Here is a 70491-nt window from a genome sequence, read left to right on the forward strand (position 1 = left end):
GCTGTCAGCAGTGCAGAGCACGGGGGTGATGTTAATTCCAGTATTTTCTGATTTCTGAGGGTTCACTTGGCACCTTGAAGGCTGTACCCTCAGTGACGCATTACAAGCCTGTCATTTTTGCAGTGAAGCAGATCTGCACCCTTGTTTTCAGGGCTGCACACAACAGATTTCCTGCAGCCAGAGTCGCTGTGCCAGCTGGGACCAGGCAGGCTGAGGGACACAGATGTAACCCCAGTGCCTGAGCCAGCAGCAGGGAGGAGAGAACTCGCTGGAGTGATGTTTTCCATGCTGCTGTCCAATTGCATGTCAACCCTGATCTTTGTAAAAGCTTTGTCTGGTTTGTGAAGGAGCACCCTCCAGCAGATGAGCTCCTCTTCCTTGTTGTCTCAAATACCTTGGCTATTTCTCAGCATTGTCTGTGCTGCATGTTCCACCACAAACACCACCAGGAGCAGCAATGACTGAAAACCTCTTGGAAACTCCAGGAAACTGTGGCTCACAGACCCTGTGTCAGCACAGTGAGTTAAACTGAGGGGTTTGGGGCAGGAGAGGTTGTCTGGTCAGCTCAAAGCCCCATAAAGATGGAGGCCACAAAGATTAGGTGTGAATTCCAGACTCTGTGGCACGTCAAGCAGCATCCCCAGAAAGCATGTGTCTTAAATGATTTGCAGTGTAAGGAGAGATGATAGAAAAATGCTTCCAAAGCCACCTGTATGTGCATTGCTAGGAAATAAACAGCTTAGGGAGGAGGCCATGAGCAGTTCTGCTCGTGTAGGTGGTAGGTTGATCTCAGGAAGGGGTCGACAGAGCCCGAGACATGCCAGGCTGTGCCTTCCTTCCAGTGCACCAAAGGAAGGTGTGATACCTGCATTTATTCAAACACAGCCTAGAGGAGAGGGTAGAGAAGGGGGACACTTGCTTTGCTCACACAAGGAGTTGGAGAGTCCAGAGGAGCCTCCCAGCAGAGGAGACAGCCCTGCCCTGCCCTGCCCTGACAGAGCCACCACACAGCAGACAAGCATAGACCCCCTTCCAGTTCAGCACTGACTCTCCCAAACACTGCTCCAAGAGCCCAGGGGAATAACCCCGTGGGAAGGGCTGCAGCTGCCAGAGCAGGGCACAGATGCCCATATCCACAGACAAAAGCACCTGTGAGCATTCTGGTTCAAACCAAAATTCTCTGAATCGCTGGCTTTATTCACAGGTTAAATAATCTTCATTCTGCATTTGTACTTTTATTTCAGTGGGTTTACTGTCATTGGCTGAGAGCTATGCGAATATGCTGATAAATATAGACTTTGTGTTAAAATTGGCACTCTTTTTAACCTGGTAGATATGTTAATCTATTCACATTTGTACAAGCACTGCACAGTTATAATGTGCATTAATTCAAATACTTAATTTACATTTTATTTTGTTAGGAAATAGTGAATGAAGCATTTTTTTACTTGACATTTAGAAAATGGAATATTTAATTGATTGCAAAAACAGCATTTAAAAATGGTTTCTTGAATTATTAATACAAACTAAAATGGAGTGGCTACATCAAAGCCTGCTTGAACAAACTCCTGTAGTCTCTTTAGGCAGGTTTGTTTCATGCAAGAACAACCTGATCCAACCACGATTTTATCCCTAATGTGAGCAGGGGCTTGGACTACAAAGCTCCAGAGATGCTTATTCCTGCTTCAATCTTTCTGTGGTGAGCAAATGGGTTCTTCCAATGACTGCATCATTCAGGCTTTTGGAACGAGAAAATCTCCGGATCTCACACTTCTTTTTCTTTCTTGTTGTCAGTGTGCAAAAAATAATTCCTTTCCTACTCCCAGATGGGGTTTCAGTTTTGAATGAGTTGTTTCTTCAATGGCATCAGCCCAGCACACTGAAATTAAATTGCACACCTGCAAAAACAGACCAAAGTGGACACCTTGCTGAACATTTCTTTCACACCAAGATGCAGAAGATTACTGTGTGTCACAGCTTTGCCTGTCCTTAAGCCTTGGGCACAATTTAATTTTTTTTTAAACTAACACTCCTAGTTTCTTTTATGTATTCAGAAAAATAAACATAAATTAGCATAAATTAATCAAGATGTTTGACTATTTTTATAAATGAAATTCATTTTATTGGATAAAACCAGCTATATTTCTTCTGATACTGTAACTGATAGGAAGCAGAGTTGCAGAAACTTTCTTCAGTTGTCTTTGGAAGGACATTTCATTTCCTTCTATTAATCTTTAACTCTTTCAGTGCTGCAGTCTCCCTTTCCTACTGCCAGATCTTTAGAGCAGATGTTGCCACTCAAGCTCTCAATGTCTTCCCATTGGCAGGGAGAAAGTAAAGCAGAACATCTCAGAAAGTTTTCAAACCAGCCAGGTCTGGGAGGAGACTGGCTTATTTTCAGTCTGTGTGAGCAAGCTGTCTCTTGGGAATGTCTTCCCCTGGCAACGTGAGAGCTCTGGACTGATTTGTGCAATATTTGGATTGAATATACACGGCAGTGAGAGAGTGTCCATCACTCAGTTCTGAGTGTGGTTAGGTAGGCAGTACCACGAGAGTGCTTAAAGAAAGGCTGGGAGTTGCTGAGCTGTGGGGTGGGTTTGTTCAAAAGCAGGAGAGGAAGGTGGTCCCACTGGTGGAAGGTGACAGTTGTGGCTGGGATGGTTTCCATGCACCTCATGCCACGGACATGGTGGTGGCAGAGCCTGGGGGATGGGAGCCCGGGGAACTCATCTGCTCCTTGGAACTGGGAATACTTTACTGAGCATCCTTGTGCACACATTGACCCAACTACCCAGGAGTGATGCCTACAGATGGGGAAATCAAACTGGGCAAGATAAACTGGTCCTTTGTGTGCATGGCCAATTATTATTAATAAATGGACTTAACAAGGCTGCAAAATTCTTCCCTCTTGTCACGCTCTATGATTCCAGCCTCCTAAAACTCAGACTTGACTTCACTCATCAACTAGGATATTTCCAATCACTCTAAAAGGACAATTTCTCCAGCACCATTTTAGAAAGTGTTTATGTTGCACTGACAGCTGTTCCAGGAAATCTGCAAGCTAGTCAGTTCTGTAACAGAGTTCATGATTACTTTAACTGAGTATATTCCTGCTTTAAGCACTTCAATTCTAGGAGAAGTAAACTTCTCAGATCCCATTACCACTACAGTGATCCAGGTAACTATTAACAAGGATCTTTAAAAAAAAAAAAAAAAAAAAAGGTAATTTTTGTCAGATTTTTTTGGCTCCTTCCTGTCAAACTGATTTTATTTTGTTGACCTGGGTTTCTTTCTTGTTTTAGAGAGAAGCATTTTACTTCCCTGCTGTTCCAGTATTTCACATCTGGACTGTTGTGGCAGCCTTCTTGACATCATTAAGGACCAGAACAGAGCTGGCTCTTTTCCAGCCAGCCCTTGCAGGTTTTTCCAAGCAGTCCAGAGTCTGACAGAGATCAACCCACAGATGCCTCCAGGTGGCTTTCACAGGATGACTAACACCATTTATTGAGGACTGATGATCAAAAAAGTCTTTGCCCCAAGAGGTGCCATTTAAAACCCTTCTTTACTGTTTGCCTAGGAAGTACACCATCCCCATATGACACCAGCACCAACAGAGAATAAATATTTACAGAACACTTCCCCTCCTCTCATTACAAACAATTCTGCTATCTGCAGTCAGTAATGGACAAGTGCCATGTTCAATTATATCAAAAACAAAAGGCATTCTAAAAAAAGCTGCTCATGTTTCCAGCCTTGTCACTTACAGGCTTTGTTCCCACTGGCTTCATTTTTCTACTTTGTATTTTCTAGCTTCTGCTGGTTCTTTTGCTCCTCTGGTGATTAAACACTGCACAGCTATTGCCCTTATTCCCTCTCTTCCAAGGTTAGCTTTTAACGTGCTTTCATTTGCATTTATACTTGCAAGCCATGTAAAAACGCCCAGGTTTTATCCAAATTTTGGTCTAAATTGTCTCATTGTGCAGGTCAGAGCATTCTCTCAGTGGCCGCAGAAGTCCCTGGGATGCTCCTTGCTGCTGGCTAGTGCTTCAACACCTCTATGGCCCACAGTTCCTAGAGAGCTTGCTGCTGTTGCCAGCCATTAAATCCCATGTCCTATCCATCAAAACCAAGCTGCTTGGAGCAGTTTCCATCTTTCATCACCCCTGCACTCTGCCCAAAGCCCATTTTCCAGCTCAGGCCACATCCACCATTTCTTCTGTCAGTTGAGCACCAGTCAATGTCTGAGTAACCAATCCCCAGCTGAAGAGATCAGTTCTTCTACCACAGCCTGCTCACCCACCGGCTCATGGCAGAGTATCCCTGTTTCTAAAACCATACCACAGACACAGCCAACACCTTCCAGAAATTTGCTTCACCTCTGTTCAAGAAAGGAAGCCCCAGGAAGTGGTGTAATACAATCTGGGGATCAGATTGCATTACAGATTCAGACTGTGGCAGGGGTACCACAAACCATATAAGCCACAGCCTGGGGAAGAACTCATCCTTTTTTCTGTGCAGAATGAACAGAAAAACAGAATGAACATTGAGGCAAAAATCTCGAGGCAAAAGCAAACACTGACTCAGTTCTAACTCACTTGAACGTAAAACAACACCAGCTTCTGAGCTGATGTCTGCCAGGGTCCCCCTGCAATGACAAGGTGGGAGCAGCACTCATCCTAACCCACGCTGAACCTGGGCAGAGCTTTGGCTTCATAACTAAACAAGCAAGATCCTCCTTGGATCCTCATACAAGTTATCTGGGTGAGGAAAACATTCCATGTTTCATTCAGGTGAAAGGCTTAATCCTTCCTGATGAGTAGACCACAAACAGGAAGAAGACTTGGCCTGTCAGTCTTCAGGCTGTGCCAGTGGAATTGATAAAGAGGAGCTTCAGGAGGGGCCATCTCCTCACAGTTACTTTCAGACTGCACATCTTCAGGAGTTGTTCTGGAGACTAATGTTATGTTAGTAACAAGCTACAGAGTTTCTGGCAACAAGGTGACCTACTGGGAAGCAAGCTATCAGGGTGTCTGGAAAACCTATCCACCTTCTTGGAGATATGTGGTTTGTCCTGATGGCTTATTTTCTCAGCTGTGCTGCCCAACAGACAGTGAGGGTTGGCCTTTGCCACCTCCACTCCTCATTTAAGAGAAAACAACTGATGAAGTAAATGATCAAGAAATAGCGGGAATAAATGTTCACCTTCTTGAGAGGGCAGGCATTTTTCACAGCCACCAGAAAGCTCAGTAGCTTTCTGCAAGTACATTAAGTACATTTTCAAGCCTGACTTGCACAGAATGTCACTTTTTAGTGACAGAATTGCTACATGAAAAAGCTCTACCACATTCACCATTTACAATAAATGCAGAGCTAAGAGAGAAAGAAAAACTAGAGAGATCAATTGCCGCAGTTTATTTTGGAGGTGACATCAAGGCAAACAGAGTATTGGTTTCAATGAGTTTTATTTAATTCTGTATTATACAAGTGGGATCTGAATCCCCAGACTTCCCACCATCAACATAATGGAGAAGCACCACTACACAAGAGGAAGGCAGAATTTTGAAGCCGGAAGACAGACTGGACCAAGCTGTTTCTCCCCACGTGGTCAGAAATTCTTCCTCCTTCACACAGAGTGCTTCCCAGACCATCAGGTTTACCCCAGGAATAAGAGAGACAAAGCTAGCTCTAAACACTCCCTCTGCCTCCTCCTCTCCCCAACAACAGAGGCTGCTCAATGCCAGCAGTGGAATGGTTAAAGACAGGGAGCACATCAGGTTTTCAGTCTCTCAACCAGCCCACTAGATTAAGAAGTAGCCTGGTTACTCCCTCTCTCCTGAAAAAGATCCAGGAAAATGAATGACCTAAAATGCTGAAGACTTACCTCCTTTCCTTCCCCCATCCCATAGCCTTGTTCTCTAAGCAGAGAATAGGCAATGAACTCTGAGGAGGCTGAAGGAAAGCCAAGGAAAATCAGGGGCTACCTGAATCCCTGGGAATCTGGTGGCTACCCTGGTGCCCTCATTCATTCCCTTTGAGGTTCAGAGACCTGTTTGGAATAGTACACAGAGAGGGCCTCCCTTAAGGACTCAGAAGCAACCAGGGATACACAGAACACCACCGTGAGGGTACACACCATTCCAGGGATGGCCCAAACCACAAACAGGGCAAGACTTCCCTTCAGCCAAGGCCCCAAGGGCTGGGGGAACTGGGACAAGGCCCTGGCAGGGGGAAGAGAGCTCCTGCAGCAGTACTGAGGTCTCATGTGAATTTACTTCTTCTTCCTCTCCTGGGAACAGCGAGGGCAGAACCTGTTAGAAAGAGAAGCCAACATTTAGGGCATGACATGAGCCTCAGTGCATGGTCCCAAAAGACCTTTTCCAAGGTCCATGACAAAGCCTTAATTCAAATTTTCCTTTAAATTATATCTTCTAAGTGTGTATATAGAGTACTTTTCCTCCTGCCACCTAGGACCTCCCCTTTCCAAAGGTCTGTGGGGCCCCAGGTTGCTTCACTCACCATTTTCCTCTTGGTTTTGTTGTCAGACCCACACAGGCAAAATGAAACCATTCAATGGAACACTGTTGGGGTGAAGAGCAGGCAGTTAAAGAGCAGTTTCCTTTAGAAATTGTTCTTTTTGGGCTACCAGAGTTTCCCAGCATTTAATCACAAACTCCTAAACCCCTAACAGTGATCAAGGATTGAATACTCACACCCAAGCTACACTGGGTTAGCAAGGAGAAGCCCCCTTCTCCCTTGCTAAGTTTAGGGAGAAGAAAACATTTTAGGAAAACTCTGAACAAAGAGGCCCTTCAGCAGTCATTGCCAGCCACACCTCTGCCTATCCCAAAGACGTGAGGTAAGCCCTCTCCTTGTCATTGCTTGCTGTCACAGGCTCCACCCAAGCAGGACAAGACATTCCATGAAATAATCATCTCCACCCCATTCCCTCCCATTTCCACCATGTGCAGGCTCTTACATCTGGGTTATCACAGCCAATCATCTCCCCATAGGAGACCTGGTGGCACAGGCAGTAAGTGGGCTCATTGGGGTCCACGGGCATATCCAGTACATCCGAGGGGTGCACATTTCCAAAGGTGACTGAAGGCATCCCATACTCTGTGCTACTGCAGGACAGGAATAAAGTAAGTCAGCAAAGTAACTGGCTTTGAGTACCTTCATGTGTCCCAAGACAGTGGTTTTGTTTGCCAGAGACAGATACTTCTCTTATGTAAGTACCTACACCCAAGGGAACCTGCTTACCCCTTCAACCCATACTCCCCTGAAAGAACAAAAAAGTGTCCTTCCTCTTGCTTCCCACAAGGGACAGAGGACACACAGTTCCAATCTGGGGATCTCAGGGAAGCCTGGCTAGGTCTGCCTTGGTCTGATTTCTAGTGCTGCTTCTCATTCCCTCAAGTCCCTTGAACACTTACGTGCGGACGAGCTTCAGTTTCTTTTGGGCAGTTTTTGGTGCTTCCTCATCAGAGTTTTTCCCTTTAGAGCGAGCACGGGCAGCTTTTTTCTCTTTCTGGGCTCGGCCCTCTGATAAGAAGAGAAAAAGGTGTTGCATCTGTCACCCCACCAAAACAGACACCTGACAGTGACAACCTCTGCAGCACTAAAATACATTCCTGCTTTGGAATGTATACTGGCTTTGGGCCGTGCACTCCATCTTAACTTATCTAGCAGCCTTGAACATGGTCACACAAGAAGAGCCCAGGTCACCATCTTTTTACCTGTCCTTCAGACTCCAGCGCAACAGTCTTTGATCTGCACCACTCCAGTGCCTGCCTTCATCCCCACCACTTCCATAGTCACTTGGCTGCCTCCTGAATCAATCTGCAGCCCAGTGGTGGTACTCACTCTTCTTGCCCTTGCTGGAAGAACTGTCGTAGTCACTCGACTCTATCTGCTTCTCCTTCAGGTCTGCTTCAAAGCGAGCGAGGTCTGTGTCCAGCCGCCGGATGTGCTTATCGACCTGCAGAGACAGCAGTGACCAGGGGTTACCACAGGACAGAGCCCAGGAAGGCAAAGAGAGGACAAAGAGGGGACAAAGGGGCAGGGGGCTTGCACTAAAGAACTGAGGAGCAAGAGTGGGCGTGGCCTAAAAATGAGAGATCAGGGCCTTCCGAGATGGGCGGCTTTAGTTTGGGTGTTCACACGAGCACAAGACACTTCCCTTCATACCATCTCATAGGTCTGCATAGCCAGCTGAACCTTGTCGTCCCCAAATTCCTTGCATTTTCCATAGGCTTCCTGGATTTGCTTGAGAAGCCCCAGTTTTTCCTCAGAAGACAAAGTCCGTGCATTGCTGATGTACTCTGTGGCCAACTTATCGATCTCTGACTTGAGGTCTGAAACGAGGGAAGCATTAAATACACAAACACCACACACACTACAGAGCCCTCCATGAGGAGAGACTGAATGACTGGAGCAGCTCCAGGCCTTCTCTCCTGCCTGGAGATCCCCATGACAAAGGCAAAGCAAAGCTGGTCAAGCTACATACTCCTTGTCTTGGCAACAAAACCATCTCTAATCCTCACCTTCCGTCCTCTGATCCAGATCTCGCATGAGTTGGAAGTTTCTCTGTAATTCAAATGGCAGATTCTCAATACCTGCAGAGAAAGGAGAATAAGCAGAGAAATCAGGTTCTTGTCCATGATGCTCAGGCAAAAACAAAGCTAACCAGTAATAACACACACACACACACACACACACACACACATATACTCTCTCTCTCCTCTGGTGCACATCAGCCTGCTTCTGTTTGTTGCCAGCCCCAAAGGAGACAAACTTAAAAAATATTACATATTTAATGCAGAAGCATAGTTCTAGAGTACATATTAGTTAGCAGAAAACTGCTGCCATGCAGAAAGGTCCACACTAAGAAAGCAGAAACCCAAAATCTGTATAATGAGTGTCAGTCATTACAATACAGTGTCTCCATCCAAAAACTCCACTCAGTAATGAAAAAAACAGCACAACAGCTGGTAAATAAAGCCATTTAGTTATTTCTATACAAGGATGTAAAAATTAAGTTGATCAAATACTAATACTCTGAAAAGTGAGTCTGTTTAATGCATTCATTTAACATATAGGGGACAGTAGATACTTTGGGCAGAGCAAAGATCAAGTCTGAGATGGGATGGGGAACAGAGATCAGTCTTAACCCCTTGTGATTGGTAATTTGTGCCTTCTGCACTGCCATCTCAGTGTGGTCTGTCCAACACCTGGAAGGATGCCACACATTGTGAATAATAAATGTTTGCAGGGCTCTGAATGAGCACTGTGAAGTTGATAGTCAATTAATTTTCAATGCACTCTGCTACTCACCCCCCAGGCATCACCAGATGCTCAACTGGCAAAGCTGGTAACAACAATTCTCATTTTTCCATGCCTGTCTAATCAAAATGAGATCTAGTGTCACAGCATTAACCTGAAGTCTAAGCTTGATTACTGTCCCCTTTATACCTAATAAAAATAATAAATCTCCCTTGAAGGTTTAAAAAAAGAGGTGTTGGGAAAAGCTTTTCACAAAGTCAGGAGAAGCATGTCTGAGCTTCCTGAACTCGCTCTCCAGCTCATAGGGAGTGCAACTGAAGTTGTGTCTGGCCATCATCAAAGCTGTCCAACATATCATTCCAGGCAGCAACCTCTATTTTCACTGCACATATCTCTACAGCAATGAATGCTTTTCCACTTTCCTGAAGAGCAACCAGTTGTCAGGGAAGGTTCTGTATGCAAGAGGAAGGTTTTAACAAGTTTTAACAAGTACTATATAAAAGGAAGTGAAATTAATTCCTGCAAAAGGTAAAACCAACTGTGGGCCTTGCTAAGCACAGAACCTATTCCTTTCAATCAGATTTTTTTTCCCAAACAGCATAATAAGAACTAACATACAGAATCTTTAAGAGCAATCAAGCTGCTGCTTCAACATATTTCTGTTGCGATTTCTGGTTTAGTTACCTGAGAAATGCTCAGATAGTAGTGTTCCAGACACATAATCCACAGCACATACACATCACCCCTCTGCATTCAAGGACAGTTAACAGTGCAAATTCAAATTCTGAAAAATTACTAAGCAGCAAAATTAAGTCTGTCAGCACATCCTGAATTTGATACTTCCATGTTTGTTCAGCATGACAGACTTCACACAAGGTTTAAGCAGCTGACTACTGGATTACATCCCTACGGTTCAAAAAAGCATCTCAGAACATGATGGGGACACAGTGCTGAAAATTATTATTGCTTATAGAGGGATGATATCCAGCTTGGGAATCTAGAGACCATGTTTTTTTCCTTCCTGCAATCCCCAGCCTCATCAACTCTAAACCTTTCAATTTATACAGCAAATGAAACATGGGTCACACTGCAGCACGCTGCTTTTCATTCCTTTCCAAAGCATCTGCTGCAGAAGACAAGACAGGTATCCTCTAGAGGAAAACAAAGCTCTTCCTGCACTGCACACAATATGTCAAATTTATATTGAGTTTATTAATCCTGGAAGATCACAGCTTCTAAATTCTGGACTTGTGGTTTTTAGAAAAGATTAATGTAATTTCTTTTTCTTTTCTGAAAAGGACAGATGGTAAAAGCACAAATTCCACCAGGTACTGTCAGCTTTCCCTCAGCAGGGCTAGAAACCTTCAGATAGAGCAAGCACCTGAGCCAGCACAAAAACCAGTAGGATGCTACTGTGAGGGCAGAACAACCCCATGTGAGGTTATGGTCACATTTCACAGCGGTTTCTTGCACCAGGAGAAACTCAAACAGGAGTTTGATTCTGCTACACAACCTGAAAGGAACTGTGCTCTGGTTTTCAAAGCCATCACTGGAAAAACCTGCCATCACCACTGATGCCAGCTCCATGCTCTTGTCTGGACAGCATATGTCTGTCTTTCTTTTGCCTCTACGTGCCCAGCCCTGTCTGCTCAGCCTGTGCCCCCCACCCTTGAGAGCCCCTCTCTCCCCCCAGAGCCTGCTCCCCTCAGTGCTGGTCCCCCAGCCCCTCAGCCAGGCCAGTGGCTCCCCTGCCTTGTTTGCTGCCTTCCAGGTGTGCAGAGCTCTCTGCTCCTGGCGGCTCTCACAGTGTGGGGAGAGCTGTCACCTTCCTCTGGCTCTGGCTGAGCAAATGCACCAAGGGTGAATCATTTATGCACATCTGAGCCATGATCTTCCAGAGGCTCATTAGCTGGGCAGGCTCCCAGTGGGGCTGACGAGACAAACCCTGGCAGTTGAATTCCTTCCCTGCTAAAACCAGAAAAATGATTTCCTAAAACCACAGCAAAAATATTTCACTCTGCAAATTTATTATTGGACAAATGTTCTGCCACTGCTTCGTCAATAAACAGAGAAAATGAAACAAGTGACAGTACAGTGACTCTATAATCAGAACTGCAACAAAGATACTTTATCTGTTCAACTGAACGTGGAAGGAAGCTGAGCAGACCATTACAAATTATGATCCAGAAAGAGTCTGGCAATAACAAAAAGCATAACAAGATAAAGCTGCAGATAAGCAAGTTATAGCTGAGCAACAAACTATTTGTATGGTACATAACTTAATCTAGCTGTGGGGATGTTTTCTACTATCTGCAGCTTAACTCCAAAGCTCTTGCACAGCCTTAAACAGAAGGGATTCTCTGTATCACAGAATTTATCACAGGTGCCAGAACACATGCTGAAATTGCTTGACCTGTGCCGTGCTGGCTATCATACATTATCACTCTCTAAGTCCCATTAAAAAAAAATAATTTAGATTTGAGTTTCCATTTCCTCATTCCTACCACAACACTTTTCCTCACTATTTCTAAAAACGTTCATGTTATTTATGTAATTTCATTTCCTCCTGCTTTTCTGCTTTTTTCCTCAGCAATTAATTTTGCTCTTTCATCTTAGTAAGATTCACCTAAAATTATCATGACTAAATACTATCATAAAATACCCACGTAATTCTCAGATTATGAAACTGATAACTGTAAAGAAAAAACACCCTAGAGGCATCTTTGATCACTAGAGAAAAGTGATGAAGTGCAACAACAGACAGAAAAATAAGGAAAAGCAAGGGCCTACTTCCAAACAAATGGCACAGCAGCTTGGCCCAAAGCATGGGCTGGCATTAATGCAACTGTGCCACAGAATGGGTAAGCCTGGAAGGGACCACAGTGACCACAGGTCATCTGGTCCAACCTCCCTGCTCAAGCAGGGTCATCCCAGAGCACAGGACTGCCTCCAGACAGTTCTGGAATATGCCCAGAGAGGAAGACACCACAACCTTAGTGGGGAATCTCTTCTATTGCTTGGTCACCCACAAAAAGAAATTCTTCCTCATGTTCAGGTGGAACATCCTGTGCATCAGTTTCTGCCCATTGTCCTGTGTCCTTGTGGTGGCACCACTGATGAGAGCCTGGATCCATCCTCCCTGCAGATACTTATAGACATTGATGAGCCCCCCCTCAGACATCTCTTCTGAAGGCTGAACAGGCCCAGCTCCCTCAGCCTTTCCTCATTAGAGAGGTGCTCCAGTCTCCAAATCATCCTCATTCCCCTCTGCTGGACATGCTTCTGGAGCACCACGTCTCTCTTCAATGAGGAGCCCGGAACTGGACGCAGCACTGCAGATGTGCCTTGCCAGGGCTGAGCAGATGGGCAGGATCCCTCCCTCGACCTGCTGGACTCACTAGTGGACTAGTGGACTCACCGCACAGATCCATACACAGGCCTTGTGCAGCCCTACTGACTCCTCTCAAGGTACGATTATCCTCAAAATCACTGGTGCAGGTCTCTCAGTGGATTTTTTTCACACCTTCCTTTTCTTATCTTGTTTTAATTTAATCACAAGCTAAAGTCTCTCTACCTACCTTTGTCTTTCCTCAAATGTTATTCTTTCACTAAGCCCATTCTTCTTTTGTCTCTTGTATTCTCCTCTTTCCTTGTCATTCTTTCTCCCATTCATTCTTCCACAGGCATCCATAACCATGCTGTCTTCCCCCTTAAGAACCACACACTCTCTCTCCAAAAGTCAGAATCCAATACCATTTTTTTCCCTCTCCAATAATTATTCTTTTATTTACTTCTTTTTAGAAACACACGTGGGGTGTCAGGTGCAGGCAACTGATATTTAAACTTCAGCTACTTATCTCAGATGTTAACTGTGACACACAAATACAGAGAGCAAGCCTACACAGCCTGGTAACTTCAATTGTGCTTCAATCCTCTGCAGCACGTCTGTGCTGTGCTAAACAATGGATCTGTGCTGCCCAAAGCCCTAAAAACAGATCAATAGCACCAAGCACCATCCAAACACACAGAGCCTTTCCCAAGACATCCGTTCACTCACCATGTTTAGACGCGTGTTTATATTTTATTAAAAAATGGGAAAATACATTTTGAAACATAACCACAGTTGCTTTATTGAACAGCTTAGATTTCAGCAAACACTGTAGACACCACATTGCTGAAGGCAATTTAAAAAATTCCTGCTTATGCCAGGGACTGCCACAGTGACAGGGTAAGTTCTTTGCCCCCCAAGACAGCAATCTGGCTGGGATCTTGCTGGGGAAGCACATGGGACTTTTCAGTGCTCCATGATTCTCATAACTTTGTAGCACTTGAAGTACACTGCAGGACAACTGGCTTGCAGCAATCTTCAGGAGCTCCCTTGCTCCCTTATTAGGGGGTAGGGTGTCTTTTATATCCCTCCTTTCAGAATGTATCACCCTTTGAAACTGCTGCTTCTACTCCGTCCTATGTTCTCAAGTAATCAATTACCTTCCTACAGAGTTTATTGAAATTGTTGAATGAGCACAATATATTCCATTCCCTCTATTCAGAGATGGCTCAGCCCTGGTGCAATAAAAAATCCTAACCTGTACCATTATCCTCACAACACCTTGGTAAGGGATAACCCTACCTACAGTTTTACAAAGAGGGTGCCCAGGTGCATGGCAGACTGATTTAGCCACAGCCACCCCGGAATTCTGTGGCCATATCACATATCCCAAGCTTTGGGCCAAGGCACTGCACACCAGTCCACCCAAGCACATCTACTTCAGATATTGTCCAAAGAAATGGGCACCAGTCAGCAGCGACAGTCAACATCAGGGACAGCCAGCCATGGAAACCAAATACTCCCCCAAAGTCTGGGCCCATTTCTCAGGAAGGGAGGGCTCTTTTTGTTGTCTTTTCATTACAGTAGCTCAATGCTACAGCATCCACAGCCAAGATAGCAGGCAATGTTGTTAAGTCTCAGAAAAGAGATCAAGCTCTGATTTGAAAAGCTTGGAGGGCTTGGAAGACTGACACAACAAGAAAGACTCGCAACACTCCTGACATTTCCAGCCTGCCACAGACCTCCAAAGGCAGGGACAACCACCAAAGACATCACAGGGCTGTTTGCAAAAACACTGACATCAGATTTGCAGTTGGGTAAGTGAAGAACTACAGAGAAACACAGCATGCTTTGCCATGTAAAGCCATCTTGTATCAGCTCCAATAAAAATATCAGCCAACAACAAAATCAATTCTAAATGAATTGGTCATTAAATGTATCAGCTCAGTGTGGGCTGTGCAAGTAGTTTTCACACAGAAACAAATGATACCTATGAATCACCAGATTCTCTCCCCTGTGTGAAATCTTTTGTAATTTTCCATAGATCATGTGGTGCATCACAGGTGCAACTAATCCAAAGTCTCAGTAAGATGAAAGGCATCTTTCACTACACTAAGACAGAGACAAGTAGAGAAACAATTTATTAAGAGACTCACATTTCTGAAGAATGATGTGAGAAACTGTAGAGGCAGGGACAGGAGGTATGGCTGCATGCTACATGGGGGAGAGGATAAGAGTAATGAAGGTATGGAATGATAAAAGAACTGATCCAAAAGAAACTGGAACACAGCCAGGTCTGGGAATCAAGGGCTTGCCTACAGCAATTTTCAACATCACACCCATGTCCTCTAAGAGCTTTAAGATGATGATACTCATCACACCCTCATTTGATAAATGCATACAGAGGAAAATCCAGGCAGATGCAGCTATTCCGAAAGAACAATCCTATTTTACTAGGTTAGCTAACGTTATCAAGGAATGAAAGGACGTTCCCATGCCAGTTGTAGGAGAAAGAAGATGACTTCCATGAGGACATGTGCTGCTTCTGTTGCTCTGTCCTTATGCTGGCTGAAGTTTTCTAGCAGTGACAAGCCCTGAACTGGTGCATCTCTTTGTCAGTGTGCCTACTGACAAACGCAAATAGAAGGAGCAAAAGAAACTCAATGCTTCCCTAACTGACATAAAAAAAGGGAAAAAACCCAAGGTAAATTGACTACATAGTACCATGCTAACTTACCAGCTGAGGTCTCCTCATCTAAGCCTGCTGTCTCTATCACCTTCTGTGCCAAGACATGTCCTAGTGCCTGCCCCTGGAACAAGGCACCAGAATTAATGTAACACAGCCTGAGCAGCCTGGCATGTGACATCCTTCTGCCTCTCCAGCTCATCAAGGTTACCTGCTACTCCTGCTGCTCATGACTCTCCCAAATGTTTAGGTCTAATTTAAACTAAATGCTGGCTTTAGTTCCTCAGGGAAGATGGAAACAGTTCTTGTTGTTGGGGGGAGGTACATGCCTTGGTATGTTGCCATAGAAGATTATTCATGTGTTGTCACTAACTAAAAGTACTTTATTCTGGCACCCACTAGATGGGTAAACAGGGAAGCACTGATGGCAGAAAACACAGGTGGTTGCACAGCAGCTCTCCCTACTATAAAGACAATCCCTACACTCATGGCACGTTCACACATAAACAGAGACTTTATTTGGGACTGTTTTCTGAGGATGTGTGTTTCAACAGTGTCTTTCACAAAGGAACTCTACAATCCTCTTGAAACTTCCAAGCATGAAGGAAACTCAGGGTTTGCATCCCACCTTCTGGAAAACCTGTATTAATCACCCCTCTGCCCCTCAAAGCCTCCACAACAGTATTTCTAATCCCGTATGAGGGCCAACACTGAGCCAAGCACAGTAACTCCAGCTCAAGCAAGCACAAACTCTTCTCATGAGTCTTTATGAACATTCCATCTTTTAATCACAAAACACTGTTTTCTTCCTTCTTATTCTTCCTCCATTCCTTTCTGCATCTCTAACTCCTTTGCACCCATAGATTTTCCCTTACTAAAGCTGCTGTTACTGCTTGAGGGAAAGCACATTTTTATCTTGCTTTCTCACCTCAAAACCAGGTATAAAATGGTTTAGAAACCAGAAGGACAATATTTGAAGAGACAGAAATCTTTTTATGTTTAAATTCAGCCACTGGAGAAAAATATTCAGGAAAAAAAGTGGAACAAGAGACATTCCTCTTCTCCCATTCCCTGAATCCTTTGTAGCTCAGTAAGTATGATGAAAGAATGAAGGTGATCAGAGTAGACAAGATATGGAGTTTCTCTGTCAGGATGCTCAGCACAGAAGGAATGTGCACATTTTTCTGCTGCAAAAACATCTGCCAAGAGCATAACACATTTCAGACAGATCTGCTGTGTAATTAACAGCTTAAAGCCAAGGAAAGGACATGCCTAATTCTAGGTCTAAACCCAGTTTCAAATTACAACAAGGACCTGAAAGCTGCTGAAATACTCGACCTAAGAAGCTTCTAGACATCTTTTACTAGGAGAACTCTTAACTTGGCTATTCTGCAAAAAAATCACAGAAAAGAATTTTAGATGTCTAAAGCAGAGGGCTCAAAATGTATGAACTGAAGCAACTGGGGCTGTATGCCTAGCTTTGTCAGACTGCTCAAGCATTTTAACATATAATTTTTAATTACCTATTCACATGATGTTTCACACAAGGTGTTTCTCATTCCCAGTGACTGAGCACTGATTCAAAGTTTTGTTTTATTCTCTTTGTTCAATACAGTCACATGCCTAAACTCAGAGTTTAATCTGAAAACTGACTTTGTAATCAGCTTTTCAAGGTGTTCACTGTTGTGACACTAAAGTGTTTTCACAATGCTGCACTGGAGTGGCCCATTTCCCTCAACAACAGAATGAAGGCCAAGAGATTTACCGAGGCCAAGAGATTAAAGCCAAGAAGGCCAGCTAATTACAAATTCTCCTCCTGAAATGTGCAAAAATGCTTCCTAGCCTGACTTTTCAGAATTATCTGTTCAAGGCAGACTCCAGCTGCAGCTAGAAGCATTCTGCACATCTGCTCCTCTGACTAAAAATTTCCACTCATAATCTGAGGGAAGCACAATCCAAGCAAGGAAAACCTCTATAAAGTGGAACTCATGACATAAATAAAAACATCAAACTCACTTTGACAGAGTGATATTCAGCTGCTTCAAACAGGAGGCCACCTTTCTTCTTCCTACAATTTTCACTTTATTCCTTAAATACCTTCCTTTAGATATGAATAGGTCCTAAAAACAACCCTCTTTCATCACACATTCCTCACTCATTCCCTGAGCAGATCGAGACAGAAAACCATACGAAGGAGAATCTCTGTGGGAGGAAAAAAGACAATTGAAAACTGTGTCTGCAAGAGCATTATACAACTAAAAGAACTCTGTTCCAAGACACAGGTGTAAATTAATAATTAGACACTTTTTATAAGAGATGACCAAAAGTTCTGGACTATTTATTTCTTTCAAATTTCAGGAAGTTTTAGAATATTAGTGAACTACTTTAAAATGGAACTGAATGTTTTTAAAACACTGAAATAATGTGGGGGAAAGAAGGGGAGCAGCAAGAAGGAAATTGAATGCTGCCAATCAGTTAGCATTAAGAAGAAGACTCATGTCTAAAATACAGTCAGGAGTTCAGGCAGAATGCCAGGAGAGGAAAGCAGGCTTAGAGATGAACAATATGGGTAATTAGAAATATATGCTATTACCTATCAGCATCCTAACTTACTGAAGACTGTGATGGGTGCCACAATTCATATATGCTTTCCTGAAAGAAATCTAGAATAAGCACAGCAAGTGTCTTATGATTAGCTAATAATAGCAAGTAATATTGCAACAGACAAAACTGAAAAAGGCCTTTAGAGATCTAAGAGTAAGCAAAAAAGGCTAAACCATCACAGCAAAGAATGTTTTGTTCTTCCTGAAATCTTTGTAACCAGATACTTCTAAGGTCTTTTATATTGTGCACATCACTTTCTTTTTTTCATTATTTTCATGTATTTAAGACACCTCAACAATAGCAGTGACTCTACTGTATTAACATCCACCTTCACCAGGACGAGAATCTCTAACCAATCGCAGGACCACAAATCTCAGCTGAGAGATGAGTTTGGCATTTCCTCTGCATGCCTGTACAAGAGAGGAAGAGGAGTTCCCAGGTTGGCTGATTTTAATTGACTGTGATGACACGATCCAGAGGTGTTTGACTTTGGCAGGAGCATTGTCCAGCCACCAACCCTCCCTTCTCTCCAGGTGGGTGCCTACCACACTCCGTGCTGCATCCTGCTTGTCTCTGCTTACCAACGGCACATCCCAAGCTTTTGCTCCTTTATTTTTGTTCTGCTGCTCTTACCCAAAATACAACTCTGCTCTCCCAGCAGGAAAACCCTGCATCCTCTCTATGTACTTACTCCTTGTCCATCTGCTTCTTTCTCCTCTTTCCCAGCCCTTGTCCTCCCAGCTGAGGAGCCTCAGTCAACTGCAGCCTTCTACAACAGAGTGAGAACTGCACAAGAACATAAATCTTCACTCCTCTCCAACCTGCCTCCTGTTTCAACTCTTCTTCCTGGCTTTTGCATTCTCTTTCCTTGCAGCTCCTAGATCCTTGCCTGTTCAACTGCAGCTTCTTTTCAGCCTCCACTGAAATTTATTATGGTTCTTGGACATTCTTATTAGAGACATTTCCTTTCCTAATGATAAAAGGAGCACTGAAGAGACAAGGGACAAGACATTCTGTGCCCGTATCAGCACCTTATAATTTCTGTGCTGGAAGAAACCCGGTGCAGCAAGACGTCTTAAGAGCCAAACTCCATTTTTTCCATGGATATGCAAACAGACAGTGAGAGATTTAGCTGGCCGGGAACAGTGAAGCAGAAAACACATTACCAGAACTAGCCAGCTTTAAGCACACCACTGCATGAACATCCTCCCGTCTCTAGTGCCAACACCAGACCAGCAGGAAAATGTGAGAGAAGCATTCCTCAAAGAACAGGTTATTCTATCGTAACTCATTAGCCCATTCATTGAGAAACAACTCCTCTGATGGATCTGCTCGGCTGTTTTAAGAACGCGTGGGTAAAACACGCACTGAAAGTGTCATTCCCAAAGGGCAGACTTTGACGAGGTTTTAAGCACCTTAAGGCCGGATGGTAAAATAGGTACTATAGGAGGGGCTCTGATAACGTTACCAAATCTATTAGCATTTACAGACCTCGTCTTCGGCGAGAAAAGCAGGGCTGCATTTGTAAACTGACAGCATGGAAAACTACCATAACTACTGCCCCACAGATGCAAAAGTTATCTCTGACTGGATGTCTATCCCGGGAAACCGACAGCCAAGTTCCCGCTCCCGAGAGGTGGCTAGAGCAGCACCGGCCTCCTTTCTCATGGGACAAACCAGTCGCGGGGCCGCGGTGTCAGGGCTCCCGCAGCAGCCGCAGCCGAGCCTTGCCCACGGACGGGGCCCCTCCGCACGGCCCGGGGACCGGGCGCCCAAAAGCCGGGGCCGGGCTGCGCCCGAGGGGCTGGGAGAGCTCGTAGGCGTCCTGGGCGGCGCTCGGCCCCCGCGGGGCCCCGCCCCTCGGCCCATCCGTGCCCCCCGGGCCGGCTCAGCCGCGGCCTCGGCCCCGCCCCGGCGGCTCTTACTGTCCAGGTAGTGCTCCAGGTACATCCCCGCCGCCATCTTGAGCCCCACACACCGCCGCTTCCGGCGGGAAGCAGAGGCGCGCGCCCACCGGAAGCGGCTCTGCCCGGCTGCGAAGCCGCTTCCGCCCGCCAGTCCCGGCACTTCCGCCCCATTGTCGCCGCCATTTCGGGCTCTGCAGGGCGGCCCCGGGCGGTCCCCGCGGAGGGCAGCGAGGGCAACCGGGGCATCGCTCCTGCGGGGAAAGGCTGAGCGAGCTGGGCCTCTTCAGCCCGAGAGGGGACCCCATCCATGTCTATAAGTAACTGAAAGGAGAATGTGAGACTCTTCTCGGGGGTGCCAAGCGCTAGGACAGAAACTGATGCGCAGGACGTTCCACTTGAACATGAGGAAGAACTTCCTTACTGTGCGGGTTACTGAGCACTGGGACAGATTGCCCAAAGAGGTTGTGGAGTCTCCCTCGCTGGAGATACTCCAGAACCATCTGGATGCAATCCTGTGGGCTCTTGGAGGACTCGGCTTGAGCAGGGAGGCTGGAGCAGTGACCCGCTGTGGTCACTCCCAACCTGGCCCATTCTGTCATCTGGGCGAGGAAGTGCTGTTGACTTGTTACTACGGTTTTCCATTCACCTCGTAATTCACCAGTGCCGAGCAACTGCTGCTGTGACATAAACGGAGAGGGATGGTCTCTGCTGCAGGAGGACTGGTACAATGTCACACTTCCAATAGACTTAACAAAGGGAGTTAAGTTGAACATGTCACCGTGCTCTTTTTCTTTATCATGCCAGAGCCACTTTCGTGACCATACACCACAAACCGCTGGAAGGTTTAGAGCCCCTCGTGCTGCAGAGTTGAGGAGCCCTTCCCCAGCCGTCTATTGCTACATATGCACGGTGTGGTGGTGTGAAGTCACATGCGACTATGGAGGAACTGAGACAAAATTGTCTTACTTTTGTTGATCCTTAGGTTCCAAGACATACAGGATTGTTTTTTCAAGAGCTCAGCGTGCATTTAGCATCCCATACAGTTTAGGAGGCACTGGGTTTGGTAAATACTACATTTCATCCACCTTTCTCCTACCTACTCACCTACACTATCCTGTTTTTTCCTTGCAGCCATTGCTAAGGACTGAATGCTCCCAGATTCTGGCCACAAGGAGGTGATCAGATTTCTTTTTCTCTCTTTTCCTCCCAAAGATCTTCCAAGACACCATCCCTTTATTTATATGGATATACTAGGATTAAGTCTTCGAGCAGCCTGCACTGCAAGACTGAGGAGCTATTATATAAAGGAACTGCAGCTGTTTGAACTATGAACCATCTTCTTGTTAAACTACTTGGTTAATTCACAGATCCTGTGTTCTGATGATGGAGTTTTCCATTCCTCTTCCTACAGTCATTTAAGTTATTTATGACATATTTTTAATTATTCAAAACACATTTCTTAGTCTTTTCAGTTCCCATGTGGAGCAGCTGGCTTCAGTTAGCTGAGCATTATTGTTAAGCCTCTTTAAAGTACTTCAAAATTCTTGTATAAATTGCCTTACACTCTTAATTAAGGAGAAGGATGTGGCTGTTACATTAAAAAAAAAATGTGGTCCCCATACCATGTCACAGCCCTAAATCAGAATCTCCCAAACACATCCTGCTTGGGGCTACCAAGCTGAATGGAACTGATGCTAAAAATTAGACATTCTTAGACATCACTGATTTGTTTAAGACATTACCTGGGAACCCCATCTTATCCTCCAAGCCAAGGCTAGGAAGATGTCAGAATTCTAGACCACTGAAATGGAGAGACTATCTCCCTCTGGACTTCTTGCCACTGCAGATACAAATTATAGGGGCAAAGAAGAGGCTCTTGCCTAAGATCTCAATGGCAAATCTCAGTAAAGTGTACAAATGTGTCTCTAACTGTAGAACTGCCACTGTGAATTTGCAAAATAAAGGGGAGAGGCAGTTTTGTGTGTGTGTGTGGTCTCACAGCAGTAGAAATTCTACTATTCCAGCAAAAACTAGTTCCTGAGCTCTGATTCTGGGAAAGCTCATTTTTGCTTTTTTTACAAAGTCAGAGAAAGGGTTTGCATCACTCAGGGCTCCAACCCTCACCCACAGGAAGTGTCACCACGGTAGTTACTTGTTGAAAGGTGGAGTATTTTTTAAACACTTCTGCACGCTGAAGTCAGAGCAAGGGCACAGATGAGTGTGCAGGAAGGTATTTTCCCAGCTGAAATAAGCTCTAGAGACCCAGGACCATTTATGTCTACCCTCACCCAGCCTCATACGCTGATCCTTTGGCAAGTGCTGTAGTAACAAAGCCTTGCATGCTAGCCTGTGTGGTTGTCACCCTCCTCCCCCTCACCCCAGTCTGCTGCTACAGCTCCATCCTGCAGTTAAACCTACAGGGAGCTCCTGGTTCGACAGAGGATCTGTAGGATGAGTGGTGCTGCCCAGGCCTCAGCACCTCCCACAGGGAAGCGGCATGGCCTACGGAAGCAGTCTGCAGGAGTGGTTCTCAAACCTTTACTGATCTACAGATGCCTGTGTGTCTTTCCTTGGAAATGTAAACAGCTGCATACCAAATTCAAGCCTCCAGATTTAGTTACCTTATAGACTTCTTAAATGTTGTCTAGGAACTGTGAGGTGAAGGCCAGTGCTTGAGAGAGATCCTCATGCAGAACCCAGCAGGACAGCTATAATTTGTTCAGTTACCTTTTTGCTGTACCTTTGTACGTTCAGCTCTTCCCACTCTTTAACATTCTCAGTGGTCCCTGAACTTCCCACTTCCTGTCTTCAGGAAACACGAGAGGTACCCACACTTTGTTCTTACAAATGACAAACGATTGATCTGCAGCACTTGGCCCCAAGGGGGTTAATTAGTTTTACAAATAAAAGATGATGCCAAAGGCCACAAATTATAGCTGTGTCCATGTTTCAAAAACATACCCTCCTTCAGTAGCAAAACTAGGCGTAGACTCTAGTTCTTTGGTGTCACGATTTCTTTTCTTGCAGATTTTTTCCATTCATAACACAGACACTACATGAAATCGAAATGTTTGTTGGACCAAGTTACTACATCTCTCTAGTACTTTGGTGTTCTACTATACAGAAACAAGAAACCATGCACACATATTTAATCTGTTGTACCTGAAAGGACGATTGAACAGGTACCTATCTTGTAGTTAAGGAAGTGTACAGAGCAATTTCATTCTATGTTCCGAAACTGCACTAGTAAACTTGGGCAGCTTTCAGGTACATTACCTGCAAAATATTAGAAGAAAATCCTAAACATGATATATATCCTTTAGTTGATATAAAGATGATAAAATAATCAATAAAAATATAGAAGACAGACAGAATCTCATAATTATATTCTATATTAGGAAGAAAGTTGGATGATGTAGACACATCCGTGAGGTAATGAAATATTACCTATTGCCAATGAGATTCAGGAAGATGTTTAGTTCTACCCATTAAATAAAACATCCTAGAAGTTGCATAGCTAGAAACTGACAATCAGTAATTTGAAAAGAATTATCTGGCAAGCAGATGGAAACAATGGGTTTTCTTTTCCAAACAACTTTGAAGTTCTGAATGCGTTCCAGAAGACCAGCAAATACTTTTACTTAAAGTATTTGCAAAGCAAGTGGGCTCATCCAGGTTGCTGTAAGGCAGTTAACCTAACACTGATGTGGCAAAATCACAGTGGCATTGACTGACAGGTTGCACTCAGCTAAGAAAAGAAATGTATTGCTGTTTGTTTTAATTTGAAGAAAACAATCTAATTAAAGAAACTGGATATCTTGTATGGCTAGGTTGGTGGCTAAAGATAGGCATCTAGGCCTAATGTAGCAAGACTTTAATTGAACACTACACAGCTGGGTCACTGAAAGGGAAAAGAAAGGCAACAGGTAAGAACTACATGGAGCCAAGCCTTATTGTGAGACATCTAAACCAGCTCAATTTAATTCAGCTGTTTGTAAAGATGAATACAGTGACTTATGGTCTGTAATTCATTATGCAAGAAGAAAGACTTCTTATAGCAGAAGACTTTAATGTACTTAACAAAGGCATAGCAAGACCCTATGTATTAAAAAATAGTAATAGAGAGTGGCAGTTTCAATGGCAGTGATAACTAACAAAATAACTGTAATAAGGGACATGGTTGATTAACCATAAGACTTTAAATTATAAAAGTCTTAAATCTTTCTTGAAGATTTAACTGAATTATAGACCAGCAATACTATCATTAGTCATGGCTGAGATTTTGTTACTGTTTGTGGGTGACTTTTCTAAATTATTTCCAGCCTACATGATGTTTCTTTTTAAAGCAATGATGATTTGTAAAGTCCAACTAAAAACAGAAAATCAGCTTGGAAAAGGACAAGAAGAAAAAATGCTAGTGCCTTTCAGCAAAGATACAAGATGCAACCTAATACACAACTCCAGAGTCACTGTCAAGTCTTCTTGGGTACAAACATATAGAAATGAATGGATGTGCATCACAAGGAAAATGCAGGGTCAAAGCATTCATGGCGCTGAAGAAGAAGGACCATGGGATCTTGTTAAGGAATATTCCAATTTGTGTGTGGGAAGTAAATAATTGAACTGTTGTTGGCTTGAGTGCACAAAGCTGCAGACAGCAGAACCTCAGACTTCATCCAAAGAGGGAAGAATTTTGTACAAGCTGCTAACGTTCTAAGTCTTGCAGGTACCCACCTGTACTTTTTAAACCATCTGGAGCACTTTGAATATGTTAAACAACCTTGGGAATACAAAGAGGAAGACCTAATCCAAAACTCAAATAAGTGACAAAGATAATGAGGGTAAGGTTTCTTCAATTATTTCCACATCAGTAACAGGACTGGGTAAACAGAGAAATTCTCACTGACAAGGAAGAAAAGGAGGCCTGGAATAGAGTGGCATTTTTGAAGCTCAGTGGGAAAGTCTCTTAGTAGGTAATAATTTACTTCTTCCTGGGCAACAGTAAAAGCTATAGTCTCAGCAGCAAACTGCACAAACACGAACAGTAACACCTTTGAAATGACTGGTAACAGGAATTGTACAGCCTTAAATATACATGGATGCCCATGCTAGGTAGCAGATTCCAAGAAGAGAAAGGGTAGAAGATATCAGAAAACACCTCAAACCAGGGACCAGGAAAGGAGATTTCAAGTACCTTTAACATATAAAATGAAAAATCATTGCAAAGAATTTTAATTTGTGAGACATTCCCCAGGGAATTCAACTGTCAGCAAAGTAATTCTGACTTTTAAAGCCTTCCCAGCTTAATTCAAGACACTGCACCCAATGCAAGTAATCTTTCAGTCTTCAGGATGATGCATTCAAGATTAGAGAACTACTTGAGTAAAGCTGGCCGTTTTGTCCAGTCCATGTGGAACATGGACATGAAGAGGAGAGCTACAAGTAGCAATCAACCTGTGCTGAGTCTGATAACTTCCAAGGGGAGCAAAACCATAAACTGAGTTGTCCATGGGAAAAAAAGAAAGATGGCAGAGGAATATGAATTAAACTCTCCTGTAAGGAGAAATGTAACATATGGAAAAAGTGAAGGCCAGACAGCAGCCAATATAAATTAGACACAATAAAAAATAGAGAAAACTCTTAAGAAAAGCTTTGTGACTAGCAAAACTAAAAGGAAAAGAATATTTTGCTCTTTAATTCCTTTCAATCACAAAATAAACAAAGAAACCTTACTAACAGTACTGATCCATGCTAGATAAAAATGGTGAAAAAGCTAGTGACACAGAACAGGAGAAACCAGTCAACAAATACTTTCCAATTCCATTTAAAGAAAGGAACAGAATGTAGAATCATATGAAAATAGCAACTTCTATCTAGTACCATAGTATCAAAGTAGGAGATGAGACAACACCTACTAGGGATGTACATTTTGAAATCAGCAAAGAAACAAGAGTCCTGAAAGAGGTCAGTAACCAGCTCTCTAGCCCAGTGATTCTGATCTTAAACATGAGATATCAGAGATACACTTTAAGACACTCATGACAGTACTCCCAAAAGGCAAATGAAACAACTCAGTAGCTAAATTATGGAAAAACTGTAGAGATGAAGAATTAGTGAACAAAAAAATTAAACCTGTATTAGAAAAGTTTTATGAAATTCTTCTGTAGTAAAAAAAAAAAAAAAAGAAAAAACCCAAACCCTAATTTCATTCTTAGATGACAGCATTATACATTTGGTTTAACAAAGGGGACTGCATAGGTGCAACATACTTAAATTTTTATAAGGCATTGACCTAGCACCATAAGTCAGAAAGATAAACTGTACATAATCAAATACTAAGAGGATTAAGAAATGCCCAGCCTGCAAGTCTCAAAAAGAAGCTAATGAGAAGTTGCACTCAATGATGCTTTTCACGTTAGCGTAGGTCAGATGCAATATTGCATTTCAACCTGGATCTGAAAGTAAAAATAACAACTGATACAGTTTGTGGGTGACAGAACTATGAAAGCTGTTGAGTAACCTGGTCCATCAATCAGCCAGGTCCATTCACACAGGCTGGACTTGGACACAGCCCCACGTGAAGCATCCAGGAAACAAGAACCCAGAGCATACCTGTAAAGAAGGGAAAGCCAAGACTTTGGATGACCAGACACGCAGCCACGGTGAGCTCCTGTATAATGCTATGAGAAGAGGGAAAATGCAATTCTCTACAGACTTAAGGCAAAGGACCAGGGGGACCTCATCCATGGCACTGGGGCTACAACACTCAATTCCAAAAGGAACATGTTTATAAGATACTGTAAAATTTGACAAGATGTAGAAAGAAAGTAATTCCTGGGTTGGAAGAAATCCCTTACAGTGGAAGACTTACAGAGTTCCGTCTGTTTATCTTGTAAAAAAGTGGATTGAGAAGGAACATTTGAGTGTTTAAATACAAATCTAAGGGGGAAAAGTCCCACTCAGGCTCTCTGAATCAGAGGGATGAATGTTTCCAGAACTAGTATCCAGAAGCCAAAGCAAGGAGAAATCTGGCTTAGATATTCAAACAGTGAAAACCTGAAGCCCTTGCAGCAGGCTGCCAATGGATTTTGTGTCCCAGTGCCTCAAAATCAAGCCAATGCATTTTGTCAACACAGTTCAAATACACATTAGTTCTTGGGGCTCAATACAGTCTAAATGGACTGAAATATCACCTGTGAAATGCAGGAGTCAAAACAGACAGCTCCTTCTAGCCTAACCTATGCACCTACCAAACACTCCACCCATTTGCAGCCAACCCTGGTGAGCAAACGCAGAGAAAAAGGTTTCTGCCCCAGGTGCAGAGCTCCTCACTTTCCTTGTGCAAACTGCAAAGTGCCAAAGGCAGGGATGTGCCGCCCCCATGCCTGCCCGCACGGCCCCTCGGGACTCATGGCAGCCAGGGGCTCCTGCAAGGGTTGGGTGCAGGGGGAAGGAACACACGTCACAGGGGCAGGGTGCTCGCAGCAGCACCTTCAAGGAGCCTTTTACACCAATTTATTTCTATACAGGGTGGTTAAAAAAAAAATAAAATAGAAGCCCCTATTGGTTGTTCATACAGAAGTCTGGGATTCTATAGGCTTTGGGTGGGTGACTGATTTTAAAACCCAACAACACATGCTTTTTCCCTTGCCTTCTCATTCTCTTCCAAGTTAGCCTCCATGATCCAAAGAAACTAACAAGTAACACACAAGACTAGCAGTCATGTGGACCAATTAAAAAAAAAAAAAAAAAAAAAAAAAAAAAAGAGGAAGGAGAATTGAAGACAAAGAGAAAGGGAAAAACAAACGAAGATTGAAAATAAAAATTCGTCAGGATAATGCGTTTTATAAACACAGAGATAGAAACAGTTACAGCAAGGACAGAGCGGGCCAGGGGTGGGGAATAGATATTTATATATATATATATATATATAAATTCAAGGGGCCTTCAGTTTATTCTTGTTGGCTCCCCCTTCTCATTAGATTGGTCTCTCTGTGGGGATCTTCATCCCCTTCTCTCCACTGTCCACCTTTTGGGGATTCTCTCCCATGACCAGGGTCCAGAAGAGGCCACCATTGCCATGTGAGTCCAGCCCGTCTTGGCAAGAGGGAGCCTGGGAGAGCAGTCTGGCAGGAGATGAGCAGGAGAAGCTAGCCTTTCCCTGCCTCCTGCCAGCTCCTTGAAAAGACTGGTCTATTCCTCCTCCTCCTCTTTCCCTTTGTGAAACTGGGGGCAGGACAGGTATGTGAGTGTCAGAACTGCTGTCATTCCGCCTTTCAGGACAGGGAGTAGAGAGAAGGGTGATGATTATTTTGGCAGTCTCTTACCCTCCCTCCAGTTGCTTTTTGGTTTGTTGTTGATGCCTGCAGCCTTTTCTGAGGAGGTGGGGGGAAAAGGAGGAGGAGGGAGAGGAGGAGGAGTACAAGCTGCTAGGATATCATCCACAACAGGCAGGAAGAGCAATGAGCAGGAACCCACATTCCTACGGGGCCATCGTGCTGCTGAGACAGCTGGGAGAGAGAGGCAGCAGTCAGTTCAGACAGACTCCTCTCTATTGCTCTCCACCAGGGGAGGAGAAAGAATGCAATACTCCACAGCCCTTAGGCAGTGTAGTATGGACAGGCACCTGTCCATCCCAGAGAACATGTCTTACTTCTCCTCCCTCCACTGGTCTCACCTTCCACTGGGGAGAAGGTTTCTCCCATCCAGTCCTTGGGGCAGGACAAGTGACCCCTCCTCCCTTTCACAAGCAGGAGGAACAGGAATGGATATTTCTCTCTTAGACACTCAAGAATCCTCAAAGAACCCCATCCAGCTGTCAACCCTGCCACATTCTTCTGTGGCCTGCTAAAAACACGTGTCCAAGCCCCTGTATATACAAGGGTCATCGCTCCATCCCATCCACCATGCGTGTCTCAACACGCAACCCCGCTTTGTACACATCCTACAGTGAGAGAGAAGGCAAAACAGGGGCCTTTCTTTGGGTTTCAAAGGAGGGGCTCTTGCATGAGGAAGTGATCCCAGCACAGGAAAGGGGCTCTTGCACAAGGAAGCATCCTCCTACCAGGCAGGCTGTTGCACAGAAGGAGCACCCCCTTGAGACAGGCTCTTGTTCAAGGGGCTGCCATGAACAGGGTTACACGGCCAGAAGAGGCTGTTGCAGGAGGAGAGGCCGGAAACTGTTGCACGAGGAGGGCCGCTGCACAAGCGGTGCCCCTGGCACAGGCTATGCACAAGAGGCATTCTGCTCCCTGGGTTGAGGTCTCTCTAGGAGCTGGAGAGGTGCTCCACTTGGATGGCGCTGGTGCTGACAGTGAGGCAGATGTCCTTGTGATGCTCTGAAGTCTTGTAAGGAGTCAGGTCAAAGGAGCACTGGGGGGGAGGGTTGGGTTGGTTAGTGTCTCCAGAAGGGCCCCCTGCTGCCCCCCCGCCCTGTGGCTGGAAGTGCTGCTGCTGCTGCGAGGCCTGGGCTTGTGCCTGAACCACCTGTTGCTGTGGGTCAGGGATGTTGTGTTTCCGCATGTGCTTCATCAGGTACGTCTCCTGCAACGGGAAGAACGGCGTGAGAGGAGGGAGAGCCAAAGCCAGTAGGGAGGGACATGGCAACTCAGGGGACTGCTCCCATTGGATCTAGAGGAGCTGCTCCCTGGGAAGTTTGGCCACTCCTGCTACCCCCAGAGTAGCAAGCACTCACCGAGGTGTAGGCCCGGCTGCAGATGGAGCAGGTGTAGACCTTGGCGTGTTTCACCGTGTGCGTAGCCAGGTGTACCTCCAACGAGGCAGCATCCGTGTACGCACGGTGGCAGTTGTGGCACTTGAAAGGTTTGTCTTTGTTGTGCTGCCGTCTGTGGGACTGGGGGAGGCGGCAGCAGCAGGGGGGAAAAAGAAAGCAAGCATGAGGAAGGAAGCAAGTATTAGTACTGGAGACGACTTTACCTCCAACACCCCCTTGCAGCCAGGCTCCAAGCTTCTGGCTGCTGAGGAAGGTACACCTGGCTCCTGGCATGGGGACAGAACTTCTCCCTCCAGTCCACCACACCCTCCCCACACATGCCCTTTCCTCTCACGCATTACTAGGCGTTTGAAGAGCAAAGACTCTTAATGCTCCACAACCCATATCATCTCAGTTTCCATGCAACTCTCAGTCTTTTCCTGGTCTCTCCTTTTCTGCCCCCCTATACATCTGCACCCGGCATCTAATACCTTCAGGGCAGGATTTGCTTTAACTACTTGCAGGTGTTTACAAGTCTCTGCTCTTCGGCACACTCTACAGTCCCCCTCCTCCAGGGTACTGCAACAGGACACACCACCTCGGCTTCCCTATAACCCTTACGCCCTCCACTTCATTGTAAAACAAACAAAAAACCCACCCAGATACCCAGACTTTATTGGGTGTAACATTTTGCTACGGTCTTGCCCCAGCTAAGTTACAAAACTGCAAAACAGATGGGAGGAACTTTGCTAAGGTCTCACCGCTTTCCAGTTAACAATTTTACAGGATGCAACTGTTTATGCAACTTCTTTGGGCCACTAGTGCCACAAGTCAGGAATCTCTTCCCTGCCCAGGGCTTCAATAGCTTTCTGTATTCTTTTACTCTCCTCCCAACTGCCCCACTTCTTCTACCACAGGCACCCTTGCCAACCCCTGCTGGCGAGCAAGACACACCCAGCCCCTTACCTGCAAGTTGGAAAGCTGGGTGAAAGCCTTTTCACACCCAGGGTGAGCACATTTGTAGGGTCGGTCCCCGGTGTGGATACTGTTGAGGAGGAAGAGCACAAATGGGAGGCAATGAGCAGGCAGACAGGTCAGACTGCCAGGGCCTGCTGCTGTGTGAGGGGGTGATGTTGCCTCCAGATGCTGTTCTAGCTGGACAAAGAGAGCTTTGCCCAGCTCCTGTGTCCAGTTAAAGCTGGAGAAGACAGGCAGTCAAGCAGATTTCAGAGTGACTAGGACTGAGGAGCAAGAGCTTATGAACGTCTGGACAGCTCAGCATGAGAGCTACCTAAAAACGTACTGGGAGGGGTCTGGAGGTCCAGGCTCCCTACTCCAAGCTCAAAGAGTCCCAAATGACCAAGAGGAATCTGTTCTCTTGCTTCCACAGTACCAAGAAGGCAGCTCTGTTCCCTCCAGGATAAACACACCAACACTCTTCCTTTTAAGTAACAGGCTGAGTTTACCTAGAGTGTTAATCTGTCCCTGTCCCCCTGCAATGCCAGGAGCAGCTTCCACACACTCAGTCCAACCCCCGTGGTGCCAGGCTGGGATCCCCTACAGCCAATGCCTCTCTCTCTATCGCTCTCTCTCTGTGCCGCCCACGGTGCAAGACCAAGGATCCCCAGGGACAGCACGTGCCCACCTCAGCCCTGCCGTGGTCAGTGTCTCCTGCGCAGCCTCCACTCCATCCACTCAGGTGAGTCACCTCCTTCTGGGTGCAGCCGGCCGCATTCCCCGCCCGCCCCCCGCATGCTTGGCGCGCGTGCTCCAGAGGTGCATGCCGGCAGCGCGGGGGGACCAGGGCCAGGCCCCCAGCCTCCTCTGGCCCTTACCGTGTGTGCTGCTGCAGGTGGGAGAGCTGGCGGAAGGCCTTCTGGCAGTAGCGGCAGGTGTAGGGCTTGGCCCCCGAGTGGATGCGGAGGTGCTGGGCCAGGTAGGATGTGTTGGCGAAGCTCTTGGAGCAGTGAGGACACTTGTGCGGCTTGACAATCGCCGTGTGGAGCTTGGAGTGGATCCTGCCGAAGAGGAGGAGGAGCAGCAGCAGTTGGACATGACCGCCATCTGGCTAGTGCTGATGGAATGAGGGCACAAAGGGGGTGGGACAGCACCACGCTCTCTGCTACATGAAGGAACTCCAAACACAGCATGAGCTCTCTTGGTCTCAAACTGTGCTCCCCTTGGGTTCAAGAGACCATGGTCTGTCTGCACCGGGGGAGGATCCAGAGAGAGGAACTATAGAGCTTGGACTGAGGGGCATTGGCAGAGCTGTGTGTGGGAAGCCTATGGCTGAAATAATAGCGGGGGGGGCTGCAAGCCTGGACTTGAGATGTTTGGCAGAACTACGCTGGGGTGACAGGGAACAGTCCTCCTATGCCCACTCTACTCTCACACTGACACAACCAGGAATACCTCCTGTCAGAAAGCACCACTCTGCTGCCGACGCCCCTCCGGCGAAGCAGCGCTAACCTGAGCGCACCCAGCCCCTCACAGCCAGGGACCAGTCTCACGTGTCCAATACCGCTACTGCCAGTCTGACGTGTGTAAGACCTGACCAGCCTGTGACAACCAGCCAGGTCTCCCCAGGCAGCCGCCCAATGAGGTGCTCACAGCATGCTGGGATGACGGCAACATGCAGTGCGGAGGGCCCCAGCCTCCTCTGGCCCTTACCGTGTGTGCTGCTGCAGGTGGGAGAGCTGGCGGAAGGCCTTCTGGCAGTAGCTGCACGTGTAGGGCTTGGCCCCTGAGTGGATACGAATGTGCTGGGCCAGGTAGGAGCTGTTGGCGAAGCTCTTGGAGCAGTGAGGACACTTGTGTGGCTTTGTCTCCGTGTGGGACTTGGAGTGGATCTGCATCTCCGACTTGGAGTAGAAGGTCAGCGAACACATCCGGCACCTGGGACCGGGGCGAGGGGAAGAGACAGTGTCACATGGGGGTAAGCCCCAGACTGGATCAACTTTAACTGGAGGGGATCTTCCACACTGAGTGAAGAAGGGGCATTTTCCCACTACGTGGTACTGGGGAGGTTTCACCTGGGACACTGCTTGGCTGTGAGTGCTTCAGTCCCAGGGGGACAAATTTAAGCTGGGAAATGGTGTAACAGACCAAACAATACTTCACAGCCAGACAAGTAAAGGCGTCAGAAGAAACCAACTTGCTTGTAAGAGACAGGGCAACACTTTGGAAACTTTCCAAGAGCAATCCTAAGGGGATAGGAATAATTCCCAGACAAAACCCCCCCATTATTTATTTCAGTCAAAAAAACCTTGGAAAACCTGGAAATCCCAGGTTATAGTTAGTACTAGAAGTTAATTCCATGTACTGTGAAGTTTGTGAGAGCAGAAATGGCCAAATCCACTCAACTCTGCTCCCCTTTTTGGAGAAGACACTCAAATGTTTAGGGTATAAAATGCTGAGAATAACAGCAGTGCTGCTTTCCTAGTGGGTCTCACAAAGATACTCTGGATATCAAATGTGGTATTTCATTGCTCTAGTGGGCTTTCATCATTTCAGTCTTACTGACGTGATGCAAAATGTTTTGTCTGGGTGTTTGGATCCATCTGTTCCCATAATGATCAGAAATGTATTTGTTAACACACAGACTCTCTGAACAAGAAGAAGCAGTTGGCATCGCTCTGCTACGGATGCTGCTGTTAAAAACTGTTCCTCCACCACGACACCAGGCTGTTAAGAGAAGCTCGTACTGTTTTACAATTCAAGATGGTAAAAGCTTTTGTGGTTGATAATTTGACAGAGATAGAAGCTGCATCCAAATTACTCATTTCTTCCCCCACACCCCACGTGTGTCAAACAAGGGGCAGAGCTAAGGCTTATCTGAATTTAGGTTTTTCATTTACATTAAAGACAAAATAGAACCTCCACATGTAACTTCCAGGGTCACGTTTGAGAGAAGAAATGCCATCCAGAGGAAGTCTTGTTAACATGAATTCAACTTTCACAGTGGTTTTGTCTGGGAATTTCCTTGAGTTTTATAGTGTTTACAAAACTACTCAACAACAAAAGTCTCTGCAGGTATTGTAAGCCACAGAGAGCTGATCCTGCTCTTTCCCACATCCATCTCCTCTCAGGAGGATACTTCATTACATCTACTGTTGTGACTCTGTTGGAGCCAGAAGCTTTATGATGTGTGCAGTCTGATTAGCGTATGTCGTGTAAGCAGTATTTATCCAGCACCTACCTTAACTTCCACAGGCCCTTCTGAGCAACAGCTTGATTCCAAGCCATTTAGCTGGAAGCCATGCCTCCCTAGCAAGCACTCTAACACACACCTGTCATAACATTTCCCTCCTCTCCACCTTTGCTCTTTTACATTCATTATCATCTCTAACAGTTGTTCCCACGTGTCCTACCTTCATCTTTCTCTTAATCCATTTTAATTGCAAGCCCTAACAGAACATGCAAACTAAGTACATCCTTAGATAAATTCCTCCTCACACACACACACACCCCCCCAATCCCTTCTGGAATCAACAAGCAGAAGCAATCTGGCTGTTTCTCCCTACATCTATTAAAGACATAAGGAGCAAAAAGGAACCATCACCATCATAGTTTGATTTATAAACCAAGATCTACTTTTTTTCAAAAATATCTTAAGTTGCACAACTTGTTCCAGGCTTTCTGAAATGCTAGACTTGAATAGAGCATATGCATTTTGCAGTCACACTTACAGGATGAGGAGTGTGTATCCTTGAAAGCACCAATGTTCAAAATAACTTTGAGGTGAACACTGAATAGAAAAATACCTTTGAGTCACCAAGTCCAGTTCCCTGCTAATGCAAGCAATTACAGCATAATCCCATACTTGACTTTTAGCAAGCCCCTTCTCAGCAGATGCTGACTTCCATTACTCTCAATTGAACCCCGTTCCACAGCATTGGCTCTCTGATAAGGAACCATTCAATTGAGAACAAGCTCCCAGTGTGATGCTGTGCTAATATGGCTCACCAAAACAAAGGGGAATAGCAGGTATCCTTTTTATATACAGGAGGGGAGCAACTGTTCTTGCCCACAGCATATCTAATTCTGAAATCCATGTCCTTAACAATTACTAAAAAACTCACACAGGCTCAGCAAACTTAAAGAATGACGGCATGTGGAAAACTGGCTTTGCAGGAAAGATTCACTGATTCCTGTCAATCTAGGTTTGGAGTAAAGTTTAAAAGATAACTTGTTCAATATCCAAATAAATCTAGGGAGAAAAATATCAATTATTATGGGCTTGTTTTATGAACAAGTAAGGCATAACAAGGAACAACAACTGCTACTAGAAGTGAAAAGAAGATGAAACAGGCCTATTCCAATCATCAGAATAATGCATCTTTGGAACAAGGCTCAGAGGCTACAACATGATCTATCACTTGGCCCCTACAATCAGTATTCTGAGAATCCAGGTACCTTTCTGAGAGAAATACCCTTCTAAGGGTTTTGCTCTAGTTTAAAGAGAATGCTGGGCACTAATCTCTTCTGTGCTGTACACAGGACTCTATATTTTAAATAGTCTATTCTGTCCTGAAAAATTAATGAACTTTACCATACCATCAAGTCTAAGTAGTCCCATGCATTAAATCTATAGTGCCATAAAGCCATCAACTTCATCTTCCAGAACGTCTGTGCACCCTTTCCTTTACTTATTTATTTTGCCAGATATCTGCCTTCAGGTCAGAAATTCTCTTAAATAAACTTTAATGAAGACAGACTGCATGTCCTTTTCTATTTTCAAAATAAAATTATAAAGAAGTTGTTTCAAAACCTCATTGGCACTTACATGGCAATGAGAAACCTCATTATTAGCAAAAACAGGCCTCAACAACAATAATAAAACCCCAAAACCCTAACCTCCCCAAAAATCCCAAAACAAAACTCTAAAATGAACAAACCAACCAACTCCTGTTGTCTGAATGTAGCAGCTATAGATATTCTGATACTGTTTTTCAAACAACATTTAGAATGAAAATCTTGCAAGAACTCATTTTCTAATCATCTAATTAGCATCAACCCGGAGAGAGCAAGAATGTTATGCAGCATTAACAAATTCATGAGCCTTATGAGTTAAAAAAAAGCCCTGGAATATAACAGAAAGCTGCATTTCAGAATTTTATATTGTGTGGTATCAGGCTTTTTCAAGGGAACAAATGATCCATTTAATTAAGGGCTTCTCATTCTGCCTCAGACAACATCAAATATTAAAGGGGAAGATGCAATCAGCCCTCTAGTGGGCAAATATGGATTTAAAAAAATGTTAAATCTATATGGATAATGAGAATATCCCATCTGACACTAGCAGCGTTTCAGTATTCGACTTCAGTGAAATTCTGGCTGGGGAGAGGAAAAATAAAGAATGCTCCTTGCTAAACATGAATGAAACACTATACGAAATAATTGATTTCTACCCCCCCTCTGTTTAATATCCATTTTTAATAGTCTCCCCACTGTGCTTCTAAACTACCCCTCCTTTGGCTGCATTCTTTCTGACAGCAAGAAACAGAAATGACTGCAGCATTCCCATTGATGGTGTGACACAACATCCCCTGCAGCTGCTTGTTATGGTTCTGTAAATTCAGACAGCCTTGGAGAAAATATCCTTAATAACACAGACGTTCATATCAACAGTTAAATTAGCACTCAGCCATACGCCAGAGATCAAAAGTAACCCCTTCCAATGTTTACAATGTTTTCTTTTTTATAGGAAATAGACATTCAGAAAATGTTCATGTTAGACAGAGACACTCAAAAATCATGAAATGCCAGTAAAAGGTGGATGTACAATTCCAATTCTACTCCCATATGAAAGTTATCACAATGAGTCATAATCAAAATGATGCTTATAGCAACTAGACTACAACTCTGTGGCACACAGTGCTGTATTTTTTTCCACTTTTCATGGAATGTTCTGCCTCATTCATCAGATGCTGTTAGGAGATAAAATACTATCTGAAATACCAGCTCATAGTAAAATTTGCCTAACATGGATTAACAGTCTATTTCGATCGAGTGCTTAATTAATCAGTATCACAGTTGTGAAAACTATGTAAGCTTTTATTGGGCTCTGAGAATTTAAATTCCTAGTATCTACTGAGAGTAGTCTTACAAGTTAATTGAGTCCTTGCTCCTTCTGTTAGGCTACAAATACAACTTAGACCACCAGTTAAAATAAAAATCAAAACAGGGAAGTCTGAAATTAGACTAGATGATAAGAGTAAGTTTAGGTTGTCAGAGTGAGCAGCTCATTTAGCAGGGAAGGAAACATCCTCCCTTTGCAATGCAGAGTTAATGAAGTAACTACTGCAAGCATAGCATAATAATGGATGCATAGCTCATGATAAATGCTAACTTGACCCTCACATTTCCCTTGGTTTTTTTAAGCTGAAGTTAAACACTTTCTTGTTAATATTTTGTAAGAGGCAGGGAAAGGAGACAAAACGAGCATCCAAGATACACTTTATTTGGGCAACACCCAAATAAAGTATGAAGATGCCAAATGAAGGCACAGGAATTGTACCTCTGCTTCCACACTGGCACACCCAGCATTAGCTCCTATTCAAAAGCCAATGCTGTGCTTCCACTGAACAGTTTATACTAGTAGTGTGTGTAACAAATTATTAGCTAGGCTCAGAGAGCTCGATCAACTTATTTCCACAGTCCTTCAGTCAACTGGTGGCTTGGTAAGGTTGCAGAAAAGCATACTCTCATATACTGGCAAGGCAAAGAACAGTTTTAAATGCTCTCATCATATGGCACTTTCCCAGTTCTCAGATTTGAGGGCATTCCTGCACTTTGTCAATTTTTCCAAATGACCCTAAAAATACCTGAGCCAGAATGTTGTGGTATTTCAGCATACTTCACAAGTTGCCTATTTTCTTTTAATGACTCAATCATTTATGCTTTCGACAGTTGCACCTTAAACGTTTTCTGTCACAGTCTCACACTGGGAGCTTTCATGATGTCACTTAATTCCTAAAAGACTTTTTCACAGTTATTGCTTTCCAGGATACATATTCCTTATCTTTATATCAGAGACATTCAAAAGTCCAACAAGACACGTCTGTCTGATAATGTTTTCCATTGTGTCTGAACATCCGGACCTCAATCCCTGGCCGTTGGAGACATCACGCTCTCCCAAAAGGTTAAGTCTTCCAAGGGACTGTATTGAAATATATTTTGTCTGAACAATTAACAACCACATAAAGATCTCTTTTTTTACAGCTATCCACCAGCATTGCTTTTATCTTTAGGTTATCAGCCGTGACTTTCTGTTGACCACCAAATCATGGAACATCAGGCCTAAGACACTGTCTACCAATTTTTGAAATCAGTCACCATTAGCATAAAAGACCAACAAAACAATGAAACACAATAATGCTTCCTAGTATAGTGATAACATGCAAGAGCTAAAATTAGAATACAAAAGGCCCATAAGAAAGCAGGAAATCTGGATATACCAGGATTAAGGTCATCCATATCACCATAATTTGGCTCTGCAATGCAGGTGCATTCTGATACAGCCTTATTGACAGTTTCCACAGAACTGTACTCTTATTACGTTGCACAGACAGATACTCAACAAGCAAGTGTTCAGTTTGTTACATCACCACTCTGGACAGCCTTAAGACTTGTCAGCCACAAGCAATTCCAACTTCCTGAAGCAGATCACTCATCTCCTCCACCCACCACAGAAATATCAGTGCTCCATAAGCACTAATCTATCCCCACAATGTCCCCATTTTGTTTCTTGTAAGGGAAAGGAATCACAAAAGACACAGTGAAACACAGTAAGGCAGATATATCCCCTAATTCAAAGTGGCCAAACTGGTATCTGTGACCCCTTTATTCCTTTAAAGGAAAATTCCTATTATATATGTTCATATCACTGCTCAAACAGGGTCCCACCTGTAACAGGAGTGTTCAATGATACTTGAGATTATGGTTTTGGAAACACCAAGTGTTAATTATTTCAGGATAATTCTCTGTGGGCATTTGTAGCCTGAAACAAATGCAAATCCACTGAAAACTGGACCTAACTCATACTTTCACACTCTTCAAGGCAAGATTATCTTTAGGGCTGTAGGATACCACAGCAATCTGAGGCAGAAGCAAGTAATCAACAGTTCTTCATACTAGCAAATGCCTTCCCCAGATTATCCTCCTCAATTTCACAATCCCATGTCAATGCATTTTATTTTAACAGAACATTCCTTTCAGGCTGAGCAAACATGCAGGACTCTGACAGGTTATCATGCACCAATAACTAATCAAGGATGGTATCGAAGTGCATTGACTCAATAGGGCCAAATTAAGGTGAAATCAGAGGTGCAAAATACAGTTTTAAAGTTCCCTCTCTCCCAAGCTGAAACTGTGACTGTCCTCCTTATTCCCTTGCACGCACTCATACCATTGACAAGTAACATGCCAAAATTAGAATCAGTGACTGCAGAACTTCTCCTGTCAATTCCTTCTGTTAGGCACTACGAGGAACTGCCAAGGTAAAGCACGTATGTGTATACACATACAGTTGCAATATCTCAGCAGAAGGGAGAGAACTTACCGTAACACAAGGTTTTACCTCGTACCCTCATGCATGTGGCCAGTCAAATTGTAATTTTCTAAGCTCCAAGCACTGCATTCATATACAAAGCAAAGATTATGTGTACAAACTGCATGTGTGTATGTAAATGTGCATGTGCAACAGTTTTCCTTAGAGTTCTGAGATCATTAGCTAATTCCAACCAATCTGGAAAAGGGGTAAGGATCTTAAAAGTCAACACAAGTCTCAAAAATACACAGCTGAGGAAAGAAGAGAGACTCTCTTGGAGTCCTCTGCTGAGGGAAAGGCTAATAAGCTCACCCTTGATTAGACATCAGAGAATCCACACAGGAGAGAGCCGCTGGAAACCAGGCATCATTAGTTCCGCTGCTCACGGAACTACTTGTTAAAAAAAGCAAACAGAAATTCCAACATGTGGCATCATACTGACACCCACATTGGTCATCAGCAATCTTAAAATCCATTGCACAGACCTCTGCCACTGCAGCTATGATGATAAATGACAGCAATAATACTTTGTCACCTTTTTCTAGCCTAAGAGGGAAATGAGGTTCTTTGCCAGAGGAGGCCATATTCTTATGCTGACATCAAAGGCATGGCAAAATTTAGAAACACTGGGCTTAGTATTTCTAGGGTTTGGAGGGAATGTGGTCAAGCTTTCTACCTGACACTTCAAACTTAATTCCACCTTTGCCCTTAGCCTTCTAGCCCAGAGCAATCCCCTCTCCTGCACCGAGGCCCAGACCCAAGCTCTTGATCCTCTACTGCAGATGGGCTCTTTGCTACTTGGTTCCCTCAATTACCTAATACTTATCTCCTCTCCCTCATGCTTCTGTTTGTCTGTCCAGATTCCATACTCTCATCCCTCTTTGTTCTGCCAGTTCTAGGTATCTCATTTGCCAGCACCTATCAGGTCTGGTTTCTTTCCTTCATCCCTGCTCTTGTCTGTTTATAGCTTATTCCTGCGCTAGCTCTCCTATCTCTCCCTTGCAAAGAGGTCCCTATCACATCCTCTGCTGCATTCCCTAGTTTGTAGGCTCTTGTCTTTTCTCTGCCCCTTTCTGATTCCCATCTCTACCAAGTTTCCAGATTTCCTCAACAAACAGCTCCAGTCTCTGCCCATACCTCATTCTCATCCCTACCATGTTTGAACCAAGCAGTGTCTTCTCACCCTTGCCTTTGTGCCCATCAGAGGGGGAAGTTACTGTCCACATGGGGCACTAAAGACTCCTGAAGAAGCAGAAGGAGCAGCTGTGCCTGAAGGAAAAGCATGTTTGGCCCTTCAGTACAACTCCAGAAGAAGCTTAGAGCTGCAGAAAGAATATAGTCCAGTCTCACAGAGAAAACTGAGAGAAGTTAGGCTGTATTTGTCTCCTCTGTGGAGATGGACTGTCTGCTGAGCGCCTAGAGTTGTGCAAGCCTCAAGAAACGCAAAGATAATATAACCTTCACATATTTCAGCCACCAAACTATAAATCATCTCAAAACATGCTTAACCAATTTTTTTCCAAGCTTAAAACTGGCCAAATTCAACAATACTGTCACAGACATATGTGGCTTACAAAACCCATAGCCACCACATTACAAATTGATTCAAAACTATGGGAAGTTCACCAAACAGTAATGCTAAATCCAGTACAGGGAAGACAAAACAGGCTTAAAACAAGACATGTTCTTTGAGAAGGTGCCCACCTGCTGTATTCAAACCACTGGCTCCCCCTGTGTACAAAATTTGCTCCCTAATGAGGTTGTCCATCCAGCTTCCTCACCTTTTACAGCTCAGTTTACTAAGGCTTCTGTACACTTTCACACCTTGGACTCATCTCAGAAGTTTCCTATGTCCCTCAGCTTCCAACCTCCCTGCTGTTCCCCAGTGAAAGTAAGGAAAACTCATAACTAGAAGTAGAGAAGACAGAGCTTGTTGATTACCCTACAACAGTGAGGCAGGCCTTTCTCAAGCTGACAACCTTTCTGTTGGTATCTAAGGCTCTAGAGCACAGCTTGCAGAACCATTCCAGACTATAAACTGGTATTCATCCTAGATTTTACTTAATACCAGAGCCTAGCAATGCCTATACAAAGCTCTTCTTCTTACAAAGAAACTACTTAGAGAACTGTCAAGAGAAAGAGAATTGATGATCTGGCCCAGAGCAGCCGAACCACTTAATCAATCTTGTCCACTGATCACATCACACCACAGACTTCTAAAAGTGCACAGGTACAGGCACCACACCAGGACTAAAAAACAATCCTACTCTATCCAGGACCTGTTTGCTACCTTTTCCTCAGAACCTTTTAAAGCACTGGGAAGAAGCCATGTGCTTCACAGTGCCAGCATCTTTCTAGAAAGACTCTTGATGCTGATCTCATTTTCCAAAGAAAAAGCTAATTCTAGGAAGATGTCAAGGAAGATTAACAAAAAGCTGACGATTAATCCAGAAAAGACTGAAGTGACATTACTCATGAAGAAAAGTGCTTCACAGGACTGGGTTAGATGCTGTCCTCCCCTGGAGGTGCAAGCATTCTTCCAATAGCACAACACAAAGCACCAAGGACACTGCCAGACTAATCCTAAGGACAGACATCGAAGATCTGCAAGTATTGCCATCATTAGCAAAAGCCTCACACCTTTACTTAAAAAACCCAAACCCTAGTCATAGAGATTCTTGCATCACTTTCACAACGGCCTGCCAATGCACTTCTAGAGATGATACAGCAGTGAAACAGCTGCCATTTGCTGGAGCAGGCATCTCTACATTTAGTAGAGAATGGGATGAGCTGCAGGTTTATGCTCCAACATCTTCCACATGTGCCTGGCTGTGCTGCTCATTCAAGGCCTTACTCTGCCTTTATCACCACACTAGGAGTCAGGAATTACAAATACTAGCCACCTGCCCAGACGCTCATGACAAGAGAGCTCACAGAACTCAAGAACAAAGCTTAAAAAAATAATTAAATTTGACAAAATAATCCTAGACTTTAGGAACTGGGTATTAAAATAAAAAAAATCACACTGATCAACGTAGTACAACTCCTTCCAGGAATCTGAGCACATTATTCTCAATGCCTCATCATGGGAATTAGTGAAATAATACGAATGTAGTCATATGAATGCCAAAACCAACTCCTCCTCCAGCCTGAGAAAGAAGCAGGAGTAGATGAACCTCACCCACAGTCTTAATTTAGCTAGCATATGTCTGCATACTGTAGTGATGGGAACTACTGAAATCATCCTCTAGAATACAGAAGGATCCCAGTATTCCTCAAAATTTTAACTTGTGAGTCTATTCATATGCATATTATAGAGAAATACTTTTACTATGTTTCACAAAGGTTTTCTCTCCCACAGCTCCAAGAGATGATTGCGCTTTCCTTTATTTTTCCAACAATCATTTTTAGTTCCAAACTTGCACATGGAATGCATCATCCAAAGAGCAGATCTCAAGAAGGGCAGAAGTACTCCTTGGTGGTCTTCAATAAATCCCAATTTAACTCTCTCACACCTAAGCACTGCTCAGAGGAAGGCGTGCTTGGGGTGGGGGTTGGTGGAAGAGCTACCACACTCAGACTAAACATAAAAAAATCTTAAAGATAAAGAAATGACATGTTACCACATATATACTCATCTGTTTTTTCCCTGCAAAGACTTTTTCATGAGCTGTTACACAGACTATGCGTGTCCATAAAGTTTCTGCTGAGTCACTCCACCTGGTCTTGGGCATTTTTTTTTTCAAACTTACAAGTAAACAAGGAGTTATAATTAAAGCCCTTGTTCAGCTTTAATTCTAGTGTTCACTGCCAATTGTGTCCCCTGTAAATACATATTTAACAACCTAATTAGCAACCCAGACTGTAAGCAGCTTGAGTAGTGTGGAACTGTGGCTATGGCCCAAAATAAATGGTGGGATTACAAATAGCAAGCTACCTAACACTCCCACCCTTCCTCACCATACGCTGATTATATTTTCAAAGTGGAAGAACTGGGACACTGGCTAAGAAAAAGGCTGATCCAAGCTCTAGTTTTGTACCCATTTAACTATGTTGATTAAAAAATGTAAACATTAAAAAAATGCTACAGTTAAAAGTGAAAAAATGCCTGAGGTGGGTGCACAGATTCTGTGTTGATGCCTTCATTTCCTATGGCTTAATTCCAGAAAGATAACTAAATCTGTACCAAAACAAAGAGCATCTAGGATGATGAAAGGAAATCTACTTGATATGGGATCCTGGGCACATTATAGGGAAGTGAGAAGACCATCTTCTATTTCTGTTTCAATTTGGCTGCTACTTTGCCTCTTATTTATCTTAATCATCTACCAGAAACACCTATCACTGAATCAAAATAAGTGCTCCTGCTTCCCACCAAGGACAGACCATCACATTTACTCCCTACCACTTTCTGCTCTATCTGGTTCCCACCTTTCCTGAAGGTGCTTGTCCTCTGGTTCAAGGATTCCCTCCTACCTTATCTCTCCCCTCCCCATCACTCAAACTCAAGCCACATCCCTCCAAGCTCAGAAACCCAACCTCAGGGCTCAGAACTCTCCTCCCTCTTATCTGACATACTTAGGGTTCAGAAACACCCTTATATTTAATTCAGAAATATATTTTTTCCCTTGTTTTGTTTGGAATGCTGAGATAGAAGGAGATCACATGGGGCAATACACACAGGAGCAGACACTATCACCATATTTCACTTCCTGCTCTGTGTGTCTCCAGTTTGTAGTCTTTACACTGGCCAGACTGGAGTTCTAAATGAGGAGCAGCCAGGTACACCAGGGCTCTCAGCTACACCAGAAGTGCTCCAGCTGCACCAGAAAGCACTGCACTGTGCAGTACACCAGCCTTACTACCTGGCTGTGCCATCAAGGATATAGTTTAGCCTCCACAACATCCTGGTCATTAACTAACCTAGTAATATTAACGACTATATATTCAGGAAATCAAGACTGCCCACTAAAATGAAATCCTTAAGTTTTGGGTCAACCCATCAGTTTGTAAATATTCCTGACCAGAAAGAAAACTCAATTCTTTCTGCAGCTCAAAGATTCTCTGCTCAGGGAGTCTTGGCACAAAGCAAAGACCTCTTCTTCCCCATGTAACCCTCTGAAGGGTTAAATACAGCCCCATCCCCATGCAGTATTACAGTCAAGGTTTAACGCCACTCCCCACCTGTATGTCTTGCCATCCTTGTGCTGGTCCTCATCATCCTCATTTGTCAGCACAAAGGGGTCACTCATCTCTGGCAGCCCTGACTCCTGCAATCGTTTCTTCTTCCGGCCCCGGGGTGGTTTGGGGGCAACTCCCCCGCCCCCACCACCTTCAGTGAGGGTGGTTGTCCCTTTCTTGGACAGGTCTGGAACCACCTGCAGGGCTGCCTGGGAGCCAGGGGGTAGCGCAGAGACAATCATGGGAGCTGAGATGGGAAAGGTTTGGGCAGAGGCGGCTGTGGTCACCAGAGAACCTGATGGGGAAGTTATCACCAGACCAGGACCTGCAAACAAAGGAAGGTGGAGGAAGTCAGTCATTACATCTCCAATTATGCCCAACCTCCTTATCCCACAGAAGCACCTACTTTGGACTACAACACAAAAAGAAGGCTAACTTCCCCTCCCAAAGCATTCCCAGTCTCAACTGAGAAGGCAAACTTACATAAAGAGGGTGGATGTATGGAGTGCCTAGAGATTCACAGTGCAACCACACCAAGGCACCAACTCCACACCATCAGTAAGACTAGGAATAATCTACAGGCCAATAAGGATTCTCCAGGACCTTGCGTTCGGACATCCCAGAGTCCCCTTTGTTTGCTGCCAAAGCCTTTGGAGTGTCCTACCTGCTGTCATGAGCCCAGCAGACTGCACTGGTACCACGGTGATGTTCTGAGTCACAGGGGCTTGGCTGTGTGGTGTCAGCTGCTCCGGCTTGGTGTCCGAGTCCATGGAGATACCAGTGGGCAGGGCCACAGAGGTGGGGACTGTCAGCAAGGCAGGGTAGTGGGGGGGAGCCAGGCTGCAGCCCTTCTCTGTGGGCAACAGCTGCTCCTTCATCTTGTTAATGAACATGGTGTTCTCAATCTAAACGGGGGGAGAGACAGGTTTTAGCATACCCTGGCACAGCCTCGCCCAGCATTTGGCTGAGCAAGAAATGCAACACAAACACTAATCATGCATAAACTTCTAAAAGGAAGCAAGACCAACATGACAGGTTGGAAGATCTTACCTGTCCCGAGACGGTGGGCACTGCTGGCCAGAAGTACGGGGAGGAGTTGAAATGAGATTCTTCCATCCTAGCTGGGCACAGGGGGCAGGAAGAAGGGGGAAGGGAAAAGGAATGGAGGATAAAGAAGACATACAGACAGACACAAAAAACCTATTAATTCCCAGGAGTCTCCAACATGGAACTGACTCAGTCTAATGCTGTGACAGTTCCTTCATTTCCCCTGTCTTTCTTGAGCAACCTCTCCCCCCTTTTGAGCTATCTTCCCAAATAAAAAAAATATTTTCAAGAAAAAAAGGTGCCTGTTATTCCTATGGGCATGGGTCCATATGAAATGCCCCTTGCCCGGTAGTCCTCCATGCAAAAACCAGGACTGACTAGAAACCCAGAACACATCCAAATTTTCCCAATTATCATCCACCCAAGTAAATGGCATAAATTAAGTTTGTGCATCTGCAACCAGGCAAATACAGATGAAAACCGTTTTTCACCATCACAGACAGTCTGACCCACAGGCAATGCAAATTTTGCACCTTGCCTGTCCCTCCACCCCAGCTCAACACTAAGGACCCAGATGCAGCAAAGGGACATTAGCATTATGTTACACAGGAAGAAAGACAGGCAGAGAGAGGGAAACAGACTTGCCCAAGATAACAGACAGCCACAGCAGACCAAGAAGTCAAACTCAGGGCTCCTAACTTCCTGCTGGCCAGGCTGGCCCCACTCTTGAAACACAGAAATCTCACTCAATATTCCTGCTCCCCTCCAACACAACTAAGCAGTATGAAAATAACCTCATCCCTCTGCTCCTGAGATACCCTATTTCCAAGCGAGATCATGTCACAGCTCTCCACTTCCCACTTCCTTCCCATCTTTGGGACAAGATTCTGTAGGACTCTGTCCCCAGTCAAGTGCCCACTGCTCCATCTTAACTCTCTCTGCATTCATAGGACTAGTCAGACACCAAAAGAGAGTCTCTTGAACACAGAGGTATGATCTCTTTGGGAACACCTGACTGAAGAAGCACTTTCCTTTCTAATCCTTACATTCCTCTGTGAAATACCATTAGTGGACAAAGTTTGTTACACTTGCAAAAACACTATTCAAAACTTAAAGAAATTAACAAAACACTTTCTGAAGCAGAAGATACATCTATTCCTAAACAAATATGGCAAAAGTGACAGGTAAAATCTATGCTCAGAATACACCTGGTGGAGAGTGCCACTGTAGGTTTTTCACGCAGCTACCTGCAAACTTTCCCACTTGTATTTCTTGTATTATGGTCTTGCAGTGGCCTACTAATTAAACAATATTGTTTCTGAAGGGCCTAGCTCAATCATCAGGGGAGCTCAGAGGCATGCCCCCACTAGCATGAAACACACTACACAAGTATATCAGGACAGAATAAATACATGTGGAATTGCTGTGTGTGAGCCAAAATGCAAAAATAATTTTCCTCTATGTGGAGAAGCAGTATTTAAATGAACCAAATTACCCAATAATTTTGTTTTTATGAATTGCTCATGCAACAGCAAGGCCAAGTACTCCTGCCTCACTCACTCACTGCAAATCAACCAATAAACACACTTAAAGATAAATTATTTACCTTACGTTGGTGGCATGCAGTCAGACTGCTCGCTGCCTGACTGAATTACTCTGGATTTACACTGCTGTGATTCAATCAGAGGCTGATGGGGCAAGACTCTTACCTTCCTTCCTCTGCTTTCTTTTCTGAGCCAAATTAATTATTAAGTACACTGCCCACAGCACAGCCCTATGCATGCAACCCCTAATTACATGACTTTTTTCTTCCACAGGATGGACACACATGAGGAGATAACACATCCTTGGCAATGAACACCAACTGAATCAAGAGGGGTATTTTGTCTGGAATTTCCAAGTTTGAGGTTTTTTGCTTGGTTTTGGTTTTGTTTTTAAAATAAATAAGCTGCTATTTGCTTAGCTTCCACATCAAAAACACCAAAGTGAACCTGACTCTCTAAAAACACAAAGTCTCATATAATAATCAGATGCATTTTCCAAAGAAACTTTGCAGTTGTCCAAGACTCCCTTGGATGCAACTGCAAACTTCAAGAGTTAAACAGAAAGATGCCAATTTAAGCAAAAAAATCTCACAGCAGCTTTCTTATTTAAAAAGTAATGAAAGGCAAGTCCATTTCCAGATTCCAAAATCCAGACTAGCAGAGGCCAGGGCACTCAGTGGCCGTTTGTCTCCATCTTGTCTTCTACCAGAACTTCACAGAGAATCTAACTTTTGTTTGCTCAGTTTACTAAGTGTACAAGTCAAATATGGTCCTTACTGACTCTTCAAAGGATGGCTACACTTATTTCATTAAACTCCCTTAGAATCCACCTCCCCATTCAAAAATCTTCATGCTTGGCTTATTATCTATCAGACCTCAAACTTCTGGCTTGAAAGGCTGAAGTATGATGGAGTTATAAGAATGTGGAGGAAAAGGAGAAATGGTGTAAAAGTTGAAGCTTTCATGCAATTTCACTAGCAAGCCAGTCTTCTAAAGGCAGAAAACAAAGGTAAGATTCCTCCACCAACCTACTGTCCTAGTACCCAGAGCTGTCCCTCCCTTGCCCCATTTTTAGGCTAAAAGGGTATTTTGAAAACATGCACCCCTATTGGCAGGCCCCACTTAGATGCTGCTCACACTTACTTTACCAGAACTCTGCACGTAACCCTTCCAATTGCTCTATAACTACCAGACATGGGCTGGAGCTTCAACCCTGCACCACAGCACGTTCCCACTGCAGGGCCTTCATCATCCCAGCTTCCACAAACAGGCCAGAGATGGGACCTTCTTCCTATTCACCAGTCTAGTATCAGACAGATGTCAACGTACCCTCCTGATACAAACCAAAAACACTTTCTATGTACAGACCACAAATGTACATACACCAAATAAACAACCCAGTGAACCAGAGAACTCATAAGAGACAAGGGATCTGGAGTTTAGATCTCAGACAGTACTTCACAGATTTACATACTTAATGTGCAGGATTTATACTTCTTGGCAGGTCATCACTTTAATCATAAACAGACAGATAAAAGCATGTGAAGTATATGGTGAGGTAGAGGCTGTGTTTCTGGAAGGCACAATCAAGATTGGATATGCAGGTCTTTATTCAGAGGTTGACTTTTAACGGATTTCTTTATCCTCCAGATGCCTGGCTTTTATTTCTTATTCGGCATGGAGTTTTCAGTCAACAAAAGGCCCTGAGTGTAACACTCAGGAACAATTTAGACAGTTGTTTTATGTCTGCCCAAGAGCTTTGTTCAATGACAAGGCGCTTTTAGGCTTAATTGCTGCAAAATACTAAGGTTGCTAAAAGCCACACAGGCTGTTAGATCAAAAGCAAAATTGCTTCCACGGAAATCACAAGCACCAAAAAGTTCAAACGCTGCTACATGTTTAGAACAAGTGCATTTGAACACACATCAGGAATATCCCAAATGTGCCTGACAAAGTCCTGGATCCCAAACTCGCACACTAGAGACAGAACTTTGGTGCCATTCCCCGACACTTGTGTAGCCTCCACCCCGATCGAGCTCTGTTGGAACAGGTGCCTGGCAGAGGGCATACCCTGCACCTCAGCTCCTTCCAGGCGGTCAATCTGTTCACCCGCACCCCGGCGCTCCAATGCCTTCACGCCCCCAACGCCGGGACCCGCGGCCCATCCCATCTCCTCCCTCCCCGGGGCAGGGGTCACTCACGCAGCTCCGGGAGCTCCTTACCCCTCTCACTCTCCCTCCTCTTGCATTTCTCCTCCTTCCAGGGCCGGCTCTGCAAACAAACCGCCTCGGTTACCGGGACGCGCGGGGCCCCGCATGGCAGCGGGCGGCGCTCCGCGGGGCCCGCGGGCGGGGGCACCCCGGCCATATGCGGGGCAGGCGCTTCCCCGCGCGGCCCGGACCCACCTCCCCCCGCGGCGGATGAGGGCGGGGCCGGCCCGGAGCGCGGCTCCCCCGCGGCGAAGCCCCCGCCACCGGGACAGACGGGCGGACGGACAGACAGGCAGACAGCCCGCCCTCCTCCATTTCCGCTTCCGGATCGCCTCGGCCCCGGAAGCCCCGCCGCCCGGCCCCCGGCCTGCGGTCCCGCCGCCCCGCACGTTACCGGGCTCCCCCCCAGCGGCGGCCCCGGCCCGGCTCCGGCGGCGGCGGCCTCCTCACCGGAAAGACAGCGGGGAGGAGCTTCCGGGTCAGGGGGCGGGCCGCGCCTCGGGGCTTCCGGGTCGCCGAGAAGAGCGGAACGGCGTCATCAGCGGTTTCTCTTGAAAACGGGGCGGCGGAGCGGCGGCGGCGGCCCGGGGGAGGCTCCCCGGGGCGGGGGCACCGGCGAGGCGGCCGCGGCCGGAGGTCGGGGCGGGGGTCGGGCGGTCGCGCTTACCGGAAGCGCGGAGGGCGCCGGCGCGCGGGGAAGCCCGGGCTGGCGGAAGGGCGGAAGTGGCTGTGGCGGGCGGGCGCGCGGCGGCCCCGAGCCTGGCCGGCAGCGCCGCTTCCGGCCTCGCGGCGTCACGTGACGCGGGCGGGGGGGGAGAGGCGGGCGCCCTCATGAATATTCACGATCAACCGTGAATAATTAATTCGGCGGCCGCCGCCTCTGGGTCGGCGCGGGATGGGCTAGTCCAGAGTTCTGCCGGGCGCTGTGCCTGCCAGCGCCTGGGACAGTCCCGACCCGCCGCGATGATCCACATGAGTTGTCCCAAAGTTTGGCTGCCAGCGCCTGGGATGGTCCCAGCCCGCGCTGGCTCCAGTGTCTCCTGGCACGCTGTTAAACGTGTTTGTCCTGCTAAGCCAACAGAAAGGGCTTCCCGCGGGCTGGTTTTGTGCCAGAATGGGCAAACTAGACCATCTCATTCCCTGTCGGGAACAGGAAAGCAAGGCCGGGCGTGGAGGGGAACAGGGCAGCCCTTTTCCCGCAGCCCGAGGCTCCGTGTAACCTCACCCAAACACCAATTGTTTTTTTATTTGTAACCGTGCACAACGTGACCCCAGAGGGGCCTGCAGCTCGCCCTCGCTCTCAGTCAGTCGCTGGGAACTCAGTTTCACAGGTTCAGCCCACCCAAGTTCGGTCTGGCAGTTTCCCGTGCGCTGCCGGGCGCGTTGCCGCGCAGGGGCGGGAGGAGCCGCGGGCATTCCCGGCCTGGAGCCGCGGGCACAGCGGGGCTGCTGCTGCCGGGGACATCGCGGAGCCACTCCGGGACATCGCCAGGCCTGGCTGGCTGGTCAGCCCCGCTCCGAGCTGCAGACACCCCACAGAATCACCAAGCCGCGCTGGCTGTCGCTGCTCTGCTCTGTCTTCGACACTTTGGGATAAGATGCGCTTCGTTCCGCTACTCGTAGCAGGGTTAACTTTGGCGCTGGGCCCACCTCCCAGGTCAGGTTAGGTTACCTTCCTCACCTGTGGTGTTGCGCGCCTGGCGTTTGGCTGAGCTGTTTCAGTGCTCTGACTTGAGAGAAACCTCTTTTTTTAATTGTTGCGTGAGTTTTCTGCCAGCTTGGCATGCTGGAACAGCTTTTCCGAGCCAGCATGAGTAAGAGGGTGGGACCGGGGAGAGCACAAGCACAGCAGCCAGCGGTTAGATTGGCTCGGGCGATCGTGAAACCGCAACATCCGGAGCAATGGGCAGGGGGAAATCTCCTGGCAGCTCCGGCCACAGCGCCTGCCTGTGCCCGGGACGTGCTGGGGTATTGGTCATCTCAGGCGGCACCAAACTTCCTCCTGGGAGGAGTCGGGATTAGCTCTGCATTCCTCAGCAGGAGTCACATGAAGGCAATTGTTGATTTATTTAAATAAAAGGAGTTGGCAGCCTAATCAGTTTGGAAATTAATTTCCTTGTTAATTTTGGGGTTTTGACTTGCTCATGAATATTCACAAATGCTCATCTTGTTGTGTTTTTTTTTTTTTCTCTCTCTGTGTAATTTATTTTTGTGATTGTCAGATCACCTCTGAAGGTGACATTTCTCTTCGTGTTCTGCAACGCAGCAAATGTATTCAATCTTATGCCTTGGAAGAGGAACTCCAGCTTGGCACTGACATCTCTTTTACTTCTCTCTTCTTTGCCAGAGTCTCCTTTATAGCCTTCTTCCTCCCTGCATGCTGCCTAGGAAGAAACAGGACTGAGCCTCCTCGAAGAGGGCTGGCCTGGGCTTGATGACCGGGAGTGCTTGTCAGAATGCCCTATACCTGGCAAGGGAAAGTGTCACTCGAGGATTGGGACAAAGTGGTTAATTTTTCTTAGGGTGTGTGGAGTTTTCTGCTCCCCCTCCCACCCCGCACTGCCGAGCACCCTTCAGCAGCACGTGAGGCAGCGTGACTAACATCTGCCACAGACACTTGATTTGTCTTATCTCCTTTCCTTTGGAGGAGGCAAAGTCAGAGAAACACGGGTGTGTGTCTCTGGAGAGTACAGCTGATCTCTTTACCTTCTTTCCCAGCTCCTCTCTTTACTTATCCTGGCAGCCCTTGCTCCTTTCTGCACCAGGGAAGAGCATCCTGGTTGCCACTGCAGGTTTCTCCCTGGTGAGACATGCCCGTGTCCCACGTGTGTGTGTGTTCAGGATTCTAGGATTTCATAACACTGCCTGGCTGGGCTCAGCTGAGGCGCGTGGTGAATAAAAACCTGTGTAATACCGCTGGTGCTGGGGGCAGGAGGAGCAGTGTGGGGTGAAGAGGTGCCCTCCTTACACTGTGCTCATGCACGATTCGTACAGCCTCCATCTGTGGAACTTGCTCAGAGCTGGGTGAGAAGGGGTGCACTGGCTATGGGGTTCACCCAGCGGCACAGCCGAGGCTGGGAGCCGGGCAGGGGCTGATGGAGAGGTTCACAACTCTGCAGGGAGGAAATAAACCAGCAGCAGTGCAAAGTGACTGCAGGAGGTAACGGAGCCCTGGAGCAGGTGGTAGGTGGAGGTTAGTGGGGCCTTCCTCCTGGGAGCAGAATCATGTGAATAACACAGCCGGGTTCCCACCTCCAGCTGAGGGCACCAGCTCCTGACAAGCTCAGAAAAGAAAATGTGTGGAGAAAGCCAGCCGGTTACCACGACAGTTGCTCTCTCACAACTTTTGTAACAACTTCTGCTGTGCAGCTTTGGCCCGGGAGGGTGGCAAACACACACCTCCACGCTGGCTGCCTGTTCCATCTCCCATCCTTGTTGCCTCCTCCACAATCACATCTGACTGTCACGTTCCCACCTCAGCGCTTTCCTTCTTTATCTACTCTCCTGATTTCTCCATTTCTCTCTTTCTTCACCACCACAACACAAAGCACCCATCCCTGGCCCTCCAGTTATTACAGACCATCCTCCCACGGTGCCACTGTACTCTCTGTGCTTGTACACCTTTTGTTTGCTGTCTGTGTGTAAACTGCACTGCTCACGGTGGCTGTTCTGGTAATATAGGTGGTATTTTATGTCACATGATCCTGCTTGGCTGGCTTCTAGGGCTGGTAAACCTGGCCTGATGAGTTCATTAAGCAGGCTCAAGTGGTACCTGAATTTGTTTGGGGTACTGACCAGTAGGCAGAGATGGGCAGATACACTTGGAAGGAGTGATGATGTAGTGACACACATTTTAAGGATGGCAGCTGTTCATTCTCACTCAAATTGTTAGCTGTTTGTAGGACAATATTTGGTTTACCCCGCAGCTGGTATTTTTTTCCTGAGAGTACATTTCTCAGCAAGGCGTGTTGTCCTCACTCTTTTCAGGGAACTGACATCTCTTTGGCAATCGGCTGATTAAATCCCCTGGCAGCACACAGCAGAGAGCATTTCAGCACGTCATTCTTGGTTGGGTTTTTTGGTTGTTGTTTTTTTTTTCTTTTTTTCTGCTGTATGGAAATTGATTGCATTTTCCCCTGCTTGGTAACTTTTCTGCTTAGTGTTGTTTAAGCTTTCAGAAATATACAGTAATGGAGAGTTATAGATGCGTGTTATCCTGCACATGCTTGGTTGCCTGAATCATTTCATTATAGTGGCATCTTGCTCTCTTAAGGGCAAGGAGCAGAAACCACACACCTGGGATACACTCTGGAATTTGAAGCATATGCAGCAACAATGCAATCCTTTTTCACTGAAAGAAGTAGGTTTCTCTGGGTCTGTGAAGTTGGAGGTAGGGCAGGAATTTAACAACCTGTGATTGTATCAGCCTTGGCTGCAGGCTGAGTTCATCTGGCCACTGTAGTGTAGTAAGGGCAGTTAGTTACTGAAACTTCTGGCCAATATGCCATGAATACAAATCCTGTAATTTCGAAGGAGGAAAAAGTATCACTCACTGGATGTGTTGGGACAGCAAGAGTGGCTGAGGACCCTCAGCACATGGAAAAAATCACAGTTACATCAGAAGTGCCTGAGAGGATCTCTCTTGAGTGGGCACAGCCAAAGCACACCACATGTGCACAAACAAAGCCTACTCTAGTAGAATGACAAGTTCTCAGTGGCAATAACCCCTGTATTTTATTAGATCCCCACAAAAATTACCAAGAAGCATTTCAAACATGATTCAGCAGTGATCTCTTCAAGCAATGACGGCTCTCTGAAGCCCAGGCTGCATTAGCAAAGGTGTAGTCAGCAGATGAAGGGAAATTATTATTCCCATCCACCTGAGCAGTGTGAGTCCCCACCTGGAAGATTACTCCCAGGACTGGCTCCAAGATGGGTGTTGACAAACTGCAGCATGGCCAGCAAATGGCCCCCGCGGTGCACAAGGTGCACAAGGAGAAGGCTGGGGGAGCTGGGTTTGTTAAACAGAGAAGACCAAGGGGGTGTCTAGTTGCTGTCTGCTCCGACCTAAAGGAAGGCTGTAAAGAAGAGGAAGCCAGACTGAGAAGGGGGCAAGCAAGGGTCAAGAAACAAGGGACAAATGTTGAAACAAAAAAATTCTAAACATGTATAAGAAAAATTTTTTTCCCCTTGGGAACAGTTCAGTAGGGGAAGAGGTGCCTAAAAAGACTGGGATATCTTCATCCTTGAAGGTGTTCAGAAGTTGTGTGAGCAAGCTGGTCTAGCTTTGGAATTACCCTGCTGTAAGCAGGGAACTGGACTAGAGATTTCTAGAAATCCTTCCCACCTGACCTTTTGTGTGGGTCAGTGTTTTTGTGCTGCTGATCTGCCATGAGCCAATGTTCAGTGTCTTCACAGCTCTGTGAGCCAGAAGGGCAGTATGCTTATTCGGCCCCTTGGAAATGCATCTGTGCTGACAGCAGCATTAGCATCTGTAAAGCCTTTCTGCACGAATGTCTCTTCTCCAGCTGGCTCGTCACCTTCTGTAGCACAGCTTGTCCCATTTTATACTACAGATGAATCTCCTAACAGCAAGACCTGGTTGGTTTGGGGGTGACTCCTTAAGCTGTGACATGTGTTTTTCTGAACACCACCAATCACTGAAATGTCTTTTAAAACTATATTGCAGCATATGAGTTACCTCCCTACACAAAGCCTTCAACCCTTCAGAAGCAAAGAGACTTTAATAACTCCTTTGAATTCTTGGTTTAGGTGTCTGCATATTTCTTTGCAGTCAAAGAATCTGTGATGAGTTTCAGGAGATTTCTGTTCCCTCTCAGAAGTTAAACAGACACTTCTCAGCCCCCCTCTTTTTGAGAAACATGCCTCTGTGATAACCTAAACTGTGGCTTTCAGCTCACCAGGAGAGCAAGAGGGGTGGGCGCTCAGCTGATGCACTCCTTCAGTGCTCACCATAGTGCTGCTAAAACACCTCTGGGTCTTTACAGCTGCCTCGTGTCATTTCTCAATAAGAAGGATGATGCTGATAAAGGTGGGAGAAGAGGCTAGAAGAAAGGGTGGAGAACAGTAACTTGATGTATTAAAGCAAAAGCAAACCTTGAGAAGCTCCGTAGAAGCAAGACTGAAGCTCACCACTATGCCTTGATATTTGTGGAGGTTTTTTTTCAAAGCTGTCTGAGGAAGCAGCAGTTTTGGGAGCAAAGATTTGCAGCATATCCATCAACTTCAGAGTAAGCATGTCAGGGCTGGGAAAAAGGAGCTATATTTCAGGAAGAGAGAAAACAAAGTACTCTGGGCAGCTGCAAACCCATTAGTCTAGTCTCAACAGAGTATAAGGTTAAGAACAAATTACAGAAGGAAAACAGAATTAAAGCTACAGCAGTAAGTGGAAAATGGAATCAAATACAAAATGGGTTTATCAACAAAAGCACTGTGTGCCCTTAACTTGATCCTTTTCTTTACCTCCTTTCCCTTACCTGGGTGAAAAAAGAAATTGGTAAATTTAATCTAGTTGGATTTCAGTAGGGCATTTGATGCAGTGAGGGCTGGAAGGCAGCTAGATAAGCTGAAATGAAGGGAATTAGTAGGAGAATTTTAGGTGGGTAAAATGCCGGGCAGAGGCAGATGATGTGTGGAGTCAAAAGGGAACTGCCACCATGGAGGAATGTCACTGGCCTTGGGAATAATTCTGCTTGCAGTAATGGCTCTAGCTCAGCAAAAAGCAGCATGAAAAGGAAGTTTGCTGATTAAATGCATTTAGGAGAATTACTCACAGTCTGAAGCAGAGAAGTGCGAGGTCCTGTTCTTTGCTCCTGCTAACAGGAATGTCTTTTACACACAGAGATTCACTGGTTAGAAATGACAGAAGAAAAGACAGATCTGGGTGCATTCATCATTCACGAGATGATTATGAAGCCCCGATGTGACGTGATTACAAAGACAACAGCCTTAAAGAGATCATTACGTTAATCTTATTTAGGATGCTACATACAATTTGTCACTCATATTCAGAAGTGGGCTCAGGGCTGGCAGCAGTGTGGGGGAGCTGGAATAACAGAGTCTGTCACCGTGCCTACCCCTGCTCTCCATATGAGTGGACATGGAGCCTCCCTTCACTTAGCAAAAGGCTGGAAAGGATGAACTTCTCTCTAAAAATCCATTTTATGTACAAGGATGTGCACAGTGAAATTAGCCATTATAGAAGGGAAGGAGCTCAGCCATGATTTAGTTGGGCAGTCCCTTTCTCTTCTTAGTTTGGCTCTTTTTAAGGCTGCACAGATTTACCTCTCCCTGAAATTCACTATGCTTCCTTGGCAGGCAGAGCAGGTTAGCAAGACAAGCACAGCATTATAAGAAAAGATGTGCTGAACACAGGCCCACAAGCCCACATTTTTCTGCTCCATCCCCCAAAGAGCTTTTCCTTCAAGGGCAAGAGATCAGTCCAAAGTCTTGTGCTCTTTATGCAGGTGACATCTTGGTGTTTCTCCCACACAATGCCTGCTCCCATAAGCTATCTCAGAAAGGAAGTTTAAAACCCAGCATCTCAGAAAAGGCTCGGTTCTTTGGAGAAATACACAAAAGCCAGTTTGAACTAAATATGCCACATGCCTGCGGAGCAGAACTGAAAGGGTTTCATCGTGCTGGTTTTCATGTTGGGGAAATAGTGGTAGGTCTTGAACCTGGTTTACACCTGGATGGGATTAGTGCTGATCTAACACTTGACTGGGGGTGGGGGGATGCAGGAAGTATAGCTTGCTGCAGCTTGCTTCTGACAATGATTTCTGAGGTTTATTTAATTTAATTGGGGGAAATGAAATTGGGACAAGACCTCAGGCAATCATGCAATTCAGCCTCCTGACCTGACGACAAGATTAAGTAAGCACAAGTCATTCCTGACAGATATTTGTTGAACCTGTTCTCAACAACCTACAGTGACAAGGCTCCCTGACCAATCTAGTCCAGCGTTTTATTGCTTGATAGTTAAAAAGCTTTTTCTATCACACAGCTTAAGCTCTCAGCGATGAAAATGAATCTACTGATTTCCACAGCCCTGTTGAAAAGTGCCTTTCCACCCTGACAGTGCAATCTCCCCAAACCAGCTGTATATACTTTTTGGCAATTGTATGCATCTTTTGGCAATTCCAACTGTGGATTTTTTTCCACTGTTTGTGCCTTTCACTCCATCAAAAGCTTTGGAGTCAAGACATATCACATCTACTACACCCCCCCACTCCACTAGTGCAGTTACCCTGTCAGACAGCGAGATTAGATGGGCTTAATGTGATCTTCCTGATGAATTGAAGTTGGAGGGTTTTTTCATGTTTGAAGTGCACATTGGAGGGGAAGCTAATTCATATGTGCAGCTGCTGCCTGACAGGGATGAGAAAGAGGCTGGGGGAGAGGGGCTTGGGGCTGTGGCCAGCTGAAGGGGAAGGAGGCAAATCCAGCCAGGATAAAACACAGTGCTGGACAAGTAGTCTGCTGTTTGGGTTCTAGGGATAACAGTCTGCCAGGAACCCCGTGGGTAAACACAACAAAGTGTGGAAGGATGGTTTTCTACAAGTGTTTTAACAGTGTGTAACATCAGAGATGCATCAAGTCTGTGCACCGTGAACCCCTCTGGAATTCATTATGGACTAAAACATGCTGAGAGGTTTTCAGAGATAACAGGCTTGGGCTGCATCACTCTGGGTGGCTTTTCAAATTTCAGCAGCGCTTGTGCCTTTATTGTATCCCAGAGTTTTCACAGCATCTGGAGCAGGTCCCTCAGGGCAAGGCTCCCAAGTTTCAGGTAAACATCACGTTCAGGGAAGTACTTTTTTAGATGTGTTTACAACATCAGCAGGGAGAACTCACCAGCTGCCTTGCTTCCTCTCACTGTACTGAAGACAGCTTATCTCCCAGGGTTACTTCATCATCCTCCTTGTGCTGTAGTTCCCAAAGAGCTAAGCTCAGCAGCAATAGTGTTAGCTAGTCACAGCACATCTTGCAAGCTTGCCACTGTTTCTCCCCCATACCACATACCTGGACACTCCTTTTTCCTCAGCAGGCAGAGCACATAGCCATATGGCAGGAGGGAACAGCTCCTGATGAGAAGCAGAGCAACTTGCAGACAGTTTCCTTGTCCATCATGTCCTTTACTCCTATACCAGATTCATCCTTCCCTCATTCCACTTCTTCCTGGGATGGGAAAATCATTCTGTCCTTGTTAGAGGCTAAGCCTGCCATCTCCTGAAGCCATGACTGTATTTGTGCCAGAGTACCCAGCCCTGGGACACAGGGCACCTGGGGACCTGCAGTCACCTACTCTGTCAGACGGCTGCAGTTTTAGCCCAATTCAGCAATTGCTGCCTGAGACAAAGCCCAGGCACAGCTTGGAGTGGCACTTACCAGAGACCATTCCCAGTAAGTGGTTTCACAGAATCACAGAGTGGCTGAGGTTGGAACAGAGCTCTGGAGGTCATCTGGTCCAGCCTGCCACTGCTGGAATCACCCAGAGGGCCTCTATCAGCCAGGAGTCAATGATGGGTACTGGCCTCCCACTAGACTTTTGCCACTGCTCACCACCCTCTGTGCCTGGCCATTCAGCCAGGTTTCAGCCATCTCACTGTTTGCTCATCCAGCCCATACATCAGCAATTTGTCTGTGAGGATTTTGTGGGAGACAGTGTCAAAGGCCCTGCTGAAGGTGAGGCATTTTATCATAGAAGGTTATCAAGTTGATCAAGCATGACTTCCCCTGGGTGAATCCATGCTGACTGTTCCTGATGATTTTCTTGTCACTCGTGCATGGAAATGATTTCCAGGATTACCTATTCCATCATCTTCTCAGGGATCAAGGTGAAGCTGACTCACCCTGATCCTCCTTCTTGCCCTTCTTGAAGATAGGAGAGATGTTTGCTTTCCTCAGGTACTTCTTCAGGTACTTCTCCCAGGTGCTATGACCAATCAAGAGTTATCAAGAGTGGCCTAGCAATGACTTCTGCTGGCTCACTCAGCACTTGTGGGTGCATCCCATCAAGATTTGATTTATTTCTTCTGTTTCAGAGGCAAGCAGATCCTACTGCCTGCATCCATAAGCGTGTTCTGCCTGTTTGACAGAGCACTGTCCTTTTCTCATTTTGCACTCTCCATCCTTATGTACCTCATCCTCCACAGTGCTGTCTGCTTTCTGGGTAGTTTTCCACTATTCAAGCCAAGTGCACAAAAGCTGTGAACTTGTTCCTGGTCCCTCTTACTAGACCCAAAAGCTCCTGGATTATTTATTGATTCTCCACATGGAAGCTTCTCTAGACAGCGCTTTAGGGAATCCAGCTGTGGCCAGGTGTTCTGCCTGAAGGAATGTGGGACCCAAGGGCACATGTTTCCTGCTCAGTGCCTCGTTGGAAGCAGCAAGTCCTTGGATCAGGTCAGGTAAGTCCAGAGATGCAGCACTCTTGCAGGTTCAAGTGCTTCCTTCCCGCTCAGCTGGCTGAGCTCCTCCTCCATGACAGACTGGCATAATGATCTCCACATCCTCAGGGCAGTTCTCAGTCTCACCTGATACTCAAGAGTTCCTAGAAAATATTTTGCATCATTCCCGAGCCTCATTTTAGCAAGGATGCTTATGTTTTCCAGGAACTCTCTCAGAACCACGGTCACCTGGGGCTTCATTTCCTCCAGCCTTGCAGGCAGAATGAGCATCTGTCACAGAAGCCTTGGCTGTCTGAGGAGCAGCTGCCACCTGAGAAATCGCTCCTTGCTCATTCCCTGTCACCTTTTTCTGGAGTGGAGCCCTCCAGGCCTGCCTGCTGCCAGCCCTTTGCTTCTCCCAGATCAGCTTCCATCATCTGAGCATCCTTGCTATGGCAAGTATGGCCAGCTGCCCTTTTGGGTCAGCAAGAGGGCAGGTACTGCACACACTACACATGCAAAAAACTACAGAAAGTAGAGAATAAATCTGAGAAATACTACTTGCCCCCCCAAAACTTCTGGAGCCCAGCACAAAGCCTGGCTGGACAGAAGGATGGTGAGCAGTCTGTCTAGGGCAGGATTTGTGGCTGTCCTTCATATTGAATCTCCTATAAGTCACTCTTTAGAAAATATGTACCCAGCAGCAAACACTGTAAGAAAATTTGTTTTAAACATTAGAAGTTTCTAAAGCACTAATGTTTTAATGCAGTGAGAAAGGTGAGGTGGAAATGGCAACAGCACAGGTAACAGGGCAGGGGTGTACAGAGGGAGTTCCTCTGGCCATTCTTTGCTTCTGTGCTTGAAGCTCCTGCAATCACCATGTATTAAAATTTCCAAAATTTTCAGCCCTGGCTCTTGTGTACTATACCTCTCTGTAGCCATGCTGACAATCCTGGTCTGAATTCCCTTAATATGGAGCTTGGAATGGGGCTGGAGCTCCTGGCAGCCTCCTAACATCCTTCACCTTAGACACAGCAACCTCTGTGGTAGAAACAGCATGACTGCAACTGCACAAAAGGGCGAACAGCCTGATGCTGCCAAAAATTGCAGGAGTCCTCCCCAGCTGTGGTTGTGCCAAACCTGCTGGGCTAGCTAAACTTGCTCTGGAGATTGCTTTCCCCCACCCCAGTGACTCTGCAGTACAGTGGGTCAGGAGCTGCTCTCTTGGTGAGCACTGGCGTGCCCTTCCCAAAGCTCTGATGCCACACAGCTGCATTTTTATGAGCTGACACTTGCCAGAAAGTTGTTGCCTTCAGTGTTGTTGCAGAGTGGAGTGCCTGGTGAAATCTTTACCCCAGGACGTCCTAATCACATGTAATCTCCTTCTGTCCTTGACAGCAGTGCACTGAAAGAACCTGGGGATCCCATGGACAGAAACACTTTGCCTTTCATCCCAGAGCTGGCAGCCAGACCCACCCCCCCTCACCTGCCCCCGAGGGACTGGCTCTCCCCTCCTTGCTTACCCCCTCTGGTCCCAGGTAAGGCTCCCACTGATCATCACAGAACACTTTATACTTGAGCAGTGAATGCAGACAGAGAGCTGACAGTCCCTCTGGCAGCTGCCAGGTCAGAAGGTGCACAAGTAAGGTTGCCTGGGCATGTACTTTAGCGCTAAATGCCCTGTTTTTCCACAAGTTTGCGTTTTGATGAACATAATGTTCTGGGAATGAATGAGCTATCACCAAGCAACATTAACTCTGTGTTAACAAAGGGTTTTGACATTGAATTTAAGCCTGAGGACAATGCTGGCACAGGAATGAGTTATCACAGGCTGGGCCCTGGGTACACTGAGGATGGAAATTAGAAGGAGCTTCCCACCTGCCAGTGCAAGGATGCAGAACAGCCTTTCAACAGCAGCAGTGAGGCCAGGAGACAACTTGTTGTGGGACTGGAAGTCTTACAGCAAGAGCATGCAATGGGGGCTGCCTGCTGCAGGCAGGAGATCTCTGCCAGTCCTCTCTTCTTTTGCAATTGCAGGATATTTTCCTAAGGACTTTGCCCTTAAAGCAGCTCAAGCCAAGCTGGGTGCCTGGGGCTGGCCTGGAAGTGGGGCTGGATGGGGCTGTGGGGTGGTGTCCTGGGGATGCTGCAGTGCTGTAGGGCTGTAATTACCCAGGGAGTGCAGGATGTGCATCCTCCTGCCTCCAGCGTGCTGAGAGCTAAGCACAGAAATTGGAGGGGACAGTATGTGACAGGCAGGCCCAAGACCAATTGCTTCAGGTGATGGCTTGGTGTCTTGCAGATCTGAGGGGATTTCTGATGAGCAGAAGAGGCCTCCTCCACACTGCAGCCCAGGGCAGAGTGAGCTGGGCACTCAGGGGCTTTGAGGCCAGCTCAAAACTCACTGGCTTAGTGCCAGGGAACTGGTTACTGGCCAGGGTCCATCCATCACCCCTTTCCCAGAGTGTGCAGTCAGTTGAATGAGACCACCTTGGCACAGGGTGGCAAAAGGGGATGAGAGAAGGAGATGCCCCAGGAGCACCTGTCAAGAGGAAAGATGACAGCAGCTCTCCCAGGGCAGCTGCAGGCTGGGTGCTACAGTGAACCAGCCTGGGAGCACCGCCTGCCTTGCTCCTCTCTGCTGCCAGCCCTGACACCAGCAGCCTTGGACACCAGCAGCCCTGGAGACCAGCAGCCCTGGGATGTGGCCCACAGCTCCAGCCACCCCTGCCTCCCGGCACCCACCTGCCCTCAACTGCCCACAAATCCTCACATGAAACACTTCACTGCCAGATTACTGTGGATTATGTGAGCCAGGATAAAATGGGAGTTACAGCAAACTCAGTGGTTGACTGTCTCTTTCTGTTCTTCAGCAGATGATTAAGGCCTTGCCTACTTCATTCCTCAGTGATGAAGGTTAGGGGTTTCAAGCCTAGCTGCTGACTCATAACGGAGAAGAGGAAAAAAGGGAAAATTAGCATGAAGAATGTTGCTGAAATGGCTTGAATGTGTTCAGAGATTAGTGCAGACAATATATTGCTGCTTCTGTTATGGCTGGTGTGTTTAGTAGATATTTTTAATGGAATGTGATCTTTTTAAAAACATGAAACACCTGTCAGTAGAGCATTTGCCTTATATCTGCAGATCCACTGCCAGAAAGGACAGATTGTTAACAAGCTTCTCAAGAAAACATCTTTAATTCCTGATGTTGTAACTCCAGTGCTTTCTCCTAAGCCTAGATGCCTTTGGATATCTTGGTGAGCTGTTGAGCCAATGGATGGCATGTCCTTGTCCAGAGTCTAGCCTGGCTCTGCAGGGATTAAAATGTGTTCCCCATGAATGCATGTCTGCAGACCTTTCTGGGACATGAGGCTGGTGCTCCAGCTTCCCCATTAAATACTCAGTTTCTGGCTGCACTAACTGGCAAACTCAGCAGAGACCTGGAACATGACCTTCATCTAAGCTGTGTCATCTCCAGTGCACGTTGCTTCTGGATCAAGGCTGAGGCATGCGGGGGAGGCTCAGGCTGCTGCTCCTGAGATAACTGGAAGGATCAGGGGAGCTGGGTGAGTGCTCAGTCTAAACAATGGCTTCAGAGTCAGGGTTGTGATCATACTCAAATTAATTTCAAATATGCACGCTAACACAAGAAGCAATTTGCATAAGACGTCACATGGAGTTGCATACAATTTTGCATATTTAAACAAAGTACAATAAAGCACAGCTCGGGCGGGTGTGTGAAATCATTTGTGCAGTGAACCGTGCAGAGAAACGACATACAATTATCACCAAGAAGAAAACAAATGGCAGCAACCACCCAGGATGCAAAGTGAGCTCAGAAGTTTTGAAACACCAGCTTCTTCCTTCATCCACCATCTTGATGGATGCTTGAAGTCCCGTTATCATGCACTTCTTTTCCAGCAGGCCCTTGTGGTGCAGAGAATGGTGCTCGCTGTTTCATACCACTACTCACTCCTTCCTTCACATTTGCATCCTTGGCTTCAACTTTGCTAAGCACTTTCTTCATGCATCATTCTTTCTGGGCTTTCCAGGACATAGATTTCCAGGTCTGAAGGACTCCTCCCTCACCAGGCACTGCTCCAGTACCTGCTCCAGGTGGAACTGTCCTTGCCCTTTAGTGGTAAAGGCTAGAGTCCAAAAGACTGGCTCTGGGAGCACAAGGGCAGACTCTGACAGCCTCATTTCTGGTGGTCTCAGTGCCGTGCATGTTCAGAGCACAATACCTATGGCTCAGTTCTTGGTACCTCTGTAGGTCACATGAAGTGGACTCCATCTCAGCCCCTGGAAAATGATGGCTGGGCAACTAACATAGATAAGGAAGCAAGAAAAGGGGACAGCATCTCTTAAGTGGGAATGTATCATCCTTTGGAGCAACATCAGAGGGCAGAGATCTTTAAACCTGCAAAAGGGACTTTCAGCCCATGACCTATATTTTGTGACAGTCCTGCATCTCTCACCCATGGGTTGGGTCAGCACTGCAGCAATGAGGCTGAGGTCTGAGGGCTGACCCATGAGCATGTGCTTTCCCTTCCCTCCCCAGGAGGCAGGCAGGCAGTGGAGGATTCAACTGCTGCTCCTGAAACAGCTGGAAGGGTCAGGAGAGCTGGGTACATGTTCAGGATAAACTGGGGCTTCACTGTTGGCAGCACTGTGAGCTCCCAGAGCCCAGCTTCACTCACCTTGTCTTCACTTACCCAGCACTTTTAATGCCCCCCAGCTCTAAATTTCTATTCTGATCCCTGCCTTTGCTCCTACTTCTCCTTCCAGCCCCATCATTTAATCCTAGCCACAATTTCTGGTTCTGCCCACTCTCTCCTCACCCTGCCTTTTCCTGTCCTCTTTCATATATTACTGCTCCCTCATACCTCTTTAGGCCTTTGCTTGGCAGCCTCAGCTCCTTATATTTTAGTTAGGCAATTTGTTTCTCTCTGCAGGACTGCCTGAGTATCAACAAAGAACTGTCACCAAAACCCTGGAAGAGGCAGTGTTATGCTTAGTCACCCTTTTGTCCCAGCCCTCCTCTAACTTGCAGGTACAAGGAGAAAATCGATCTCTTCCCCATATCCTGCTCTCAGAATTACTGCACTGCATAGGGAGCTGCATGTAAGCTGGCCAACGTGAGCAGATACAAGAAACCCATATTTATCCAGGGCAGTATTTTTGGTCTTCAGTTTTGTCAAGGAGGCCCTGATGCTTCGTATAAGAGAAATCTCATTATAAAGGAACCTCTTAGGGTTCCTGCTGTGCATCCAGCCAACGCAGGGTACACAGAGCGTCGGATCTCGTTTGTGTGATGTTTGTGTAATATGTGACATAAGAAAAGAATTGGCAAAGCAGAAAAAGGCATGGGAGAGAAACCACTTCAGGCTTAGATAATTCTTCCCAGTATTGCCAAATGTGTCTGAATCAACATAACAAGACCGGCACAAACCTCCCTTGTAGGTGAATCTAACCACTGCATTCATGTTTTGGTTAATGAACTCACTCAGGCAAAACTGTGTCCTAACCTGGCTTGATGGACACCCCTGACACTAGCAAAGGACACCCACCACTGCCCCTTGGTTTGGGAAGAGCTCAGAAAGCTTCTGCAGTCTGTGTCACTTTACCAAGGCTTAGAGAGTACCTGAGAGAATCATGATGCCTGTGATTCTAATACGTCCTTTCATAGGCAAACTAACAAGGAAACCAGCTGGCACCCCAGCCAGGCCAGGCTGTAACTCAGATTTGACCAGTGCATGCTGTAGGCATCACACCATGTTCCTCTGATAGAAAACAAGTCACCCCAGGCTCGTTTGCTTGCTTGTTTGTTGAACCCTTGTGGTATGTCCAGCTGTCGACAAAGTCGGAGCTTCAAACTAGACTGGCTGCCCTAGAGCATCTGCTCTCCTGCCATTGGAGCGCTAACTAGGAGCCACAGAGAGGCAGGACAGGGCCCTGGAGCAGAAACTGGCATTTGCTTCCCTGCCAGATCCCTTGTGAGGATTGATCTGAGGCTGAAGATGGTTTTGCTTGTATTCTGGTCACTCCCAGAGAAAGCTGGGCTTTGGATCAATGTGGAATGCGTCACTGAATGGCCTATTATTCACTGAGTGCAATGTGCACTCGGAGACACAGCAGCCCTCAATAAAGATTCAATTCTGCCTCTAAGGATCAAAGCAGGAATGAACCAAGGGAGCTACTCAACTCTTTTACATGATGCTGAAATGAGAGGTTGCTTGTTTCAGGGCGACTCTTTATGGCAGTTTCAAGTTGTGCATTTCTCCTAATTAAATGGCCATCCACAGAGCCAGGCCCCTTTAGTAGAGTGCAGAGCTACCTGTGATTGAAGCTCTCCCTTCCCCCTGCACAAAGGCTCACACTTGAGTTAGCACAGCTTGTCCATGCTCCCATGCCCGCTCCACACCCTCGTCAAGGAGCACAGGGATGCCACAGCTCCACAGGTGTTTTCCCACCACTCCTCTCATGCCCACAGTGTTGGGTTGGCTCTCTCACAAGGTGTGCTGCAAAGGAACACAAGGGAATTATATCCAGCAGCACAGGCCTGGAGGAGGGCAGAGCCAGAGCACATGGAGTCCTAACGTCCAGCCACAATTCTGGAGAGGGTTCTTCAGCAGGGTGAGCAAGTGTTGTTGGTTGCTGCCACGTCCCTTCAATACAGATTCTTCCAGCTGATTTTTTTTCCCCATAACGGGATAATTTATAGTAGGTTGTAGAAGGCATTCAGCTGGAGGGAATCCCAGATTTTGGAGATGTTTTCAAAATTACTCTCTTTCCCGGGAAATCACAGCAGTTGGCAACACCTCATGCTTGTTTTTTGATCGCTCATTAGGGGGATTTTTATATGTCTTGAAGTCACTTTACAGGTTTTATATGTTCTTCTTTGATTTAAATGATTGCGTTCATTCCTCCCATCTCTGCTGTCCTCATTCAGAACGCAGCTCCCAGTGCTAGCTCCCTGCTGGAGAACAGGATGTGGGGGAGATGCTAGGGAAGGAGGCAAGGCTGCATACTGGAAAGGAATGGAGATGCTGGAAAAGGAGTCGGGGCTGGGACCAGACTGGAAGGGTGGGAAGTCAAAATGGACAAGTGGGTAGGAGTGATGTAGTGGGAAGTGGTGGTGGGAGGGGACTAGAGCAGGGAGTCAGCGCTTCAGGGAGCCAGAAGATAAGGGGCAGCTTGTGGAACTTCCCCTGTGAGTCAGAGGGTGAGTCCTGGTGAAAAAAGGGTATGTTTGGCTGAGTGCCTGCAGCCCCAGCCTGTGCAGAGAGGGCACCAGAGGAAAAGCATCTGATGACAGAGAGAAGTCAGCAGGAAGGGCTGAAGCTCTGGCTGGAAGCAGATGAGGTTTATGCAAAAACATCTCACTGCACCAATTACAGGAATGTAACTTCAGCTCAATGAGAACCTATCGCCACCTCTGTCAAGTCTCTCTGGCTTGCCCAGCCCCAAAGCTGTTTACTGGAGAGGATCTTCCACCTAAAGCAGCAGGGGTGAAAGTCTCTGCCCTCCCACACTCAGCACAGGGGCAGAAGAGGTGCTGTTCAGCCTCTTGTGTGTCTGTACCCAGGACAGACACCACAGTAGTGTGTCTGCTCTCTGATCAGCCTGGGGCCACCACAACCCTCAGAGATCCTGTCCAGGGCACAGGGTGCCCTGTGAAGGGGCCTGGCCCTGCAGCAGGAAGGGTCCTTCCAGTGGGCAGAAACCCCAGAGTCAGAGGTCAGGTCTGGTCTGTGAAGCCTGCTCCTTCCTCCAAGAGTAAAGCAGAGGGTAAGGGACACCTCCAGTGCCAAAAGGACTCAGACAGGGCAGAGGGAGCAGGGGCTGGGAACCATCCCCGTGCCCAGCAGTCTTCCAGCCACTGCCAGGGAGCAGCCCTTTGGAGTGGCCATCGAGCCCGGTGCGCCCCCAGCCCCAATTGCCGCTGGGCTTGCGGAGTGGAGGAGCTGCAGGAGACAAGGATGCTTAATTACAGAGCAGCCCTGGAAACCAGCAACAGCAGCAGCACTGTGGCCAGGAGGGGAGGCAGCAGGGCTGTAAATAGAAATTGCGGAGGCAGCCGCGGGGAACAGAGTGAGAGAGGCTTCTGCGCCTGCAGCGCCGCAGGTCCCTCCCTTCCCCTCGGCTCCCGTCACCTCTCCCGGACACCCTGGTCCCCAGCGCGACAAGCAGCCCCAGGGCGTGCCTGGGAGGCAGCAGCTCCAGAGGCAGGACAGCGCCTTTGGGTGGAAAAGTGGATCGAGAAGGGCTCCTCCTCCACCAGGCGTCACCTCCATGGAAATGCATGAGGATGGTTAAAGAGCCCCTTTAGTCGGCAAAGAGACCGAGACAAGATGGACATGGGGCCAAATTGCCCTCTCTATTCCCAAGAAGAAAATGTGGGATGCCAGCGGTCTGAGCCCCCATCCCGATGGGGTCCGCCCAGGGTACAGTCCCTCTCATCCCACCCTGACTTTTCCAGTATGGCACCTTCCAGGGAAGCAAGAGGTCTTCTTTCAATATTTTGCAAAGTTTTATTTAAAAATGTTGAAACTAACATCCCACAAGATTTGAATATTTCACCACAAGGAGAAGAGAAATCCTACAAAAATATATATCACAGCGCACAAGGGCAGGGAAGGGGGAAGAGCGAGACTGAGCAGAGGAGCAGGAGGGAGGCCGGAGGGGAGGATGGCAGAACGAGACCAAGTGGCAAAGGGAGAACAAGAGAGGAGTAGGGAGAGCGAAACAGTAGGAGGGGAGAGAGAGCCAGGAGGGAGTCCGTGGTATGGGACAAGAGTGGGGAGAGGGAAAACAGTGGGAGAAGGAAAACAAGAGGAAAAGAGGAGTAGAGAGCCAGCAGTTGGTGAAGAAAGGGGACTTCTCTCTATGGTCCTCCCAGGGTAGGGCCAGGACTGCTGTGGGACGTTTGCAGGGATGTAGCTGGGGAGCTGGAGTTTGACCCAGGACTTTTGTGCTGCAGGTCTCAGCTCTAAGGCTGTGCCACAGATGTGGTTTGTCAGAGTGAAAAAAAAATCACAGTTTAATTCAGAACAGTCTCAAGGTGGTTCTGTTTGAGAACTCACAGGGAATGAGCAAACCACTGCTTTCCAAGCATTTTTCTTCAGAAGTGGAGTGAGAAATGAAGGGACCAGATTTGCAAGGGCACTTGGGTGCCATTGAGGAAGAGGTAGATAGCCCTCTCTGAATTTTGGGATTGCTTGGCTGGATGAAAGTCCCTGGAAACTGGACTGGAGGAGAGCTGTGGAAGCACACACCAGAGGTCTGCTCCCTGCCTACCAGTACAACCAGCCAGATGGGAAAGCCTAAGCAGGATTTGGCCTTGTGGTCATACAACTCTCTTGGGTAAAGAGAAGGAGACTTTAGTTCCTGCTTCAAAGCAGGAACTTCCCTCCCTTCCACTGTGCTCACAGAGAGAACACCCTTGGGTTCAAAAAGCCAGGACTCTCCAGGAGCTCAGCAGAGACACAGTTGCTTCATCTCACTCAGCCCACCTAGACGTTCCCTTTTAACAAGCAGCATAGAAATGTTGGGCAGAATTAGCCCAAGATTACGAACACTTCCAGTTGGTTTCCCTGCACACTTTTCTCTCTAATGGAAAGAAAAATCTTTTTGTTTCTAATGGAAAGGGAAAAAAAATCTTTCTCCTCCATTCATCTAGAGAGCAGGGAAACCTGATGGGCTGTGACTAAGAAGGTACTGTCCTCTGCCCTGTCTTGGTACTCAGTGCTGTCAACCCATCCATGTGCACATCCTACAAAATATTATCCTGGGCCAGGGTAGAGACTTCAGGCATGCTCTGGCTCCAATCTGTGTAGGGGAAGATGGTTTATAGGGCTCCAGTCATGGAGAAAACAGAACCAGTGGGATTATTTATTGACTGGAAGAAGCTTGTGTGTCCACGTGTGTTCTGAGTGTTTTGTTCTAGGGACAAAGCATAGCAACAAATGTTTGGGCAGGACAATGAAGTTGTTTCCCTGTATCTAAACTGTTTTGTGTGAGAGACTGATTATCATAAAAATGTATTTGGCTAGGAAAATTGTTCTTAGAAAAGATGTTCTTTATACCCAAGCCTCTGTTGTTATACGTTTTCTACACAGCTTCACCAGCTTTCCCCTCAGCACCGTATCCATGAAAGGTTTCACTCCCTGGAGATACTTTTACCAAAACCAAAGAAAAGTAAAAGAAGAAGGAAAAAACCCCAAAACCACCAAAATCTGTTTTGTTTGCAGAATTTACAAAAGCCTTCCCAGGAGAGCACAGGGCTTCCCCACATCAAGTATTGGAAAATGTTTTCACTATGCCTTCTGTGGTTCCCCTGCCACTTTCTTACAAACCTCTCCACACAGCATGTGGAAAGAGAAAGTCCAAGGACAGCCCTTGAAGTGGAAGAGTGTAAACTCTGGCCTTGTTTCAACAAATGCTGTTGATCAAAGAACAATCTAATTAATCTGGTCTGGAAGATTACTTCAGCCAGTTTCAGGTATTGTAAATTGCCAGCAATCAGCTGTGCAGTCTCCTGCAGATGTCCTTCCCCAGCAGGGACGTGCCAGGGAGAGGGGGAACAGAGGCAGCAATGAATGGGGCAGCGAGCAGGAACCACCACCTGGTCCTTCCCCATCCATCTGCAGCTTAAATGTGCACCAAAGCCTTGCATGGATCCTGAATAAGCACAGGCTCAGTAACAGATCAATCTACAGTAAAGCACTAATATCCCCTGCTGTAAGCACAGACTCAACCTGTGCTTAGACTAGAGATCTCCAGAGTCCTTTTCCACCTACGTCTTTCAGTCACTCTGTGCTTTTAATAAGCCAGTAATTTTATTTGACCTGTCATTTTCTCCAAATCTCTACTGTTTTTGGGAAGCTTATTGTAATTTACACTCTCATTTAAATGCCCTTCACTGTGAGTCAGATGGGACCCGAGAACACCTAATGGTTCAGCTGGGTAAACGGGCAGGACCAGGCCTTTTATGAAATTCTCTATGCTTTGTCTTACAAATAACAG

The 70491-nt window shown here is 46.2% G+C and overlaps 3 protein-coding genes across 19 annotated transcripts in view; all 3 read right to left on the minus strand.

Moving 5' to 3' along the window:
- Positions 1-5445: 5445 nt before the first annotated feature.
- ING4 (inhibitor of growth family member 4) lies at positions 5446-19949 on the minus strand. Of its 4 annotated transcripts, XR_008839742.1 has the most exons (9): positions 19826-19949; positions 8544-8615; positions 8188-8354; positions 7864-7978; positions 7434-7542; positions 6977-7124; positions 6517-6578; positions 6134-6308; positions 5446-6046 (listed from the first exon to the last, which is right to left on the minus strand). XR_008839742.1 is itself a non-coding variant. In XM_056483445.1 (8 exons), the coding sequence occupies exons 1-8, from the start codon at positions 19860-19862 to the stop codon at positions 6269-6271; spliced, it is 750 nt and encodes a 249-aa protein (XP_056339420.1). In that variant the 5' UTR covers positions 19863-19949; the 3' UTR covers positions 5446-6268. The 4 variants fall into 4 exon arrangements, 3 of the variants coding, with proteins under 3 accessions (XP_056339420.1, XP_056339642.1, XP_056339553.1); XM_056483445.1 differs by having other exon boundaries at positions 5446-6308; XM_056483667.1 differs by lacking the exon at positions 19826-19949 and adding an exon at positions 18592-19183 and having other exon boundaries at positions 5446-6308.
- A 7357-nt stretch (positions 19950-27306) lies between these two features.
- ZNF384 (zinc finger protein 384) lies at positions 27307-49837 on the minus strand. Of its 11 annotated transcripts, none has more exons than XM_056510598.1 (11): positions 49502-49814; positions 49064-49112; positions 47985-48174; positions 45301-45367; positions 44915-45155; positions 44254-44575; positions 32190-32414; positions 31355-31537; positions 30486-30564; positions 29502-29660; positions 27307-29350 (listed from the first exon to the last, which is right to left on the minus strand). In XM_056510598.1, the coding sequence occupies exons 3-11, from the start codon at positions 48035-48037 to the stop codon at positions 29075-29077; spliced, it is 1605 nt and encodes a 534-aa protein (XP_056366573.1). In that variant the 5' UTR covers positions 48038-48174; positions 49064-49112; positions 49502-49814; the 3' UTR covers positions 27307-29074. The 11 variants fall into 11 exon arrangements, with proteins under 11 accessions (XP_056366573.1, XP_056367331.1, XP_056365883.1 ...); XM_056511356.1 differs by having other exon boundaries at positions 47985-48132; positions 49446-49814; XM_056509908.1 differs by having other exon boundaries at positions 49446-49814.
- An 18143-nt stretch (positions 49838-67980) lies between these two features.
- Positions 67981-70491, minus strand: part of PIANP (PILR alpha associated neural protein) — a 13430-nt gene continuing 10919 nt past the window's right edge. For 3 of the 4 annotated variants that reach the window (XM_056482765.1, XM_056482835.1, XM_056482911.1), the window contains one exon: positions 67987-70491. This exon is cut by the window's right edge and continues 1781 nt beyond it. The gene's annotated coding sequence lies outside the window, so the exon portion shown is untranslated. The other variant, XM_056482681.1, reaches the window with a different exon arrangement.

This window comes from Oenanthe melanoleuca, chromosome 1 (assembly GCF_029582105.1).
Source record: "Oenanthe melanoleuca isolate GR-GAL-2019-014 chromosome 1, OMel1.0, whole genome shotgun sequence".
Taxonomy (NCBI): Eukaryota; Metazoa; Chordata; class Aves; order Passeriformes; family Muscicapidae; genus Oenanthe; species Oenanthe melanoleuca.

What these genes read in the sequence shown, in the direction of transcription:
- ING4 (XM_056483445.1), bottom strand. Translation starts at nt 19,862, where the DNA reads ATGGCGGCGGGGATGTACCTGGAGCACTACCTGGACA. An exon ending in TTCCAGCAAGGGCAAGAAGA is followed by an intron (nt 7,543 to 7,863) that starts GTGAGTACCACC and finishes TCTTCTTATCAG; the next exon opens with AGGGCCGAGCCCAGAAAGAG. An exon ending in TTGGCTGTGATAACCCAGAT is followed by an intron (nt 6,579 to 6,976) that starts GTAAGAGCCTGC and finishes TCACCCCAACAG; the next exon opens with TGTTCCATTGAATGGTTTCA.
- ZNF384 (XM_056510598.1), bottom strand. Translation starts at nt 48,037, where the DNA reads ATGTCTGGTAGTTATAGAGCAATTGGAAGGGTTACGTGCAGAGTTCTG. An exon ending in AAGGATGGCAAGACATACAG is followed by an intron (nt 32,415 to 44,253) that starts GTGGGGAGTGGC and finishes CCCCGGTCCCAG; the next exon opens with GTGCCGGATGTGTTCGCTGA. An exon ending in CACCTGCAGCAGCACACACG is followed by an intron (nt 30,565 to 31,354) that starts GTAAGGGCCAGA and finishes CCTCCTCAACAG; the next exon opens with TATCCACACCGGGGACCGAC.